The 71,887-nt window shown below is 45.2% G+C and overlaps 3 protein-coding genes and 2 long non-coding RNA genes across 9 annotated transcripts; 3 read left to right on the top strand and 2 right to left on the bottom strand.

The window, feature by feature from the left end:
• The first annotated feature begins 6,717 nt into the window (after nucleotides 1–6,717).
• LOC127333899 (uncharacterized) lies at nucleotides 6,718–10,927 on the top strand. 4 transcript variants are annotated; one of them, XR_011752051.1, is made up of 4 exons: nucleotides 6,718–7,275; nucleotides 7,817–8,233; nucleotides 8,980–9,190; nucleotides 9,838–10,927. It is a non-coding gene; the product is annotated as an uncharacterized lncRNA (long non-coding RNA). The 4 variants fall into 4 exon arrangements; XR_011752052.1 differs by having other exon boundaries at nucleotides 6,724–7,924; nucleotides 8,100–8,233; XR_007871651.2 differs by having other exon boundaries at nucleotides 6,725–7,275; nucleotides 8,100–8,233.
• LOC127333900 (uncharacterized) lies at nucleotides 7,912–11,671 on the bottom strand. Its single transcript, XR_007871654.1, has 2 exons — nucleotides 11,100–11,671; nucleotides 7,912–10,034 (listed from the first exon to the last, which is right to left on the bottom strand). It is a non-coding gene; the product is annotated as an uncharacterized lncRNA (long non-coding RNA).
• A 7,747-nt stretch (nucleotides 11,672–19,418) lies between these two features.
• On the top strand, nucleotides 19,419–19,982 carry LOC139835228 (zinc finger A20 and AN1 domain-containing stress-associated protein 10-like). The gene has a single exon (XM_071825153.1). It carries the CDS (start codon nucleotides 19,482–19,484, stop codon nucleotides 19,980–19,982), a length of 501 nt encoding a protein of 166 aa, XP_071681254.1. The 5' UTR covers nucleotides 19,419–19,481.
• Nucleotides 19,983–42,927: 22,945 nt separating this feature from the next.
• On the top strand, nucleotides 42,928–43,636 carry LOC127333898 (zinc finger A20 and AN1 domain-containing stress-associated protein 10-like). Its single transcript, XM_051360337.1, has one exon. It carries the CDS (start codon nucleotides 43,028–43,030, stop codon nucleotides 43,517–43,519), a length of 492 nt encoding a protein of 163 aa, XP_051216297.1. The 5' UTR covers nucleotides 42,928–43,027; the 3' UTR covers nucleotides 43,520–43,636.
• A 610-nt stretch (nucleotides 43,637–44,246) lies between these two features.
• On the bottom strand, nucleotides 44,247–48,067 carry LOC127333901 (BTB/POZ and MATH domain-containing protein 4). Of its 2 annotated transcripts, none has more exons than XM_051360339.2 (4): nucleotides 47,520–48,065; nucleotides 45,700–46,075; nucleotides 45,343–45,616; nucleotides 44,247–44,666 (listed from the first exon to the last, which is right to left on the bottom strand). In XM_051360339.2, exons 1-4 carry the CDS (start codon nucleotides 47,954–47,956, stop codon nucleotides 44,482–44,484), a joined length of 1,272 nt encoding a protein of 423 aa, XP_051216299.1. In that variant the 5' UTR covers nucleotides 47,957–48,065; the 3' UTR covers nucleotides 44,247–44,481. The 2 variants fall into 2 exon arrangements, with proteins under 2 accessions (XP_051216299.1, XP_051216300.1); XM_051360340.2 differs by having other exon boundaries at nucleotides 44,526–44,686; nucleotides 47,520–48,067.
• Nucleotides 48,068–71,887: the final 23,820 nt, after the last annotated feature.

Raw genomic sequence — 71,887 nt, 5'->3', positions numbered from 1 at the left:
CGACCCACCAAAAAGATAGTGAGCGCCACAAGCCATATATGAGCGAGACAAAGAGTGTCCTACTAGCCACCAAAAGTGAGTGGAGAGAGGTCCAAGAGAACCCATCCACCATATTGCACTATGTGCTCATTTGCAAGGGACCATCGTCGGTGACTAACGACTTAACCAACATTCCTTCGTCTTTGTTGTCTCTTTTGAAGGAATTTCAAGACGTCTTCCCCGACGAGCTCCCTCATGGACTTCCACCACTTCGAGGCATAGAACACCGCATCGACCTCATACCCGGTGCTCCGCTTCCAAACCGTGCCGCCTACCGCACCAACCCCGAAGACACAAAGGAGATCCAACGCCAAATACAAGATCTCCTCACCAAAGGGTATGTCCGCGAAAGCCTTAGCCCTTGTGCGGTTCCCGTGATTCTTCTGCCTAAACCGGATGAGACGCAACGAATGTGTATGGATTGTCGCCCCATCAATGCCATTACCGTTCGTTACCGCCATCCCATTCCGCGTTTAGATGACATGCTTGATGAGTTAAGTGGTGCCACCATTTTCTCTAAAGTCGATTTGCGTAGTGGCTACCACCAAATTCGCATGGCAATTGGTGATGAATAGAAAACGACATTCAAGACCAAGCTTGGTCTCTATGAATGGCTCGTTATGCCTTTTGGTCTTTCCAATGCTCCATCCACTTTTATGCGTCTTATGAATCACATCTTGCGTCCTCTCATTGGCAAGAGTGTGGTTGTCTATTTTGATGATATTCTCATTTATAGCAAAAATCTCGAGGACCATGTGAAACATGTGAGAGAGGTCTTATGCATCTTGCGTCATGAGAAGCTTTATGCTAACCTCCCCAAGTGCACCTTTGCTCAAAACAAGTTGGTTTTCCTTGGATTTGTGGTTTCCGCTAATGGGATTGAAGTTGATTCTTCCAAGGTGGAGGCCATCCACAATTGGCCTACTCCTACAAATGTTGGTCAAGTCCGAAGTTTCATGGACTTGCCGGTTTCTACCGCCGCTTTGTAAAAGATTTTAGCACCATTGCTTGCCCTTTGAATGAGCTTACCAAAAAGAATGTTCCGTTTGTTTGGGGCAAGGCCCAACAAAATGCTTTTGATGAGTTGAAGAAACGCCTTACCGAAGTTCCCCTTCTTGTCCTTCCGAACTTTGCAAAAACTTTTGAGATTGAATGTGATGCGAGTGGACTTGGTATTGGTGGCGTTCTTATGCAAGAGGGAAAACCCGTGGCATATTATAGTGAGAAGTTAGATGGCGCACGCCTCAACTATCCTATTTATGACAAGGAGCTCTATTCTTTGGTTCGTGTTCTTGAAGTTTGGCAACACTATCTTTGGCCAAAAGAGTTTATGATTCATTCCGACCATGAATCTTTGAAATATTTGAAAAGCCAACACAACTTGAACAAACGACATGCAAAATGGGTCGAGTTCATTGAGTCCTTCCCATATGTAATCAAATACAAGAAGGGCAAGGACAACGTAGTGGCGGATGGTCTTTCCCGCAAAAACACCCTTTTGCTTACTCGTTTGGATTTTCATGTTTTGGGACTTGAAGAGATCAAGGAACTCTATCCTTCCGATTCTTTCTTTGCACCGATATTTGAGAAGTATTCCATTGAAAAAGGAGTGGATGATTTCTATTTGCATGATGGCTACTTGTTTAAAGCTAACAAGATTTGCATTCCCGAGTCTTCTCTTCGAATGTTACTTTTGCAAGAGTCACATGGAGGTGGTCTTATGGGACACTTTGGACGAGAGAAGACATATGCCATGCTATCAACCCACTACTATTGGCCAAGGATGTACCGCGACGTGGAACGCCTTTGCCGCCGCTGCACAACTTGCTTACAAGCTAAGTCTACCTCCAATCCTTATGGCCTTTATACACCATTGCCTATTCCTCATGCTCCTTGGTCGGATATTAGCATGGATTTCATCCTAGGATTGCCTCGCACTAAGCATGGTCATGATTCAATATTTGTGGTAGTGGATAGATTCTCTAAGATGGCTCATTTCATACCTTGCCATAAGAGCGATGATGCTTCACACATTGCTTCATTGTTTTTCAGGGAAATTGTTCGCCTACACGGAATACCGGCAAGCATTGTGTCGGATCGAGACGTCAAGTTCATGAGCTATCTATGGAAGTCGCTCATGGCAAAGTTTGGAGTGAAGCTCTCGTTCTCATCATCCTCGCACTCGCAAACGGACGGACAAACAGAAGTGGTCAATCGAAGCCTCTCCACTCTTCTACGCATCCTAGTGAAGAAAAACTTGAAGTCATGGGAAGAGTGCCTTCCACACGCGGAGTTCGCCTACAACCGCGCCAAGCACTCTACAACATCAAGGAGTCCCTTCATGGTAGTCTACGGCTTCGACCCTCCCACGGCACTCGACATACTACCACTTCCCCTTCATGAGAGGACGAACATTGACTTCGACAAGCGCACCGCCGCCATGAAGAAACTACATGAAGAAACAAGAGAAACCATTCAAGAACATGTGCTTCGTCAAGCTAACCGCCTCAATGCCAAGAAGAAGGAACGCATATTTGAAGAAGGCGACCTCGTTTGGATCCACCTCCGGAAGGAAAGGTTCCCTCATGAACGCACCTCAAAGCTCAAGCCAAGAGGAGATGGCCCCTTCAAGGTCCTCAAACGCATCAACAACAACGCCTACGTCATCGACATCCCGACCTCCAAGTACTTGGTGAGCAACACGTTCAACGTTGCGGACTTATCGCCATATCATGAAGATGAGGAGGCACACGAGTCGAGGACGACTCTTTCCCAAGGGGGGGGGGAGATGATGCGGGGTGGCCTTCGGACACCTCCACACCAAGACCAACAAGTCCCCCAAGTGGACCAATGACGCGGGCTCGAGTTAAAGCGCTACATGATAAGGTGAACTCAATCCTCGCTACTCTTGACCTTGACACACCATTGGACGGAATGCTACTTCATGCCGAAACCCTATGTGTCATTAGGTACAAGAATCATCAAGGATACGAGGGAGAGGAGGCACCATTCATCAAGGAATAAGAAGCTAAAGCCAATGGACTAGAAGAAGAAGAAAGGAAGAAGGAAGAAGAAGGAAGAAAGAAGAAGGGACAAGAGAAAGAGAGAGAGGAGGGTGGAGGGTGGAGCCTCCAGGAAGAAGGAGGCCGTTACCTCCAGGCCTAGGATGGCCGGAGCCTCCACCCTGGCCGCGCGCAAGAGGGGGAGACCGGTAGTACCGGCCCCTCCTGGCCGGTACTACCGGCGGGAGCTAGGCGGCCCCTCTACCGCCTGGTCGCCCCGCGGGAAAGAGGAGGGGGCCGGTACCTTGGCCGGTACCTCCACCCAAGGCGTGGCCGGTACCTCCGGCCAAGGTACCGCCCGTGGTACCGCTCGCCAACCAAGTCTCCCAGTACACTTCAATCCTTTTTGAAGTTGTTTCCGGTACCATGGCCAGAGCCTCCGCCCGAGGTACCGCCCGCGCGCGAATTGGCCCAAATCTGAACCGTTGTTTCGCCATCCAACGGCTGTAACTTAAGTAACCTTTGCCCAAACTACCCTTGACTCAGATCTGAGCTATATGTATCCCCGTACTCCTCATTTGCTAGGGTTAGACATAGACTTGGATAATTCTTAGAGCTTTGCTCATCAACTGGGATTATCTCGTGTGTTTCATCAAGGCCTCTCTTGTTGGAGATTAAGGGCGTGTTCGGTAACTCGCTGGCTTCCAGCTTCCCGGAAATCCGCGATGGAGCGGTGCCGAACATCTTAACTCCGCAGAGCCAGATCCGAGAAGCTGGCCCAATTTCCTTCACAAACCGCGGAGCATCTCTTTCCCAGTTCCACGGATCAGCAGAGCCGGAGCAGTGAGAAATTACAGAGGAATTACCACCGCCAAGTGAAATGAACGGTTCGCTGGTACTAGCACGACACCACAACCGCGTCTGGATGCTCTGTACCGAAACAGATCTAGGCCAGCTTTGCCCCGTGACCTAGGGGCCGCCACTGCTCACGGCACCCACCGCCGCCGCCCATCAAACCTCCGGCCAGCTCGGTGTCGCCGCCGCGCCGCACTGCCCCGGCCGCGTTCCCAGATTGACATGCGCACCTCCGGCCGCCGTGACCCCTACATCTCTCCCCGCGAATGGGGATCTCGTGCAGACCTCCGTGCGCCTCCGGCCGCCGCGACCCCTTCATCTCCGCCTGCTCTCCAGCAGTAGCTACCGGATCCCCCGAATAACCTCTGACGCGCGGTGCTCTGCCGTTCCTCCGCCGCCCCTGAACCCTGCTATGCCGGCCGGCCGTCAACGTACAGGAAAAAGCCAAAATCGATAGAAACGAAATAACTGCCCAGGCCGCCCAAGGCCCTACCTGCTGGGCCAAGCCTGCCCACCCCAGCAGGCCAGCCCAACTTAAACGGGCCACAGCTCAACTGGCCGGGAGCGGAACGATCGCTCGCTGCCGAACGTTTTGTGCTCCACCTGCCAAGCTGGCGAGCGTGGAAGAAGCAGGATCTGAGGATTTTGGGGAAGCCAGAGGATTGCCGAACACGCCCTAATAGTTGTGTGTGAGATTCTAGTGTACCCACTCTCTCTCTCACACAAGTGTTCGTCTTCATCACCGATCTCTCACACCGGGATTCAACCTCGCGGTCTCTCCTAGTGTGATTCTACCGGCGTGGTTTGTCGAGCCATGGGAGTGTAAGTCGATTGTATCGGGTTGGTGTGTGTGTGTGTTCGTCGTGTTCAGCTCGTTCTTCGTTTCCCCTCTTTTCCCCTTTTGATTTCGGGTCGATTTCGCAAGATTGGGCCATAAATTAGGTCTTAGACCTCATCAACTTAGGTAGCAAGATTCGCCAAAAATTGACATAGACATGGTTGGAATTGGAGCGGGATGACAAGATGTTTGACCGGCGATGCATAATTTTAGCAAAGCGGCCAGAAATCGGCGGTTGGAGGCGGTTGTACGGACGGCGGCGCTGGAGAAATCCGTTCAATTTTGGGCCTGTAAACCCCCCTTCAGTCTGTATTAGTAGGGGTCGAGTGTAAAAGTTTTCGGGCCCCTAAAAAAGTTTTTTGGGCCGAGCAGCGAGTTTAGTCTCTGTTCTGCGCCACTCTCGACCCGAACCCATAAATCCGCCGGAAAAGTTCAGTTCCGGCGGGATTTACGGGCTCTGTTAGAGATGCTCTTACCTCCTCTGGAATGAAATGATGAGTCGATTGCAGAAAGAAAATAGAAGAAATACTGACCAATGAGACCATACAACAAACAAGGAGGCAGAAAGAAAGAAAAAAATAGGAGAGAATACATGATCAGAGACGGACAGAAAAGAGGCCCACGCTAACGTAACGGATGACCCAACAGAACAGTGGGAAGACAGAACCCACGTAAACCAGCGCTGATCTTGCAGATTGATCGAACGGACGAAATAATCGACTGAGAGTTGAGCTTTTCTCAGTCACCTGAGACATAGCAAATCTTTTTTATTAAAACATTCAGATGCACATATGTAAATATAAACACTCTCATATACGTATATAAATAACTTGCAGTAGGTACCTCTCCCACTTTTTCCTAAAATAAACATTACTTCTTGACTTGATTTTCTTCTGCGAATTGGCCAAGATCAAAATATGGCGTGCGATGTACTTTGCTCGCAAACTGCGCTGAAAACCATCTTTGCGTTTTTTTCTCTCACGAAATATCAAAAAAAAAAAAATGAAACCGTGTCTAGGAGGAACTAGACACTTTTTGATATAGTAGAAGCGGGACTTAGCGTGACAATTCCAAAATTCGTTCCTGACAGAAATCGAACTCTGGTCGTTGGGGTGCGCCACTGCGACCCCAACCACTGGGCTAAGCCCACGTCCACTGCTGTTTCTTCTTAACTTCAATGATCTATTTCTTTCTTTCGGTTGTTTGTCTCACTTAGTTGCAAGTGAATTTTGCGATTACAAGAGTCATGCAGCTGGCAAAAAAATAGCATGCCACCATACACGCACACCACGCTCCATAGATACACATGAGCGTCTCTCCAAGCTGAGATGTGAAATTTGTTTTTTTCTCGAAAAGTCCAGTGATCTATTCTTTTTTTTACGGGCAGTGATCTATTCTATCTTCAATAGCAGTAAAATAACCTAAAAGTAATAAAAATTACAAAAAAAATCTTTCCACCACCTAGCAACGACTACGGACTAAGCTGTGAAATTACGCGAATTCTATTTCTTGCCTGGGCACCACCGTGTCTTACGCGGTGCTCTTCTTTTTTTGCACGTTGGATTGCGATCTGGCGGTGACTTTCTCTCTGTGGACCACGGCTCCTTTTTATCCCCATCCCGTCTCAACAATAAAGCATGTTGCTAATTCGGTCCTCTCGTCCACTCCGTCCTTATCCCCACCCCGATATACTGTCAGGTGGCCCAGCGTGCCAATTCCTCTATGTACTCTACCGCGTCATTATATCCTATATAAAAGTTGGTCGGATTCACGCTTTTTGCTTACTCCTGCTACTGTTCATGAGCTATTTTCGTCATGCTTCTCCAATTACCACCTGACACGTCTTCAAGATGGACTGCTTAATACGTTTGCCAAATTTTTTTCACCAAAACGGGGTAACCGGCTACCGGCTGTGAGGCCTCCTGCGGTCAAAGCGGTGGGCGGCTCCCAGTCTTCACTCTTCAGGTAGTTTTTAGGTGTTTTCCTCTCCTACATCCCACCGCTCAAAAACACCACGTATAGAGTTTTCTGATTTTTTCCTCTTCCCTATCCACCAATCCACCACCAGACCGCCCTTTCCCGCGATGAAGCAGAGGACGCCGGTGGGGGCGACGTCGGGGCGGAGCAGGAACAGCCAGGGACGACGACCTTGGGAGCGGGGCAGGCGCGGGCCGGCGACGGCGACCGCGGGGCATGGCAGCCGCGTGCCAGGATGGCTCCCTTGGGGCGGAGCAGGCGCGGGGGCCCGGGGAAGAGCACGCGCGGGCTCGCGGCGGCTCGGGGCGAAGCAGGCAGGGACTGGCGGACCGTGGGGCGGGGCAGCCGCGTGCCAGGGACGGCGCCCATGGGGCGGGCTGGCGGGGGCCTGGGACGGCGACCTTGGGCCGGTGGCAGCGCGTGCCTGGGGTGGAGCAGGCAGGGCCAGCGGCCGCCACGTCGGGGTGGAGCAGCCAGTGGCCAGCGGCGGCCACGTAGGGGCGGAGCAGCCAGCGGCCGACGGCGGAGAAAAACGGCGCTGGCCGGATAAAGAAGAAACAATAGGTTAAAGCTCTTCCTCACACACTGCCCTCCCCATGTTTGTTGTTATGTTTCTTAGATTTGAAACTATTTTTCTACGGGTGATCTCTTCTCTAGATTGCAAGTATTGTTGCCTTCTCTGTTCATTCTGCTACATACTTTTGTGGCAGTAAGTGCTAATGCAAGGATAAGATCATTTGACTTCCCTTTTTGTTTCCCTACGTGTACCACATGCATTAATAATTTAATAGGTTTAGTGGCGATGATTTTGGTCTTCAGGATTTAAATGATATTTTGTTAATTTTCTTATGATGTAAACCTGAACCTGGCTCAAAAAGATTGAGGTAACTAATTGAGATGAACAGAAAGCCTCTCTGTATCTTTTTTCCTGTTCATTGTGTGCTGAAAATAATCACTGAGTACTACTGCTTGATTTGAGACATACCGATGGTAGAACATAATAAGTGGGATTTTTGTTCTGCTGAGATGGTAGTGTATCCTAGCTACCTTACACATGTTAATGCCAGCATACCATGAGCTGACCCTTCCTTTTTTGTTGGAATAGGTGTATGAAATGAATTTAGAGGTTTACAGTGGGTGATGCTGGTGTTAAGGATTTAAATGACATTTTGCCTTTTTTCTCTTGATGTAGGGATGAACTTGGTAGAGTGAGGTAATTAATTGAGATGAACATAAATCCTGTATTTTTTGCTTTCATTTTTGCTGTTCATTTTCTGCTGAAAATTATCACTGAATACTACTACTTGAACTAAGCGGGTATCTGCTGGCATGCTAGGCTAGGTAAGATTTTCAGTGCAGGTGCTCACACATTGATTTGATCTCATTAGGGTAGTATGCATGTTGCCATGGAGCAACTCCATGTAGACCAAAGCAAAGAGCATGGTCAGAAGAGCAGTTGTGCAATCATGGAGAGCTTTCTCACAGGATTGTCGCTAGGGGCAACTACAAGAATGAGATCATGGTATGCTACAAAATTAGGACATATCCCATTTTAAAGTTATTTATGTGTTCATATAGCAGTAAAATTACTTGATGACCTTCTCTAGAAAAAATCGGTTATCTATAGTCCCACGAAGTGGTAATGCAATATCAGGTTCACACTATAGTATTTGCATGGTCTACAAAGCTCCTTCTTGAATAAGTGCTCACATGCCTTTTTTCTGCCACCGCAATGAAAATTACTATTTTCAGCATCGGCATGAAAAAACAATTTCTCCAACATCAAATTTGCTCCCTCCTGACAGCGGTTAGAACTAGGTTGTTGAATGTACTTATGGTCCCTGTGATGATCTTCGTATTTTAGGTTATCCATAAATGGAAATAACATCAAGAAAAACATTAGTGTATACTGTCTTTAGCTTAATTTTTTTAGGTTCTCTCTTATTGCATGTCATCAGCAGATCACTGTGTCTAATACACATGCAGGTGGATTTAGGGAAATAAGACCAATTAAATAGTTTGCTATATTATTGTGAGCAACTACATCATTTTATATATTCATATCGTTTCCTGTTTGAAACTGTTTCGATAGAGCTATTTAAATTACATGTTAATTTTGCAGCTTGATGTTCCTCTTTAATCTCCCATCTAGGTAGACTAGGGTTTTCGTACTACCTTTTATGGGTTTACTACAAGGTACAAGTTTAATATTTATCTTAATGATGTTTTGGCATGCTTTCCTATTTATTGTGAGATGCTTAATTGTAGGCAAGCGTGTTTGCTGGTCTTGGACAACGTCCAACTTCTCTGCCTGGGCCTTTGTTTGTCCTGCTTTCGCAATTCGGTGATTCTACACTAGCTGTTATCATTGGCTTTGATGTCCAGCGTTTTTCCGTTCCATTTGTTGATCATGCTGGGGAGCCTTCTGCTACTCATTCTTCTATGGATACGGATGTTCGGAAGAGCACAATTCGTCTTGGTAAGCGGCCAGTTGAGCCTCCTCATGATTTCTGTCATGGTTGTTCCCAGTTTATTGCTTCATTATGATATAGCCTCATCCCTCATATGTCTAATTTTACTCTAGATATTACTCATCTTTAATCTCAAATAAAAAGCCTCAAATCCTTCTAAGACTACAGCAGATAGCTTCACAGTTTACACGGACCTTAATAGACATATTTGGTGGGCTGGGGTAGAATCGTAGAAACCAGGTCCTTGTGGATGTTAGCCACGTATATACATGTTTGTCCAGCTACATATACTTCCCACATTATATTTTTCTCAGTCGGTATACTGAAATGGAGTCTAGAAAATATTATTGAAGCACCCAGCAGCTATCAAATTTCTGGTTCAAGAGAATAGAAAACCCAATTGCCAACATTTTATTTAATGTCTACATATAAAACGAATTTTTAGGCAAATACGAGATTAGACAGGTTCGGATGAAGGGTTGCTCAAGTACCATGTATATCTATCCAGTATGAGTGTGGCAGCAGTAGATTCATCCTCTATACAACATTTAGGCTCAACTCTAGATGATGTAAATTCAACTTTTTAACTATAAATTCATTAGTGCCTTTTCTGAATAAGTGCAGCGCCTAACAATTGTTTTCTTCAAAAATTTAGTTGTTCAGCCTGGAGATTAAACTGAACTACATGCAAGTGTGTTCATGGTATCAATCTTCAATTTGAGGCACTCACCAAAAACATGGGTGAAGGAAGTTTCTTGGATGCATTGAGATCTCCAGAGAGGAAGACAGCGAGCAGCAGTGCCTAGGGGAGCAAGGCTTGGGCGTGCCCAAATGCTGGAGCTTGAGCTTGGCCTGAAGGCAACGAGGACAGTGGTCAGGTCGATCTGTGTCGCCGACGGCGGTTATGCATGATCACTAAGCAGCCTCAGCAGAGTCGGGAAAGAAGAGCCCCGATCTCCCTAAAGAGCTGCGTGAAAATCAAATCGATCGCATAGGGGAGGCCAGCAGAAGAAGGTCACATGGTACAGCGCAATCTGGAAAGGATGAACTCACGCTAGACAGATGTCGGCGACGTAGAAGATGATGTTGATCTCATAGGCAGCAGAACAACCCAAAGGTTGTGCATGTTAAAATTTCTTGGATGGAAGGAATGCACAAGAGACGGTAAAATCAATGGTATAACATGCAGAGCTTGATGATTAGTTGTTGGATTGGATTTGGAGGTCTAAGACGGTAATTTTTTTTTGGCTGTGTGCATCGCTTGATGCAGAGGCCGGGGCATCGCTCCCATATCGAAAAAAAAAGATGATGGGGTTTTGCTCTGGCCTGAGAGGGGAATGAAAAGAATCCGTCCAGAGTGGGTCGTCTCAGAGTGGTAATGAAAAACAAGAGCATGAGTTTGCCAAACAGTAGTCAGTAGGTACAGACCTAAGGCCTAAGTGACAGCAATCCTCCACCTCTCCCTGATACTTGAGTGTGCCAGATCTGCTGTACGCTCCACGACAAACACAGGAGTATATTTTCCTTTTTCAGAGCTCCCATCACCAAAAAAAACTGAATTAAAGGGTTTTGGAGATGACAGTGTAGTAGTTACTTTTCTCTGTTTTCTTTTGGCTATTTTTTTAAAGAATGTTTTCTGTTGGCCAATGAGGCTGTAATCAACTTACTAAATTTTTAGTTTTACCTGCCTTCTGTTTTAACCAGCTAATTTAGTGCTGATAAGAGCTACGGCTTGATGCATTTAACTTTGAGTTTGCTATTTTGATTTCAGTGTATTTGCATACGCAGAGAGATCAGAGCTAGACACGATAGCCAAACGATAATGAAACTGGAAACGCTCCAGGCACTTTGGTTTAGCTCATGAAAGTTAGCACATTAAGAAAATTACTTCTGCTAAGGAGGAAAAGAGAAGCATACCGAGATTAAGTCGCATGTACTTCCCACTGTGCTGAATCTTGCCCGAAGATGGATCTTCACCACCACACACGCGATCTCGCGAGGCTGCAGCAGAAAGAAACGAGGAGAATCACCAGCACCGCATCGTGAACGGAGAGCCCTTGATCCCAGCGGTCGGCACGCAACGACCTCCCTGGCTCCCTCCCCCTGCTTGCACTCTTTTTTCCCAGCGCGCGAGCTGCCCCGACCGCAGCAGGTGGCCACGAGGAGAACCTCCATCATCAGAGGAGAGCTCTCGATCCCGGCCACCAGTGTAGTCTCTGATTCTCTCTCTTCTGCCATCGTCGATGGAGATGGACATGCCTCCGCCAAACGCCGCCCCCCAATTTCATAGATCGAGTGGCACCTGGCAAGCGAGTGTCGGGAGCAAAGCACGGCAGAAGCATTCGTATGAGGAAAAAAAGAATAGGAGTAGGTGACACCGTGACAGCGACCCTCTACCTCACGGTCCTCACCCATGCGATTAGACACTCACAGCCTGCTGTAAATATGCATTCTCGCTCCTCTCTGGTACTTTTGTTATTTCAGTTAACTGCAGCCTCTAACAGAAAAGTGCAGCCTCACGGGAAAAAAATGCAGCCTCAAGCAAAAAAGAAAACTAGACTGTCACATAAAAAAGATCATGAAAAAAGAACCATTGGACATGTAAAAAGAGAACACACCAAACAGAAATTGATTCTCCACCTTGTGACGTCTCATTTGAAATTCACCACCGAACAATAACCTTCTCACACAACAGCAGCCCTTAATTAATTAATTAATTTACCCTATTGACAGATCCACAGCCAAGAGACACCTCAAAATAGCAAACGCAAAAGATACATGCTGGATGATCGACACCAAGGATGCGGCGTCTATATATTAAGGATGGTAGAAATGAAGGCCCCTCATTGAGCACACAAGGTGAGGTGAATTTTGTCTAACGGGGGTTCGTCACATGGCCTCATTAGCCCATGGCACGTCAAGCTTTGTTAACAAAAATACGTAATATTTTTCACGTTTCTCTCTTTTTATTCTTGGACGTTAATTTTTCGAGATAATATTTTGACCGTAATTTTCCACCGGTAGTTACCACAGTACCTTCTCGACGGTGAATAATTGTGCATCCGTAATTCTACGACAATAATTAAATATTTATCTATATATTAAAGACTGTGGAAATGAAGGCCCTTCATTTAACGCACAAGGTTACCGTAGAGAGGTGAATTTTGTTCAATGGGGGTTCCCCAAATGGCTTCATCAGCGCACGACATGTCAAACTTTGCTAACAAAAATACGTATTTTTTTACGTTCATCTCTTTTAATTCTTCGACATTAATTTTTCGAGATAATTTTCCGCCCGTAATTTCCCACTGGTAGTTACCACGGTACCTTCTCGATGGTGAATAATTATCCGACAATAATTCTTCAACAATAATTAGATATTTATTTTTCCTACTCCCTTCCCTTGACAATAATTTTTAGACGCATTTTCCCTGTCGTGATTTCACCAACGTAATTTCGAAGGTGATTTGAGATTAATAATTCATTGGTGCGCTGGTAGATATGCGACCCAAATAATCAACCACAATAGTTATTTCCCCACAATAATTATTTAGAGAAACTTTTACAATGACGCGTACTTCCTCATCGGTAATTTTTAAAGTTGCACAAGCAGCAATTTTCAGCGTAATTCTCAAAAGATGCATGGGCAGCAATCTCCGGTAGTAGTTTCCCGATGGTTCCTTTTTATTTATATCTGACTTATTCTATAAGTCTCACGATGAATTTACAGGAATACTACTATGTTCTACCACAGCAACTTCCACAAAATATTACAACATTACTCATTGCCTCTTCTTTTTGAGAATATTTTTTTATTAATCACCTCATGATTACTCTACGGGCACGGCGTGTCGTCGTGCCACTGCTTCCTAGTCAATATGAACGGGCGCTCAAGTCCAACGTCTTTAGGGGAAGCTGTTATATGCCGACCGGATCGGCACGGACGGGGTGCCGCACACCCTCGGACCTGGTGGCTATTAATTGGGTCGCAGCTCATCAGGTATGAACATTTTTTGAATCTGAATAAATGTAAAATTTGGAAGTTTGCAATTCTGATTTTTTAAGAATTTATTTTTTATTCATAAATTTTGAAATTTTGAATATTTTTGGTAATCTTAACATTTTTAAAATGTAAACTTTTTTAAAAATTTGAACTTTTTATCAAAATGTAAACCTTTTCCAATTTCGAACATTGATTCTGACAGTGGTGCGCCCACACGCACGAGGAGGCCGAGGGTATTCTGGCCGGGACCGATGGACTTCCTCGCGTTGCAGGTTGTGTGAATTTCTTGATGGCACCCCACCGGCTGTCTCTAAGGTGGCCGCCTCCGCCTGGTAGGGATGAGACAATGAAGAGGAATTACCATGCTGGAATGCTGACAACGGGACCGACTAACTGGCCATCAATTGTGTTAATTACTGATTATAAGTTGTATGCAAATAATTATAACAAAGTGTGGTGTTCCTTGCAAAAACAAACCATTGTTGTGGTTCTATGCACACAAAAAAAGACACCAACAAGTAGTGTGATATGCTCCCGATGACCTGCTCGAGCGGCGAAAAGAAGATGGACTATGCCCCCGTCGCCCCGATGCTAGCAGAGGAGGAACGGGAGGCGGTAGTGGGAAGCACTTCCGGCGTCTCCCGCCGATGGGGAGCACGGTGCCATCATGGCGGTCGCGCTCACGGTGGTGGTAGCGGCGGTGTTCTTGAAGACTGAAGTGCAGGCTGTAGTGGAGATAAGCGATTTGGAGTTGAATCCCCATAGACGGTGGCGCCGCGGGCTGGATAGCGTGGCGTTCGGCACGATGGGGAGGGGCCGTACGCCGGCGTGTTGGACGGGAGGGCCATCAGGTGGCTTCGGGAGGAGCGCCGCTGGGTCAACCACTCCTCCGCGGCCGCGCCACAGCTGTAAGCCTAATTTGCGTGCTCGCTTCTCACATCGTGCTTTGCGTTGCGTTGCTTGACCCTCCAGCCCCAATCAATTTGAGTAGAGCGATCAATCAGATTTTGGGTACTATATGGTGCTTTGCTGAGACACACAGGGGACTAGGGATGTAAATGGTACGGATAATTTCCGCTCCGAATCCGCTTCCATATCCGTTTTTGAGGATATGGTATGCATTTTTAGAAATCCGCCGGATATGGATACGGATGCGGATAGTGATCAAGCGGATATCCGGCGGATATGGTAGAGGATATGGTATTGATACTATCCGACGGATACGGATTATCCGCCATTTTTTGCGGATTATCCGAGGTCTACAAAGAGGATAATCCGAGAAAATTAGCCCAAGCCTAAATATTTAGACAATATAGTTAGGTCATCGGCCAAAATATGTATGCTATTAGTACACAAATTGCTTTGTTGTACGAAATAGTGTGTACATTTAGCTATATTCTATAATTACAAGCATATTTTACATAGAAAAGCATACTTTTAATTTTTTATGTGTATATTTTCTTAATAATCCGTTTCCGATCCGAGACCGGTCCGAATCCGCTCCATATCCGTAATCCGATATAATCCGCATCCGAATCCGCATCCGACCATTATCCGCTCCGATCCGAATCCGTTACAAAAATATGGTAAAGGATATGGTAAGAGCAATATCCGATCCGATCCGATCCGTTTACATCCCTACAGGGGACAACGTAGACCCAACCCTCCCGCACCCCACCTCTCCTCCCTCACCGCACCCCACCTCCCAACCCTAACCGCCGCCGCCGCCGGTAGCGCCGCCGGGGCGAAGACCCACGGGGCATGGCGGCGGTGGGGGCCCTTCCTCGTCGCTGCATGATGAACGGCGGCCGGATCCCACCTCCTCGACGCATGGAGGAGCAGGCGCAGATCGGATGGGATGGGCGACGACGAGCGCTGCGACCCCTCCTCCCGGCGGCTGTCCCCTGGCGGACCGGCCGACGCGGGTGGGTTGGGCAGTGGCGGCCTGTCTCCCTCCTTCCATCGGCTCTCCCCCGCAGCACTCCGGCAGGGGCTGGTGGTGGGCAGCGACCAGGCCCTCGGTCTGCGCCATGCCCTCCCCCCGCCTCTCGTCGGTGCGTGGAGGCGATCTCGGGATTCTTACGCGGCACAAGGGCGCCCGGGGCAGCAACCTTGGGTTCGACGGAGGAGGTGGCCATCTTCTTCGCTGGAATGGGTCGGCCTGCGGTTGGTGGTGGTGGATCCTTGATCTACCACCGCGATCCGGCGGCGAGATGGAGGAGCATGGAAGCCAGCGATGGTGTCGCCGGTAGAGGGTTGGATTGGCTAGCCCGGGATGGTCGCCGACGTGGGGGTCCGACCTGAATAAAGGCGGCGGTCCTAGGGCCTCTCTTGCGTGAAGAGGAGGACCTACCGGAGGCCTGGACTCGAGATCTGGCCGGGGGTTGAGTTCCGGAAGGCTCCGTCGGCGAATGTAACAGTGCTTTGCCTGGAGTTTGCAGGATCAGAGGTATTCGGTCGTGCGCACCCATACTTTTATTCCGACCGATTGGTTCTGGAGGGAGCGGCGCGAAGCTCTTTTTCTGTGTTGACATCAAGTGACTATGGATACATGATAAAAGTCGGAAGAAGAGAATTTCATGAAGGCCGGATGGGAGGACTAGCTAAGGGAGGTTCAAGTCTCCGCGCTGTTGAGGGGTTTGCTTGGTGTTCCGGGCTTCACAGCAGCGGTATGAAAGTGGGGGCGACAACACAGGTGAAGTGCAGAGTCTTACCTTTCAGGGTGAAAACCCAAGGTCTGGCCTTAACTGGTTGTGCCTGGTAATGACTTTGGTTGAGGCATTGTTTAGAAAGCGGGGACTATCTTCAGGGTGAAAACTCAAGATCTTTGATCGGGCGACGACGGTGTTTGAGCACTGTTCCCTTCTTGGAGGCGTCGTTTTTTGAAGAGTCTGTAATTCAGGTGTTGTCATGGCGGTGGATGTATTGTTGTTGTTAGGCCCGAGATACTGTAGCGGGACTTTTGTTTCTTAGTTGTCTTTCCATTTTTTAGCTGTGTGCATTTGTGGTACCATTAGGGTGGTGTGTTGTTGCAGAGGCCGGATGTAATTGGTATCTCTTGATATTAATATATTACCTTTATCGAAAAATATGGTGCTTTGCACGATCTATTCCTGACCAATTAAATAGAGCAGTTATTTTATTTGTTCGTGAATTTTTATATTTTCTCAAATCTTATGTAACAAGAGTAATTTTATACATCCAGGTTGTGAAGACGTCCGCAATAGTAATTTTCTCCAAATTCTTGATGTTACTTTTTTGCAACCATGTGTATTTTTTACTATTTTCTTACATCCAGAGCGATAGAAGTTGGATGCGTACCCAAAATTTCTGATGTAACTTTTTTGCAACTATATGTATTTTTTTTCTTTTTTCTTACATACAGCAGAGTGATAGAAGTTCAAGGCGTACCCCAAATACTAGATGTAACTTTTTTGCAGCTATATGTAGTTTTACTTATTTTCTTACATCTAGAGTGATGTAAGTTCAATGTATATTTTCCCAATTTTCTTGGTGTAATTTATTGCTACTGTATTTATTTTCCTTGCAATTACTGGACGAAGTTCTCTAATATGAACAAATCATTTGTTTTAGGGGCAGGGGAAAGGGGTTGTGCAATTCCATGTATTTTTTTGTGTATTAATAATACACCGAAGGTAGCGCAAACTAGTTTTCCCAGCGCTGCCTTTTTTTTTACATCCTTAATCTGGGATGTGATTATGCAAACAATGAAATGAATGACATAGTTACATATTTCTTAGTTTACCGATTTTAGTACTTGCAAGGTGGTCTTTTGTTCAGTATGTTTGCAAGTGATAGCGACGGCTCCGGATTGGGAAGGAGTGAGGGACTAGAAGGTGGGACCTGGGTGCATGTGGCATGTCGGTTGTCATACTCTTGTTATGCCAAACGGGGACTAGAAATTTCCATTTTGGAACACCGAACAGTTGCACACATGGTTTTCTATATTTAGATGGGGCACCATCTAAGACTAACCAGTGCCTGGGCACTCTGTAGAAACGTCCGTGAAATTAATATCTAAAATAACTATGAACAAGTTTGCCAAGCCCCTCATTTTTCCTTTCCTTTCCTTTCCTCTCCTCTCACGAAGCCTCCACAACTTATCTTCTGCGGCGTCTTTGTCTTCCGCCTTCACCGCGGGGCGGAGTTCCTTGACCTTGGATTTCCCACCATATTCCATCAATGACTCGGAATTTCTATTATATGAAGGAGAACACTTCAATTGGGAAACGCGCGCCACCATGATCTAGTTGTATAAATGAAAAAATATGGCGTCTCGTCAGTATCTCGATGAACAAGAAAATGAGGAACCCAACTTTTTTACATGTTCGAGGTAGTATAGTTGACTAGTGAGTAGTGACAGTTGCTAGCACCTTGATTTTATATGAGCTATGGAAGAGAAATTGTAAATTTGGGTTAGCGAGGAGAGGTTTGAGTTATGCATCATCCTAAGAGCATCTCCAACAGGCGCGCTAAAACGCGGCGCGCTAAACCTCCGTTTCGGCGCGCTGCAAACCGTTGGCGCGCGTGATACGGAATTTTCCCCCGCCGGAGGCTGTATTTTGCAGCGCGCGTTGGTGCGAGAAAAAAGCACCTCCGCCGGAGGCTGTATTTTGCAGCTCGTTTCGACCGTTTTTTCAAAATTAATCAAACGAACGATGAAAATTTGATCGAAAATACGAATATAATTAAAAAGTTCAACGATACAGCGCGACATAGAGGACGAAATGAAAATCTAAAAGCTACTCTGAGGAGTCCCAATCGAAGTCCGACGAGTGGGTGCTCGGAGTCGTCTCCGACACCGGCGTCGTCGTCCACTCGAAGGAGGAGGAGGAGGAGGAGAGGACGATCGTCGACGGCCCTGCGCCCTTCTTCTTTTCCTCCTCCTTCCTCGCCGCCTTCGCGGCCCTCGCCGCCTTCCTCGCCGCGGACTCGGCGCGGCGCTTCTCGCGCGAAGCTTTCATCTTCGCCTTCTCCCCGCCTTCTCCTCCTCCTTCTGCGCGTAGAAGGCCTCCGTGGCGGCGACGTCTTCGGGGAAGCGGCGCGCCCACTCGAGGCGCAGCGCCTCGTCGCGCTCCGCGATGAGGAGCCGCTGCTCCAACTCCCGTTGCCGGCGCTGCTGCTCGCGCTTGATGATGGCCGGCGGCGGCGCGAGCATCTCCGCTTGCTCCCGCGTGTAGACATCGTGAAAATTCATCAACCGCCGGGAGCGGCCGAGACGCCAAGCGACGGCGTCGTACGCCCGCGCCGCCTCGTGCGCCGTGTCAAAGGTGCCGAGGCGGATCCGCTCGTCGCCGGAGTGGATCTCCGCGTCGAACCGCCGGCGCCGCGCCCCGAACGCCGTGGTAGCCGGAGGCGGGGCGGCGGCGCGGAGGCGGAGCGTCGGCGGGAGAGGGGGAGAGGTGGCGTCGGCGCGGAGGCGGAGCGTCGGCGGGAGAGAGAGAGGGAGAGAGCGCAGACGCGTGGAACGTTTAGGTGGTTGGCGCGTTCGCGCGTGTCGCGTTTATAGCGCGCGCGGCAGCGGACGCGGCAATTCTCCCGCGCGGGATAGCGCAAACGCGGACGCGCGGTAAAGTTTTTAGCGCGCGCGCTTTTTTCCCGCGTCCGCTGGAGCTGCGCGCGAGCGCCCGCGCGCGCCAAATCGGTAGTTTTTTTGCCGCGCGGCTGTTTTAGCGCGCCTGTTGGAGATGCTCTAAGAACTTTGCAGATTTTGACATATTGGACCAAATAATTATCCATAATTGTATTCAGGGACGAGGAGGCTCGGCCTGAGTTTTTTTTTTTTTTTTTTTTTTTTTTTTTTTTTTTTTTTTTTTGGATAGAAGGAGGGTGTTTGAGCTGTGATCCTGTCGACACCCTTTTAGGATCATGGTCCTGTACAAGTTGTAATACTATGTGGTGTCGGTTTGAATCCAACAGGTACCCAAGCTAGGACGTTTGCTTCTCCAAACAGGTATCGGTTTGAATCTCTGTCTGACTTTGAATCCAAACAGGTATCGGTTTGAATCCAACAGGTACCCAAGCTAGGACGTGTGCTTCTCCAGTGCTTGTCGACTGCTCGCGCTGCATCCCGTGTGAGTCGGTGTACCTGACTAGCTGGGCTGGATTCGGATTCGGGATCACTTCGCCGAGCCTTCAAAAGGCCACGCATCTACCTGGCAACACGCACAGCAGCATCGACATCCTCTCGGGCGGAACAGAGCAGCCAAGAACCCTAGCACGTAAGGAGAGAACGCTCCTGCATCCAGATCTCTTCCACCTCGAGCGAGCGAGCAATGGCGGAGACGCAGCAGGCGGGCGGTGCTCCGGCTTCGGACGGCCGCGCGACGGTCCTGTGCGCGAACGACTGCGGCTTCTTCGGCAGCGCGGCGACCGGCAACCTCTGCTCCAAGTGCTTCAAGGAGCAGCAGCAGATAATCGGCGTCGCTGCCGTCGGTGGCGCGCCCTCGGTGGACAGCGTCGTGTCCAGCTTCGCGTCGCTGCGGATCAAGGAGACAGGCGGACAGCGTGCTGCTGCTGCCACCGGAGTTGGAGGCGAGGTGCAACTGCAGGCCGGGATGGAGGTGGTTCCGACCACCGCTACCAAGAACCGGTGCGAGACGTGCCGGAAGAAGGTGGGGCTACTCGGGTTCGCCTGCCGCTGCGGCGGCACCTACTGTGGCATGCATCGTCACGCCGGCGCGCACGCCTGCCAGTTCGACTACAAGGCGGCCGGCCGCGAGCAGATCGCGCGTCAGAACCCCCTCGTTGTAGCATCCAAGCTCGACAGGATTTGAGTTTGAGATCGTTTCAATGAGTGGAGATAGTAGCTTAGCTTAGCCTTTTTATTCTGTTTTTTTGTTGTTGTTTCCACCACTTTGTTAAAACATTCACATTTTTTCAGAAATGGGCAGTTTATTACTTTAAGCAATAGACCCAGCCTCTGCATAGGTAGGATGTACACAGCCGTATAAATATCTGTTACAAACATACAAAAATCCAACGACAAAAATCCAAAAGTCTCGATAAACAAAACTAGCTAGGTGGATCCAGGCGAAGATCACGCTGTTGGGAAAAAAATCCCTCGCCGTATCCTCCAACCATGAAGACACCTCCGTAAAAGGGTCTCGATGCTCCAACCGCTGAAGTGGTGTCTATGAGCGAAGCGTAGCCGTGCACCGGTATATGACCTACATAAAAGCGGAAGAAATACTATTGAAAATCTTGTCATTCCTACATAGCGAGAGCGACCAAATAATGGCAATTGCTCCCATCCTAATAAGATGCTTAAACCTAATAGCCACACCATTTATCCAATTACCAAATATATTGGCAACACTACGCGGTGGATATAAGGTAGACCCTATTTGGACAGCTGACCATATAGACCTAGAAAACATACATTGAAAGAACAAGTGTTTAATAGTCTCATCTTGGTGACAGAAAGCACATTTTTTACTTTCATGCCAGTTGCGTTTGGCAAGATTATCTTTAGTGAAGATGACCCCACGACGAAGATACCATGCAAAAAATCATTATTTTGAGAGGTATTTTCATCTTCCAAATTTTTAAATTATCGACCGAAAAATCAGGTTGAATCAAAGTATTGTACATGGAAGTAAAACACTCTCATATACGTATATAAATAATTTGCAGTAGGTACCTCTCCCACTTTTTCCTAAAATAAACATTATTTGACTTGATTTTCTTCTGCTAATTGGCCAAGATCAAAATATGGCGTGCGATGTACTTTGCTCGCAAACTGCGCTGAAAACCATCCGTGTGCTTTGTTCTCCCACGAAATATCAGTGCTGTTTCTTCTTAAGTTCAATGATCTATCTCTTTCTTTCGGTTGGTTGTCTCACTTAGTTTCAAGTTAATTTTGCGATTACAAGAGTCATGCAGCTGGCAAAAAATAACATGCGGTGACCATACACGCACACCACGCTCCATAGATTCACATGAGCGTCTCTCCAAGCTGAGCTGTGAAATTTGTTTTCTTTTTTTCTCGAAATGTCCAGTGGTCTATTCTTAATCTTCAATAGCGGTGCAAAAAGATCTAAAATTAATAAAAATTACAAAAAATCTTTCAACCACCTAGCAACGACTAAGAACTAAACTGTGAAATTAATGTCTAAAATAACTATGAACAAGTTTGTCAAGCCCCTCATTTTTTTCTTTCCTTTCCTTACTCTCCTCTCACAAGCCTCCACAGCTTTTCACTTTAGAGTCGGCCACAGCCGGCTAGATCCAATCCCTCTCGCCGCCGGTGTACGCGCTAGAGGATGTAGACATGGAGTAGGATATTGGCCTTTTATGTACAACAGTTCTGGAAGGTTTAGGTGTAGGTTTGGTTGAGGTATAGGGTTTTCCCTTGTGGTGTATGGCTTCATGCCATCGAGGAGGCACTGCCGGAGGTGGCGAGCGGCCTCTAGTGTTGGGCAGTGGTCTGTTTGTCAGTTCCGAAGCTCTAGTGGTCGGAGCCGAAGTGGCTGGCGGCAGGATCTCTACCCCTCCCCCCCCCCCCCCCCCCCCTCTTTCAATAATGCTCAGTGGCTGCCCATATCTGCATGATTTGGTCACCATGCCTCCGATGTGTGTCAACGGAACGGTGAGACATATGCTACAGGATTAGCTTGGATGAGGTGGAGAGCGTTGGTGACATTGGATGTCCTGGACAAGATTGGCACATGCAACTATGTACCTACGTTTGGCCCCTCGCGGTGGAGTTAAAGACCTATTCGTGCTTGATTATATTCATAGATGTGTTTACAAGTCATCAGATGCGGAGATTAAGGCTAAGTGTGGACGAGTGTGATCTAGGGTTTCCACCCTTCATCAAGCCCACCCACCGGTTCTGTTCATCGAGATAGTGATGGGAGTACTATAGAATGGATCCAAGGTGGAAACACAGAACCTTCGAGCCTTCGAGGATGGTAGGATTCTTCTAGAAGGAAGCACTGCCTTGCCTATTTTTTGGGAGTTCCTTGCTTTCTGCAGCCTCCAGCCTCATGATCTTAGAGCATCTCCAGTCGCGTCCCCCAAAGCGTCCCCCAAACCGCGCCGGATTGAGCGTTTGGGGGACGTGTTTCGTTCGTGCCACGTTTGGGGGACGTCGCTCCCCAGTCGCGTCTCCCAAACAAAATTTTGGAAATTTTAAACTTAAGCGAGATTCGATTAGATTCGTCCAAACTTGGCATATATTACATAGATTCGAACGAAATTTGACTAAATTTAAACTAAACCTAATCTAGAAGTACTTGCGGCGGTCGGAGGCGTTGTAGTACTGGTGGAAGTTGTACATGTCGTCTGTGACGACCTCCTGCTTGACGCGCTCGTCGACGGGCTCGTCCTTCACCAAGCCGCTTGGTCCTGCCTCGCCGTCGCCGGTGAGGTCCACGAGCGGCTTGCCGGAGTCGCGGATGGACATGGCAATCGCCATGTCGAGGTCGCCCCTCCAGGCGTCCTTGTCGTTCATCGATGCCAAGCACGCCGCCCGTAGCCCTGGGCAGTCCTCGGAGTTGTCGCTGCTGGCAATGAGCCGCTGCTGCCGCTCGTACTCCACCAGCAGCGCCGCCTGTGACGTTTCCTCCGGCTCCTCCTTCACCTGCGGCTTCGGGATGAGGAGGACGCCGCCACGCCTCTCTTGCTGCCGCCGGCTGCCGCTGCCGCCTGATACGTCTCCAACGTACCTATAATTTCTGATGTTCCATGCTTGTTTTATGACAATACTTACATGTTTTGCTTACACTTTATAATGTTTTTATGCATTTTATGGAACTAACCTATTAACAAGATGCCGAAGGGCCAGTTGCTGTTTTCTGTTGTTTTTTGTTCCAGAAAGGCTGTTCGGGCAATATTCTCGGAATTCGACGAAATCAACGCCCAGAACCTTATTTTTCCCGGAACCTTCCAGTAAGTCAGAGGGGGACCAGAGGGGTGCCAGGGGGTCACCACACAACATGGCGGCGCGGCCCCAGGCCTGGGCGCGCCAGCCTATGAGGGGGAGGCCCCAGGCACCCTCTGACTCCGACTCTTCGCCTATTTAAGCCCTGGTGACCTAAAACATCGAGACCAATTGACGAAACTCCAGAAAGACTCCAGGGGCGCCGCCACCATCGCGAAACTCCAATTCGGGGGACAGAAGTCTCTGTTCCGGCACCCTGCCGGGATGGGGAAGTGCCCCCGGAAGCCATCTCCATCGACGCCACTGCCTCCATCATGCTCCGTGAGTAGTTCCCCCATGGACTACGGGTTCTAGCTGTAGCTAGTTGATACTCTCTCCCCCATGTACTTCAATACAATGATCTCATGAGCTGCCTTACATGATTGAGATTCATCTGATGTAATCGGTGTTGTGTTTGTTGGGATCCGATGGATTGTTACATTATGATTAGTCTATCTATAAAGTTTGTGAAGTTATTGTTGCTGTAATCTTGTTGTGTTTAATGCTTGTCACTAGGGCCCGAGTGGCATGATCTTAGATTTAAGCTCTATACTTATTGCTTAGATTGTATCTACAAGTTGTTTGCACATGTCTATGTCCGGAACCAAAGGCCCCAAAGTGACAGAAATATGGACAACTGGAGGGGAAGGCTTAGATATGAGGATCACATGTTTTCACAGAGTGTTAATGCTTTGCTCCGGTGCTCTATTAAAAGGAGTACCTTAATTTCCAGTAGATTCCCTAGAGGCTCGGCTGCCACCGGCTGGTAGGACAAAAGATGTTGTACAAGTTTCTCATTGCGAGCACGTATGACTATATATGGGAAACATGCCTACATGATTAATAATCTTGATGTTCTGTCTTAATGCTATTTCAATCCTATCAATTGCCCAACTGTAATTTGTTCACCCAACACTTGTTATTGGAGAGTTACCACTAGTGTAGATAGCTGGGAACCCCGGTCCATCTCTCATCATCATATACTCGTTCTACATGACATTGGAAGTAGTATCAACTATTTTCTGGTGCCATTGCTCTCATATTACTGCTACTGCTACTGTGTTACTGTTACTACTGCTCTCATATTACTGCTGCTTTCACATCACCCCTGTTACTAGTGCTTTTCCAGGTGCAGCTGAATTGACAACTCAGTTGTTAAGGCTTATAAGTATTCTTTACCTCCCCTTGTGTCGAATCAATAAATTTGGGTTTTACTTCCCTCGAAGACTGTTGCGATCCCCTATACTTGTGGGTTATCAAGACTATTTTCTAGCGCCGTTGCCGGGGAGGCATAGCTCTACTCATAAGTTCACCTGGGGAGTACACTCTACCTCTCTCTCTGTTTTATTTTATTTTGTTTTGCTTAGTTTACTTTTCTCTAGTTTATTTGTGCTTAGTTTATTTCTGTCTAGTATTACTTTGCTTAGTTTACTTTTGTTTAGTTTGTTTTTGTTATGTTTTACTTTTCTCATATACCCAAAAATCCATAAAAATTTGAAAAACCTAAAAATTAAAAACTGTTGTTATGGGAGAACCCACAACCTATTTGGAGCTTATTGAATTATATAATAATTATAGAGAATCAAGAACGGGAAAAGTTATGAGTGCTGTGATAGAAAAACTGAATACAATTGCTAAAATCTTGCTTAAACGCCATGATATAAACTGTTGCTCTAAACAGGATACTAAACATCTTAAATTTCAATGTGGCTTTAGTGAGGATGTTTTAATTAAGAACTATAATTGGAATAGCTATATTCATCTTGGGTTCGAAGAGGTAGAACAATTTGGCATATTTATGGGAGCCTCTAAGATAGAATCCTTCATTGCTAAAAATTATGAAACTTGTGTTGTTTGTAAGGACCTTAAAGATTATGGCTCTTCTATCCTTAATTTTTGCATAGAAAGCTACAGTGATAATCCTTATATCATTGATTATAACGAGAGACTCATTAATGCACAAGAATGCACTCACAATTTGCAGGAACCAGTGGAAGAAGAAATTGATGAACCTGAAAGCTCATTGGATGAAAAAGAGTAGGAAATTGATGAACCTGAAAGCTCATTGGATGAAAAAGAAGAGGAGAGTGATGAACAAAAGGAGGAAGAATGGATTAGCTACCCATGCCAACCTTCTAATGAGAGTAACTCTTTATCTCTTGCACTATTTGATTGTCCTCCATGCTTACCAAGGGAGGATGAATGTTATGTTCCTGTGGATTCTCTTGAAATATTCCCTATGAGTAAAACTTGTGAGAATAATTATGCTACTGTTATCTATGATAATCCATGCTACTTTGATAAATCTTATGATAATGCTTTGTTTGTGCCTGATGTCGAAATGCATGGTACTAAAGAGTTTTTCTTAGCAAATGTTTATGATAAATCTCTAGATGATGGTCCTATGTTACTTGATAATATTAATTGTACTACTAATGAAAATAGGATTGGAGAGGTCTTGACTTTATCTAGGAGTCCCATATCTTTTGAGATTGATCAATCATCTTGTTATATTATTGATAAAAGTGGTTTAGAAAGTTCTGATCCTATTATTTTTAAGCTTGATAAAAATTATGTGTTTATGGATCTTGAAAAGTATGCTGCATGTGATAGTTATATTGTTGAGTTTATCCATGAAGCTACTGAAAATTATTATGAGATAGGAAAATATGGTTGTAGACATTTGCATGGTACTAAAACACCTCTCTATATGCTGAAACTTTTGAAGTTACTCTTGTTTTATCTTTCTATGCTTGTCACTTTGTTCTTCATGAATTTATTTGTGTACAAGATTTCTATGCATAGGAAGTGGGTTAGACTTAAATGTGTTTTGAATTTACTTCTTGATGCTCCTTTTGCTTCCATTTCTATTTTCCATGTGAGCATCATTAAAATTTGCTGAGCCCATCTTAATGGCTATAAAGAAAGAACTTCTTGGGAGATAACCCATGTTATTATTTTGCTACTGTTTTGTTGTGTCTTGGAAGTTGTTACTACTGTATCAACCTCTCCTTATCTTTATTTTATTGCATTGTTGTGCCAAGTGAAGTCTCTAATAGAAGATTGATACTAGATTTGGATTACTGCGCAGAAATAGATTTCTTGTTTTCACGAATCTGGATATGATTCTCTGTAGGTAACTCAGAAAAATCTGCCAATTTACGTGAGTGATCCTCAGATATGTACGCAACTTTCATTAGTTTTGAGTTTTCTGATTTGAGCAACGGAAGTACCTCTTAAAAATTCGTGTTTACTGGCTGTTCTGTTTTGACAGATTCTGTCTCTGTTTTTTTGCATTGTCTCTTGTGGACTTTAAGCAAGGCTTTCTAGACGTGGAGAGTTGTAGCTAATGTTTAATTGAGTTCTTGCAATGTGTCACTACAGGACTAAAGTGGATTAAGGTTTTTTGAGTACTAACCCCTCTAATGAAGTTTATGAGAAGTTTGGTGTGAAGGAAGTTTTCAAGGGTCAAGAGAGGAGGATGATATATGATCAAGAAGAGTGAAAAGTCTAAGCTTGGGGATGCCCCCGTGGTTCATCCCTGCATATTTCAAGAAGACTCAAGCGTCTAAGCTTGGGGATGCCCAAGGCATCCCCTTCTTCATCAACTTATCAGGTTTCTTCTATTGAAACTATATTTTTATTCGGTCACATCTTATGTGCTTTGCTTGGAGCGTCTGTTTGTTTTTATTTTTGTTTTGTTTGAATAAGATCGGACCCTAGCAATCCTTGTGTGGGAGAGATACACGCTCCGCTTTTTCATACGAACACTTGTGTTCCTCGTTTTACTTTTAATGTTCAATGACAAAAGTTGGAAGCTATTGCACTTATTGTATTTGGTTGGAAACAGAAAATGCCTCATATTGTCTTGGATAATTTGATAATTGGCAATTGTTTTGAGCTCTAAAGTAGGTCATGATTAAGTTCTTGCATCATGTAGTTTGAACCTATTAGTGGAGAACTACCGTAGAGCTTGTTGAAATTGGTTTGCATGATTGGTCTCTCTAAGGTCTAGATATTTTCTGGTAAAAGTGTTTGAGCAACAAGGAAGACAGTGTAGAGTTTTATAATGCTTGCAATATGTTCGTATGTAAGTTTTGCTGTACCGGTTCATACTTGTGTTTGCTTCAAACAACCTTGCTAGCCAAAGCCTTGTACTGAGAGGAAATGCTTCTCGTGCATCCAAAACCTTGAGCCAAAACCTATGCCATTTGTGTCCACCATATCTACCTACTATGTGGTATTTCCTGCCATTCCAAGCAAATACTTCATGTGCTACCTTTAAACAATTCAAAAGCTATTATCTCTTATTTGTGTCAATGTTTTATAGCTCATGAGGAAGTATGTGGTGTTTTATCTTTCGATCTTGTCATTTACTTTTGACAGACTTTCACAATGGACTAATGGCTCATCCGCTTATCCAATAATTTTGCAAAAAGAGCTAACAATGGGGTTCCCAGCCCCGATTAATTAACTTGCATTAATAATTCTCTTCACATGTTTTGCTCTGATTCATCAGTAAGCAACTTAATTTTGCAAATAGACACTCCTCCATGGTATGTGATTGTTGGAAGGCACCCGAGGATTCGGTTAGCCATGGCTTGTGAAAGAAAAAGGTTGGGAGGAGTGTCATCTAAAAAAATAAAAAAAATAAAAACTAAACTAAGATACATGTGTAAACAAAAGAGAAGAGGGATGATCTACCTTGCTGGTAGAGATAACGTCCTTCATGGGAGCCTCTCTTGAAAGTCTGGTTGACGAGGTAGTTAGAGTGCCCATTACCATTCGTTGACAACAACAAACACCTCTCAAAACTTTACTTTTATGCTCTCTATATGATTTCAAAACTTAAAAAGCTCTAGCACATGATTTAATCCCTGCTTCCCTCTGCGAAGGGTCTATCTTTTACTTTTATGTTGAGTCAGTTTACCTACTTCCTTCCATCTTAGAACCAAACACTTGTGTCAACTGTGCATTGATTCTTACATACCTGCTTATTTGCATTCATTATACTATTTTGTGTTGACAATTATCCATGACATATGCATGTTGAAAGTTGAAAGCAACTGCTGAAACTTAAATCTTTCTCTGTGTTGCTTCAATGCCTTTACTTTGAATTTATCGCTTTATGAGTTAACTCTTATGCAAGACTTTCGATGCTTGTCTTGAAAGTACTATTCATGAAAAGTTTTGCTATATGTTATCTATTTGTTAGCAACTACAGATCATTGCCTTGAGTCACTGCATTCATCTCATATGCTTTATAATAGGATGATCAAGATTATGTAAGTAGCATGTCACTACAGAAATTACTCTTTTTATCGTTTACCTACTCGAGGGCGAGCAGGAACTAAGCTTGGGGATGCTGATACGTCTCCAACGTACCTATAACTTCTGATGTTCCATGCTTGTTTTATGACAATACTTACATGTTTTGCTTGCACTTTATAATGTTTTTATGCATTTTATGGAACTAACCTATTAACAAGATGCCGAAGGGCCAGTTGCTGTTTTCTGTTGTTTTTGATTCCAGAAAGGCTGTTCGGGCAATATTCTCGGAATTCGACGAAATCAACGCCCAGAACCTTATTTTTCCCGGAACCTTCCAGAAAGTCAGAGGGGAACCAGAGGGGTGCCAGGGGCCACCACACAACATGGCGGCGCGGCCCCAGGCCTGGGCGCGCCAGCCTATGAGGGGGAGGCCCCAGGCACCCTCTGACTCCGACTCTTCGCCTATTTAAGCCCTGGTGACCTAAAACATCGAGACCAATTGACGAAACTCCAGAAAGACTCCAGGGGCGCCGCCACCATCGCGAAACTCCAATTCGGGGGACAGAAGTCTCTGTTCCGGCACCCTGCCGGGACGGGGAAGTGCCCCCGGAAGCCATCTCCATCGACGCCACCGCCTCCATCATGCTCCGTGAGTAGTTCCCCCATGGACTACGGGTTCTAGCTGTAGCTAGTTGGTACTCTCTCCCCCATGTACTTCAATACAATGATCTCATGAGCTGCCTTACATGATTGAGATTCATCTGATGTAATCGGTGTTTTGTTTGTTGGGATCCGATGGATTGTTACATTATGATTAGTCTATCTATAAAGTTTGTGAAGTTATTGTTGCTGCAATGTTGTTGTGTTTAATGCTTGTCACTAGGGCCCGAGTGGCATGATCTTAGGTTTAAGCTCTATACTTATTGCTTAGATTGTATCTACAAGTTGTTTGCACATGTCTATGTCCGGAACCAAAGGCCCCAAAGTGACAGAAATATGGACAACTGGAGGGGAAGGCTTAGATATGAGGATCACATGTTTTCACAGAGTGTTAATGCTTTGCTCCGGTGCTCTATTAAAAGGAGTACCTTAATTTCCAGTAGATTCCCTAGAGGCTCGGCTGCCACCGGCTGGTAGGACAAAAGATGTTGTACAAGTTTCTCATTGCGAGCACGTATGACTATATATGGGAAACATGCCTACATGATTAATAATCTTGATGTTCTGTCTTAATGCTATTTCAATCCTTGAAGGAGATATGCCCTAGAGGCAATAATAAAGTGGTTATTATTTATATCTTTATGTTTATGATAAATGTTTATATATCATGCTAGAATTGTATTAACCGAAACATTAGTACATGTGTGATATGTAGACAAACAAGAAGTCCCTAGTATGCCTCTTAAACTAGCTTGTTGATTAATGGATGATTAGTTTCATAATCATGAACATTGGATGTTATTAATAACAAGGTTATGTCATTGTGTGAATGATATAATGGACACACCCAATTAAGCGTAGCATAAGATCTCGTCATTAAGTTATTTGCTATAAGCTTTCGATACATAGTTACCTAGTCCTTATGACCATGAGATCATGTAAATCACTTATACCGGAAAGGTACTTTGATTACACCAAACACCACTGCGTAAATGGGTGGCTATAAAGGTGGGATTAAGTATCCGGAAAGTATGAGTTGAGGCATATGGATCAACAGTGGGATTTGTCCATCCCGATGACGGATAGATATACTCTGGGCCCTCTCGGTGGAATGTCGTCTAATGTCTTGCAAGCATATGAATGAGTTCATAAGAGACCACATACCACGGTACGAGTAAAGAGTACTTGTCAGGAGACGAGGTTGAACAAGGTATAGAGTGATACCGAAGATCAAACCTCGGACAAGTAAAATATCGCGAGACAAAGGGAATTGGTAATATATGTGTATGGTTCATTCGATCACTAAAGTCATCGTTGAATATGTGGGAGCCATTATGGATCTCCAGATCCCGCTGTTGGTTATTGGTCGGAGTGAGTACTCAACCATGTCCGCATAGTTCTCGAACCGTAGGGTGACACACTTAAAGTTGGATGTTGAAATGGTAGCACTTGAATTATGGAATGGAGTTCGAATATTTGTTCGGAGTCCCGGATGAGATCCCGGACATCACGAGGAGTTCCGGAATGGTCCGGAGAATAAGATTCATATATAGGATGTCATTTTATGTGAAATAAAATGTCGCGGAAGGTTCTATGGAAGGTTCTAGAAGGTTCTAGAAAAGTCCGGAAGAAACCACCAAGGAAGGTGGAGTCCACAAGGGACTCCACCTCCATGGCCGGCCAGCCCTAGATGGGGTGGAGTCCCAAGTGGACTCCACCATAGGGGGCCGGCCACCCCCACATGGGAGGTGGGAATCCCACCTTTGGGTGGGAGTCCTAGTTGGGCTAGGTTTCCCGATCCTATGGAAGGTGTTGGTTTCGGGTCGTATTCGAAGACTTGGACACCAACCCATGGGATCCACCTTTATAAAGAGGGGCCAAGGGAGGCGGCCGGCCACCCCAAAGACCATACCTTGGCCGCCCCCTTGAGTGGCCGGCCACCCCCTCCCAAACCCTAGCTTTGCTCCTCCACTTCATATTGCCCGCGTAGCTTAGCGAAGCTCCGCCGGACTTCTACACCGCCACCGACACCACGCCGTCGTGCTGTCGGATTCAAGAGGAGCTACTACTTCCGCTGCCCGCTGGAACGGGAGGTGGACGTCGTCTTCATCAACAACCGAACGTGTGACCGAGTACGGAGGTGCTGCCCGTTCGTGGCGCCGGAACCGATCGTGATCAAGATCTTCTACGCGCTTTTGCAAGCGGCAAGTGATCGTCTACCGCAGCAACAAGAGCCTCATCTTGTAGGCTTTGGAATCTCTTCAAGGGTGAGACTCGATACCCCCTCGTTGCTACCGTCTTCTAGATTGCATCTTGGCTTGGATTGCGTGTTCGCCGTAGGAAAATTTTTGTTTTCTATGCAACGTTATCCTACGGTGGTATCGAGCCAGGTCTATGCATAGATGGTTGCACGAGTAGAACACAATGGTTTGTGGGCGTTGATGCTCTTGTTATCTTTAGTTTGAGTACTTTGCATCTTTATGGCATAGTGGGATGAAGCGGCTCGGACTAACTTTACATGACCGCGTTCATGAGACTTGTTCCTCGTTCGACATGCAACTTGTATTGCATAAGAGGCTTTGCGGGTGTCTGTCTCTCCTACTATAGTAAAGATTCAATTTACTCTTCTATTGAAAACATTAGTATCAACGTTGTGGTTCATGTTCGTAGGTAGATTAGATCTCTCTCGAAAACCCTAAACCACGTAAAATATGCAAACCAAATTAGAGACGTCTAACTTGTTTTTGCAGGGTTTGGTGATGTGATATGGCCATAATGTGATGATGAATATGTATGAGATGATCATTATTGTATTGTGGCAACCGGCAGGAGCCTTATGGTTGTCTTTAAATTTCATGTTGAGTAGTATTTCAAAGTAGTTGTAATAGTTGCTACATGGAGGACAATCATGAAGACGGCGCCATTGACCTTGACGCTACGCCGACGATGATGGAGATCATGCCCGAAGATGATGGAGATCATATCCGTGCTTTGGAGATGAAGATCAAAGGCGCAAGAACAAAAGGGCCATATCATATCACATATGAACTGCATGTGATGTTAATCCTTTTTATGCATCTTATTTTGCTTAGATCGCGACGGTAGCATTATAAGATGATCCCTCACTAAAATATCAAGATAATAAAGTGTTCATCCTTAGTAGCACCGTTGCCAAGTCTTGTCGTTTCAAGCACCTCGTGATGATCGGGTGTGATAGATTCAATAAGTACATATAACGGGTGCAAGACAGTTTTGCACATGCGGATACTAAGGTGGCCTTGACGAGCCTAGCATGTACAGACATGGTCTCGGAACACGTGATACCGAAAGGTAGAGCATGAATCATATGGTTGATATGATGAACACTTTGAGTGTTCGCCATTGAAATCACACCTTTTCTCGTGATGATCGGGTTTAGGTGCGGTGGATTTGGTTCGTGTGATCACTAAGACAATGCGAGGGATATTGTTTTGAGTGGGAGTTCACTTAGGTTTTTAATTATGTTGAATTAAAATTTGAACTCAATTTGTCATAAACTTAGTCTAAACTATTGCAAATATATGTTGTAGAGATGGCGTCCCCAATCAATTTTAATCAGTTCCTAGAGAAAGAGAAACTTAAGAGCAACGGTAGCAACTTCACCGATCGGTTCCGTCATGTGAGGATCTTCCTCTACGGCGGAAATCTGCAATTTGTGCTTGATGCACCGCTAGGTGACCCTCCTACAGAAAATGAATCCGATGAAGTAAAAGCTGTTTACGCGACTCGGAAAACTCGGTACTCTCAAGTTCAGTGTGCCATCCTGTGCAGTCTGGAATCCGATCTTCAAAAACGTTTTGAGCACCATGATCCTCATGAGTTGATGAATGAGCTGAAAGCTATATTCGAGACTCATGCGGCAGTGGAATGCTATGAAGCATCGAAACATTTCTTCATCTGTATGATGGAAGAAGGCAGCTCCGTTAGTGAGCACATGCTCGCCATGACCGGGCATGCGAAGAAACTCAGTGACTTGGGAATAGTGATTCCTAACAGATCGGGGATTAATCGTGTCCGTCAATCACAGCCACCAAGTTACAAGAACTTTGTGATGAACTACAATATGCAGAACATGAACAAGGAGTTACCTGAACTTTTTGGCATGCTAAAAGCTGCTGAGATTGAGATCAAGAAAGAGCATCAAGTGTTGATGGTCAACAAGACCACCAGTTTCAAGAAACAGGGGCAAGTCTAAGGGAAAATTCAAGAAGGGTGGCAAGAAAGCTGCCACGCCTCCTATGAAACCTAAGAACGGCCCTAAGCCTGATGCTGAGTGCTATTATTGCAAGGAGAAGGGACACTGGAAGCGTAATTGCTCCAAGTATCTGGCTGATCTGAAGAGCGGCCTTGTCAAGAAGAAGAAAGAAGGTATATTTGATATACATGTTATAGATGTTCATTTCACTGGTTCTCGTTCTAGTACCTGGGTATTTGATACTGGTTCGGTTGCTCATATTTGTAACTCGAAACAGGAACTAAAGAATAAACGACAACTGCTGAAAGATGAAGTGACGATGCGCGTTGGAAACGGATCCAAGGTCAATGTGATCGCAGTCGGCACACTTCCTCTACATCTACCTTCGGGATTAGTTTTAAGCCTAAATAATTACTATTATGTACCTGCGTTGAGCATGAACATTATATCTGGATCTTGTTTAATGCAAGACGGTTATTCATTCAAGTCTGAGAATAATGGTTGTTCTATTTTTATGAATAATATCTTTTATGGTCGAGCACCACAAAAGAATGGCTTATTTCTATTAGATCTCGATAGTAGTGATACGCATATACATAACATTGATGCTAAGCGAATTAAACTTAATGATAATTCTACTTATATGTGGCACTTGTCGTCTTGGTCATATTGGAGTGAAACGCATGAAGAAACTCCATACTGATGGATTACTTGAATCACTTGACTTTGAGTCACTTGATAGATGCGAAGCATGTCTAATGGGTAAAATGACAAAGACTCCATTTTCTGGTATGATGGAGCGAGCTACTGACTTATTGGAAATCATACATACAGATGTATGTGGACCAATGAGCGTAGCATCGCGCGGTGGTTATCGTTATGTTCTAACCTTCACAGATGATCTGAGTAGATATGGGTATATCTATTTCATGAAACATAAATCCGAAACTTTCGAGAAGTTTAAGGAATTTCAAAGTGAAGTAGAAAATCAACGTAACAAGAAGATCAAATTTCTACGATCTGATCGTGGAGGTGAATATCTGAGTTATGAGTTTGGCATGCATTTAAAGAAATGCGGAATACTTTCACAATTGACACCGCCGGGAACACCTCAACGAAACGGTGTGTCCGAACGTCGTAATCGAACTCTCTTAGATATGGTTCGTAGTATGATGTCTCTTACAGATTTGCCGTTATCATTTTGGAGTTATGCATTAGAGACAGCCGCATTCACTTTAAATAGAGCACCATCAAAATCCGTAGAAACGACACCGTATGAATTATGGTTTAATAAGAAACCTAAGCTGTCGTTCTCGAAAGTTTGGGGTTGCGAAGCCTATGTAAAGAAGTTACAACCGGACAAGCTAGAACCCAAAGCGGAGAAATGCGTCTTCATAGGATACCCTAAGGAAACTATAGGGTACACTTTCTATCACAAATCCGAAGGCAAAATCTTTGTTGCTAAGAACGGAACCTTTCTTGAGAAAGAATTTCTCACTAAAGAAGTGACTGGAAGAAAAGTAGAACTCGATGAGATTGATGAATCTATACTCGTTGATCAGAGTAGCGCAAAGACGGAAGTTGTACCTGCACCGCCTACACCGGCAACAGAGGAAGCTAATGATAATGATCATGAAACTTCGAACGAGGAAACTACTGAACCTCGCAGATCGACAAGGGAACGTGCCACTCCTGATTGGTATGATCCTTGTCTAAATGTCATGATTGTAGATAACAATGATGAGGACCTGCGACGTATGAAGAAGCGATGATGATCCCAGATTCCAACAAATGGCAAGAAGCCATGAAATCCGAAATGGGATCCATGTATGATAACAAAGTATGGACTTTGGTAGACTTACCCGATAGCCGAAAGGCTGTCGAGAATAAATGGATCTTCAAGAGAAAAACAGATGCCGATGGTAATATTACTCGTCTATAAAGCTCGACTTTTCGCAAAGGGTTTCCGACAAATTCAAGGAGTTGACTACGATGAGACTTTCTCACCTGTAGCGAAGCTAAAATCTGTGAGGATTTTGTTAGCAATAGCTGCATTTTTCGATTATGAGATTTGGCGTATGGATGTCAAAACGGCGTTCCTTAATGGAGACATTGAGGAAGAGTTGTATATGGTACAACCCAAAGGTTTTGTCGATCCTAAAAATCTTGACAAAGTATGCAAACTTCAGCGTTCAATCTATGGACTGAAGCAAGCATCAAGAAGTTGGAACCGACGCTTTGATAAGGTGATCAAAGACTTCGGGTTTATACAGTGTCATGGAGAGGCCTGTATTTACAAGAAAGTGAGTGGGAGCTCTGTAGCATTCCTGATATTATATGTAGATGACATATTATTGATCGGGAATGATATAGAACTATTAAGCAGTGTTAAGGGTTATTTGAATAATAGTTTTTCAATGAAAGACCTTGGTGAAGCATCATATATATTAGGCATCAAGATTTATAGAGATAGATCAAGACGCCTAATAGGGCTATCACAGAGTACATATCTGGACAAGATTCTAAAGAAGTTTAGAATGGACGAAAGTAAGAAAGGGTTCTTACCAATGTTACTGTGCAAGGTATTGAGTAAAACTCAAGGACCGGCTACGGCAGAAGAAAGAGAAAGGATGTGTAACATCCCCTATGCCTCGGAGGTAGGATCTATCATGTATGCCATGCTATGTACTAGACCGGATATAGCACATGCTGTTAGTTTGACTAGCAGATATCAAAGTGATCCAGGAATGAAACACTGGACAGCGGTCAAGAATATCCTGAAGTACTTGAAAAGAACTAAGGATATGTTTCTTTGTTATGGAGGTGACCAAGAGCTCGTTGTAAACGGTTACACCGATGCAAGTTGGAACACCGATCCCGATGACTCTAAGTCACAATCTGGGTACGTGTTTATATTGAATGGTGCTGCAGTAGCTGGGCAAGCTCGAAGCGGTGCACGGTGGCGAAGTCTTCAACAGAATCAGAGTACATAGCGGCTTCGAGGCTTCATCGAAGCGGTATGGATGAAGAGGTTCATTGTAGAGCTCGGTGTGGTTCCTAGTGCATTGGACCCATTAATCATTTACTGTGATAACATGGGTGCCATCGCCAATGCACAAGAGCCAAGGTCACACAAGAGGCTGAAGCATATCAAGCTGCGTTACCACTCGATTCGCGAGTACATCGAAGATGGAGAAGTAAAGATTTGCAAAGTACACACCGATCCGAATGTAGCAGATCCGTTGACTAAAGCTCTCCCTAGGGCAAAGCATGACCAACACCAGAATGCCATGGGTGTTAGGTATATTACAATGTAATCTAGATTATTGACTCTAGTGCAAGTGGGAGACTGAAGGAGATATGCCCTAGAGGCAATAATAAAGTGGTTATTATTTATATCTTTATGTTTATGATAAATGTTTATATATCATGCTAGAATTGTATTAACCGAAACATTAGTACATGTGTGATATGTAGACAAACAAGAAGTCCCTAGTATGCCTCTTAAACTAGCTTGTTGATTAATGGATGATTAGTTTCATAATCATGAACATTGGATGTTATTAATAACAAGGTTATGTCATTGTGTGAATGATATAATGGACACACCCAATTAAGCGTAGCATAAGATCTCGTCATTAAGTTATTTGCTATAAGCTTTCGATACATAGTTACCTAGTCCTTATGACCATGAGATCATGTAAATCACTTATACCGGAAAGGTACTTTGATTACACCAAACACCACTGCGTAAATGGGTGGCTATAAAGGTGGGATTAAGTATCCGGAAAGTATGAGTTGAGGCATATGGATCAACAAAGGGATTTGTCCATCCCGATGACGGATAGATATACTTCCGGGCCCTCTCGGTGGAATGTCGTCTAATGTCTTGCAAGCATATGAATGAGTTCATAAGAGACCACATACCACGGTACGAGTAAAGAGTACTTGTCTAAAGACGAGGTTGAACAAGGTATAGAGTGATACCGAAGATCAAACCTCGGACAAGTAAAATATCGCGAGACAAAGGGAATTGGTAATATATGTGTATGGTTCATTCGATCACTAAAGTCATCGTTGAATATGTGGGAGCCATTATGGATCTCCAGATCCCGCTGTTGGTTATTGGTCGGAGTGAGTACTCAACCATGTCCGCATAGTTCTCGAACCGTAGGGTGACACACTTAAAGTTGGATGTTGAAATGGTAGCACTTGAATTATGGAATGGAGTTCGAATATTTGTTCGGAGTCCCGGATGAGATCCCGGACATCACGAGGAGTTCCGGAATGGTCCGGAGAATAAGATTCATATATAGGATGTCATTTTATGTGAAATAAAATGTCGCGGAAGGTTCTATGGAAGGTTCTAGAAGGTTCTAGAAAAGTCCGGAAGAAACCACCAAGGAAGGTGGAGTCCACAAGGGACTCCACCTCCATGGCCGGCCAGCCCTAGATGGGGTGGAGTCCCAAGTGGACTCCACCATAGGGGGCCGGCCACCCCCCACATGGGAGGTGGGAATCCCACCTTTGGGTGGGAGTCCTAGTTGGGCTAGGTTTCCCCCTCCTATGGAAGGTTTTGGTTTCGGGTCTTATTCGAAGACTTGGACACCAACACTTGGGATCCACCTATATAATGAGGGGCCAAGGGAGGGGGCCGGCCACCCCCAAGACCATAGCTTGGCCGCCCCCCTTGAGTGGCCGGCCACCCCCTCCCAAACCCTAGCTTTGCTCCTCCACTTCATATTGCCCGCGTAGCTTAGCGAAGCTCCGCCGGACTTCTACACCGCCACCGACACCACGCCGTCGTGCTGTCGGATTCAAGAGGAGCTACTACTTCCGCTGCCCGCTGGAACGGGGAGGTGGACGTCGTCTTCATCAACAACCGAACGTGTGACCGAGTACGGAGGTGCTGCCCGTTCGTGGCGCCGGAACCGATCGTGATCAAGATCTTCTACGCGCTTTTGCAAGCGGCAAGTGATCGTCTACCGCAGCAACAAGAGCCTCATCTTGTAGGCTTTGGAATCTCTTCAAGGGTGAGACTCGATACCCCCTCGTTGCTACCGTCTTCTAGATTGCATCTTGGCTTGGATTGCGTGTTCGCCGTAGGAAAATTTTTGTTTTCTATGCAACGTTATCCTACAATCCTATCAATTGCCCAACTGTAATTTGTTCACCCAACACTTGTTATTGGAGAGTTACCACTAGTGTAGATAGCTGGGAACCCCGGTCCATCTCTCATCATCATATACTCGTTCTACATGACATTGGAAGTAGTATCAACTATTTTCTGGTGCCATTGCTCTCATATTATCGCTTATCGCTGTGTTATCTGTTACATTACTGCTCTCATATTACTGCTGCTTTCACATCACCCCTGTTACTAGTGCTTTTCCAGGTGCAGCTGAATTGACAACTCAGTTGTTAAGGCTTATAAGTATTCTTTACCTCCCCTTGTGTCGAATCAATAAATTTGGGTTTTACTTCCCTCGAAGACTGTTGCGATCCCCTATACTTGTGGCTTATCACCGCCACACCTCGTGTTGACGGGCGTCGCCGGCTCCTCCTTCACCACGCGTTTGGGGACGATGTAGGGCGCCGAGCGGTACTACGAGGACGACGTCGATCGGGCCGGTCCTGAGGAAGAAGAGTTCGAGGAGGACGAGCACGTCGTCCTCCTCGGCTGCCATTGCAGTGGTCCTCCTCGAGGAGACGGTGGCGGTGACGGCGGCGTCTCCAACCTTGGAGCGTTGTTGTGGATGCCGCGGATGACGCTGTCGAGGGTGCGCCACGGAACGCCCCAGAACAGGGCGCGGCCGTCCTTGTTCCAGTTGTTGGGCCCGCCGACGAGGCCGGTGGTGCTGTACATCTCGACGTCGTACTTGGCCTTGAAGTACGTCGCCCACCAGTCGTCGTTGTCGTTGGCCGCCCATGTCGGATCCGCCCGCTCCTCGGCGGTGAGTTGAGCCCACCGGGCCTTGATGCCGTCCCTCCGTTGGTCCGTGCCCGGCTTCGGCGGCGGTGGGATGCCAATGCCGTTCACGGCCATCTTCTAGTCGCCGCTGCTTGGCAGCCGCATGTCCGGTGGGACTGGATATCGGGTGTTGTACAGCGCCCACACCTCCGCCACGGTTAGGCTGCCGCGTCCGAAGCCGTTCGCCGTGGCGATCTTGCGGGAGGACGAGGTCGACATTGTTTGGAGCGGCGAGGAGAAGATCTGGGAGGGGGGAGGCGGCGGTGACGAGAAGGTTTGGGAGCGGTGAGAGATTGGGACGAACCGCAGGGCGTCTTAATGTACAGCGACGGTAGCGGATGGTTGCACGCAATAACGCCGACGCAGATGGCCACGCGGCCATGCACGACGAGACGCGTCCCTGAGTCGCCTGGGAACCAGGGACGCCATTAACGTCGCTTGACCAAAGGTAGGCGACGGGGTTTTAGCCTTCCGAGCCGCTGACGCGTCGGGCCCGCGTCGCTTCGCCTCGCTTTTCGTTGTGTCTGATGTGCCCGGTGCATCCCCTTGAAGAGTTCGTTGCATGGAAAACAAAAAAATTCTACCGTGAACATGAACAAAAACCAAGATCCAATCTAGGAAGAAGCAAGATCTAATCTACCAAGATCGAAGCAACGAGAAGATCATGAGACTAACCCTTGAAGATTCCAAAGCCTACGAGATTAGATCTCGTTGTTGATGTAGTCGATCGTCCGTGCTGCAATCCGGTAGCACTTCCGTACTCGATCGTGCGTACGGTGTCGATGAAGCCCATCCTCTCCCCATTCCAGCGGGCAGCAGAGGTGTGGTAGATCTCCTCGGAATCCCAACAGCACGACGGCGTGGTGGTGGTGGTGGAGTAGAAAAGCTGCAGGGCTTCGCCTAAGGCGGAGTAGACTATGGTGGAGGAAGAGAGGGGGCGGCCAGAGCTAGGTCTTAGAGGTGGGCTGAGCCCCTACCCCCTCCCCTCTGTATATAGGGGGTTGGTCGGTTGGGGTGCCCCCCCCCCCCCCCCCGCGCCCCAAACCCATCTAGGGCCAGCGGCCACAAGGGGGAAGGGGGATTTCTTCCCCCCCCAAGTTGATCCCCCCTAGGGTTTTGGGAAACCCTAAGGGGTTGGCCGGCTGGGCCTTGGGGGGCATGTGCCCCTGGCCCATTAGGGTAGGGTGCATCCCTTCGGCCCATGCTAGGCATCCTAGGGTCGTGGGCCCACTAGTGGGACCCCCGGAACCTTCTAGAACCTTCCCGGTCTTTCACCGAAAAAATCCTGAACTTTTCCGAAACCTAGAAATCAACTTCCCTTATATGAATCTTATTCTCCGGACCATTCCGGACCTCCTCGTGATGTCCCGGATCCCATCCGAGACTCCGAACAAACTTCGGTCTCCATCTCATATTCCGAATCTACTTATGCGATAACGAACCTTAAGCGCGTCACCCTACAGTTCGTGAACTATGCAGACATGGTCGAGACTCCTCTCCGACCAATAACCAATAGCGGGATCTGGAGATCCATAATGGCTCCCACACATTCAATGATAACTTAGTGATCGATTGAACCATTTACATACGATACCGATTCTCTTTGGCACGCGATACTTTATTTGTCTGAGGTTCGATCATCGATATCTCCATACCTTGTTCAACCTCGTTACCGACAAGTACTCTTTACTCGTACCGTGGTATGTCATCTCTTGTGACCTAGTCACATGCTTGCAAGCTAATCCGACGACATTCCACCGAGAGGGCCCAGAGTATATCTATCCGTCATCGGGATGGACAAATCCCACTCTTGATCCATATGCCTCAACTCACATTTTCTGAATATTTAATCCCATCTTTATAACCACTCATTTACGCAATGGCGTTTGATGTAATCAAAGCATCCTTCCGGTGTAAGTGATTTACATGATCTCATGGTCGAAGGACTAGGTAACTATGTATCGAAAGCTTATAGCAAGTTGAACTTAATGACTTGATCTTATTCTATGCTCATTTGGGTGTGTGTCCATTATATCATTCATCCAATGACATAACCTTGTTATTAATAACATCCAATGTTCATGATCACGAAACCATAATCATCTATTAATCAACAAGCTAGTTATACAAGAGGCTTACTGGGGACTCCTTGTTTACATAACACACATGTGTCAATGTTTCGGTTAATACAATTATAGCATGGTATGCAAACATTTATCATAAACACAAAGATATATTATAATAACCACTATATTATTGCCTCTTGGGCATATCTCCAACACCCTCGTGGGACGGGGACGGGCTCGGGGCGCCGGACACCGTATCGGGCCGCGCCGGACAAAAATCGGCTTTGGGGGACGCGGCTGGAACGGTTTTTTTGTCCGACGCGCCCCAAATAGCTTTGGGGGACGGTTTGGGGGACGCGACTGGAGATGCTCTTAGATCCAACTGCATGCATTATGCAACTCTACTATTTTATTGTGTTTTGCGGGGGTTACTTTGGTTGCGCTCCCGTTTTCCCCCACTGGCTTGCACTACTTTACTGCGAGTTCCAAACTGAGACAGTGGCACCAACTGAAGGGCTTATGTTCCCCTGCGGCGTCGTTGCCTTCCGCCTTCGCCGCGGGGTGGAGTTCCTTGACCTTGTATTCTCCACCAAATTCCATCAGTGGTGTCAGCATTTTTTTTAGCAACACAGTACAAACGCAGACGCTCACATTCACGTGCATACACTCACCCCTATGAACGCACACACGCACACCTTACCTCTATGAGCACCTCCGGAAGACTGCGCCGACGGATTGAATCTTGAAATTGACGAAGTTACCACAGGTGCCTCGCTGTCGACGGGAACGTCGCCTCTCACTGAATGAATATTCCGCCTTTATGAGACACACAGATGTACAACCACCCTCCTAACCATCCAACCTTAGGTTAGTTCTAGTAATCTAAATTATATGATGGAGAACATTTTAATTGGGCAACCCGCACCATCATGATCTAGTAATCTAAATGAAAAAGTATGTCATCCTGTTGGTATCTCGATGAACAAGACAATGACGAACCCAAATTTTTTGCATGTTCGGGGTAGTATAGTTGACTAGTGACAATTGCTAGCACCTTGATATTATCTAAGGCACGTAAGAGAAATTGTAGTTTGGATGTTTAAGTTATGCATCATCCGAAGAACTTTGAAGATTTTTTACATAAAAGAAATTATTCATAATTGTATATTCATGTGCAGGAGGGTTGTCTGAGTTTTTTTTCGTGTGTGTGTGTGTGTGTGTGTGGGGGGGGGGGGTTGTGATCCCTGTCGACACACCCTTTTAGGATCATGGTCGCGTTACTCGCGTACAAGTTGTAATACTACGTTGCTTGCTTGCTTAGCTCCGACGTTGAATCCAAACAGGTATCGACTTGAATCCAAACAGGTACCGAAGGACGTGCGCTTCTCCAGTTCTTCTCGAATGTTCGCGCTGCATCCCCGTGGGTCGGTGGACTTGACTAGCTGGGTAGGATTCGGACTCGGGATCACTTCGCCGACTGCCACAGGATATGGGAAGAGCGCAACGCCTTCAAAAGGCCACGCATCTACCAGGCAACAGGCACAGCAGCATCGACATCGTCACAGGCGGAACAGAGCAGCCAAGAGAGATCGTTCTTGTTGCGCTAGCGCGAACGACGACGAGAACCCTAGCTAGTACGTAATTAAGGAGAGAACACGCTCGTGCGTCGAGATCTCTTACAACTCGAGCGAGCAATGGCGGAGACCCAGCAGGCGGGCGGTGCTCCGGCTTCGGACGGCCACGCGACGGTCCTGTGCGCCAACGACTGCGGCTTCTTCGGCAGCGCGGCGACCGGCAACCTCTGCTCCAAGTGCTTCAAGGAGCAGCAGCAGATCGGCGTCGCTGCCGTCAGTGGCGCGCCACCGGTGGACAGCGTCGTGTCCAGCTTCGCGTCGCTGCGGATCAAGGAGACAGGCGGACAGCGTGCTACGGCTGCCGCCGGAGTCAGAGGCGAGGTGCAGGCCGGGAAGGACGTGGTTCCGACGACCGCTACCAAGAACCGGTGCCAGACGTGCCGGAAGAAGGTGGGGCTGCTCGGGTTCGCCTGCCGCTGCGGCGGCACCTACTGCGGCATGCACCGTCACGCCGGCGCGCACGACTGCGGGTTCGACTACAAGGCGGCCGGCCGCGAGCAGATCACGCGTCAGAACCCCCTCGTTGTAGCATCCAAGCTCGACAGGATTTAACTTCAAGATCGTTCCAATGAGTGGAGATAGAGTAGCTTAGCTTAGCGCCTTTTTATTATGTTTTTTTGTTGTTGTTTCCACCACTTTGTTAAAACATTGAATGACTTGATTTTCTTCTGCATATTGGTCAAGATCGAAATATGGCGTGCGTTCTACTTTGTTCGCGAACTTCGCTGAAAACCAACCGTGTACTTTGCTCTCGTACGAAATATCAGTGCTGTTTCTTCTAAGTTCATCATCTATCTCATTCTTTGGGTTGTTCGCGTCACCTAGTTGCCAATGATTTTTGCGATTACTACACGCCAATGAGCGTGTCTACTAATCACACTTGAATTAGGGATACTCGATTTAAATCACAGTAAATCTCTAATGAACGCACAGACAATTTTTTGGAAGCCGTTTCACCATCAAGTCCCTTGAGATGCGAGAGGCATCCACTGCTTTCGTTACTGGGTGAAACGCAAGCTGAACTGTTAAATTAATGTCTGGAATAACTAATTAAACAATCCGTTCACGTCATATACATGAATTTCCATAGAGTTCTTCTCTTGCTAATACATCATGCATTTGTACGGCCAATTACAGGCTCCACATCATGTATAGTCAACCAAATCCAGTTGACCAACCTTTTCCACGATCGCCTCTGATTGTATAAATTCAAGTCTGACAAATTTTCCATTCCAGTTTATTTGTGTGAATACAGGTAAACAAACCTGTCAGGAGCTGGTTTACCAAAACATCGACTCATTTCCCTTTCGTGTGCAAGGTATCAACGCAGCAACTCAGCAAATGTTCCAGGATCAAACAATCAAATAGCTATTAACAACATATGAATTGAAGTGTAAAAAAGAGTGGGGTGAGATGAGATGAGTCAGGCTAGTTAATCTGTCTTTGGAACATACAGAACAAATTGATGCCAATTTACACAAGAGCTCCTAACCATGTCAGAGTTCCGGCTTGTCTCAGATCCTTGGCCTAACCCTACGGCCACTCGTGTCACCACCATCTGAGAGCTGCCCCCATACGCTCTGGCTCTTCCCGCCACTACTGCACGGTTCCTCACACCCAGCAACAGTTCTCAGTATCTCTGACTGGAGTGATGGGCAATTGTCCTTGAGGTAATCAAACCCTTCGGTCCGGATCACAGCTGCAGAGACATAAGGGTATCTGGAATGTTATGGAGCTTTATAAACTTAATTGCGCCAAGAAAGAAGCAAACGATCAAAAGATAGCATGTGGAAGCTATAACTTTCTAGGTACAGTAGGGTAGATGTAATCGGGGGACCAAATAGTTTTCGTTCAACACAGTGAAATTGGACAGGTTAAGCGAATTTTGACAAAGATGCAAAGGCAAAACAGATCTCTATGTGCTGAACGAAAACTATCTGCTGGTTATTCTAAATTCTAATTTGTTTGTTAGCATACCTACAGAACAGTGCGGTTTAGCGGCACAAACATATTTATGCCTCAGATGTCAGATAACCAAGCAATATCAATACAAGTCATAATTGCTATCTACATCACAGCATTGAGCTACAGACCATCCTCCAGGTGAGATTTAGCTTGCAACTATACTACCTGTCCAACAAATGCAACACGAGAAACTAATAGCATGATCTTGTAATCTCTACTTCAAGGTATTCATGCCATTAATGTTCTCTAAGAAACTATATGTCAGTGACAAGCATGGCATTTTGCCCATGTATGAATTGATTATTACTTGAATGACCAGCAAGTTTTTTCATTGCCCTGAATTCAAATGTGGAATACCTGGATTAAGATGAAATGCATTTAAGTCAGATTTGATGAGAAAGCTAAAGTACCTGAAAGATTTTCCGCAGCAAATTTTAGGCAAACAGTTTTAAGCTCCATAGCATGGTGACTATCAGCCAATGCTAGAGTACTCGCAACTGAGACCACAGAAATGCCTTTGCACAAGTAAGATTCACAGAGCAATTTTAGCCTTGCTAAGTCATACTTGTCTGCTGCAGCCAACAATTTTGCCGCCAAAGTATCAAAAATAGAACCCCCAGAGCTTGATGCATCCAACTCACAATCATCAACGAGAGAATCTCTGTAGATGAAATGAAGCATCGCCTGCAAGGAGTGTGCGCAAATAGTAAATACTTGTTTTCGGTTATACTGGAAGGACACTGCTAAGATACGAAATAGATACACACCTTGAAAACCTTTGGCTCTATATCATCGATAACAATCTCTTTGAGATCCTCGCTCTGGTCAACCTCATTCTTCTCTCCATCCAATTCATCATCAAAAAGTTTAGATCTAAATACAGATGATCGTGCAGCCAACACCAGCTTATGGGCATGAAATCTCTCTCCCCCCACATTAAGAATAACATCAACCCCTTCATTACTGTCCAACAGCGAACCAAAGTGGTAGCCAATGTCAGAGTCCGGAACCTGAATGGAGTGTGGCCTGGAGTAATCAATAGTCGACACCACAACACCCACAGTGCAATTTATCTTCAAGCAATCATCTTTAAGAAAGTCAGATGTCTCAAGAGCAGTTCGCCGAAAGAACCGTTTGTAACCCCTAAAATGAGGAATGAATATCAGAATCCAGAAGCTATTACAGACTTTTTTAAAGAATGCATATCTCACTTCACCTCAAAATATCATGGGCTGATAGTTGCATCATACCCAAGTTTTCAGATTTTATATCAAAAATAAGGAAACCATTGCACAGCAAAAAAAAATGTAGATACCACTGGAAAGCTAAATGTTCAAGAAAGTTTCACCCAAATCTTGAATCGCAATTCAATTTGGGGATAAACTGAAAAGCAGGTAACTAATCATGCTGATGTAATTATGACTATTGGTTTATTTTTATAAAATAGTCCAAAATTTCAAGTTCTTATAAATTTTTTGCCCGGCAGGGAAATCTACAGGAACCAACAGCAAATCTGGAAGAGTCTTAACGAGGGCATGATGTAATAGGCCTTGAGTTCTGAATCATCAGGTCACCAGGTCAGTGGCCTGGAGGAAGTGTTAGACAGGAGTTACTTTATTTTATTTTATTTCGAGAACACAATTTGGTTAAGTTAACCTTGCGACAACAATTTGATTTAAACTAAAGGTTACTTTTTGATGCCCTAAAACTGATGGTACATGCACCTGGCCATCTACATCGTCATGGCCTCAATAATCAAAAGCCATCTACATCGTTAACTGTTATGTATCAGGTGAACACCTGGCCAGCCGTGCAACCTATAGCAAAATTAATTCATCCCTTATCTTTAGTTTTTTTAATTGCCAATTTAGTTGGATTTACCTCTTGTTCTTGATAAAAAATGTTTGGGGATAAACCTTTATAACACAGGAGAGATGTGCTGCCATTGAGATTAGGCAAAGAGATGAACTATTTCTTAAGAATCTCAAGCCGCTCCCCTTCCATCCAACTCTGTACCTCTTCATGCCCTCCCCTATATGGGAAGTTCTTAAATGGAATGTTATCGTCAGTCTCTCTTCTATGCTGTTTATCAACACACCCACACACGTGACATGTACAACGTCGACGTTATCAACACACGTACAGAAAGCACCATACTAATAAGACACTACACCAAAAAATATGTACGAAATTCATAGTGCAGCAAGGTACAGTAGAACAACTCGCGCATACCATGTTCAATAGATAGTGACAAACAGACAACTCAAACAGTAACAGGCCACTGGATTAAGCAAATCGAAATAACCTGCATGGCTGTACCAGAACACCAAAATGGAAAGCCAACTATCACCGATTAATTAATTCTGTTATCGTGCGCACTATAAATTCACCATGGATTTATATCACAATATCAGTGCCAATAGGAATCCACATTAGCTGCTGAGGTATCTCTAGACTAAATAAATATGGTGCAACACATATCAATTCACCACCACACCAGCACTCGACAATAGCTGGAGCTGATTGAAACAGTACGGTACGATCAAAATCAAACATGCTAGCAGTTATGCTAGAGGCGGGTGCTTACCACATGGAGCCTCTGTACTTGAGTGTGTATGGCCCAGACTCGAGCGATCGGTCGAAGTGTGAGTGGACCTTGTGCTTTCCCTTGCCGCTCTGGTCCTGCAGCGTGAGCTCGAATAGGGCGCGCACGTCGGTGCCCTCGGAGGCTAGCGCGATGAAGACGGAGACGTATGCGGAGTTGTCCTCGGGGTTCTTCCCGTCGGGGTAGAAGTAGATGGCCCACTGGTATCCGCCGACGGTGAAGGTCTCGCTGGCGATGTGCTTCCCGACGCCCATGCCCTTGGCGAGGGAGTAGCCCTGGATGACGAAGCGGTGGGAGCCGTTCACCGTCTCCGTGACGGAGCGCGAGCTGGTCGGGGACGCCGCCATGTCCCGCGACGACGGGGCGGGGGCGGCGGCAGGTCCCGGCGGCGGCGAGGCTTCGCCGACGTCGTCGTCCATGGGATTGGGAATGGGATTGGGATTGGCTAGGGTTAGGGTTCGGGGTGGGAGGAAGAGGAAGAGGAATTGGGGAATTTGGGAATGGCCGTACGGGGTAATGCTTTGGTTTGGTTTTGCGGTACACGGAGGCTGAGATGAGTAACACATTCCGCTCGCGCTCGGTCGGTTTGACAAAGCCACGTTGCACACACAGTAGCAGGTCGGGTCGAGCCGAACCGGAAACGATTTTTCATTAAATAAGCAAGATTTGAAGTGTCTTCTGCTATGTGAACCTGTGAATACCAACGAAAATATGATATATTGAAAACATTACTTTTATGAAAAAATCTACCATAGGTAACGAGGGTTCCCCCACCCACCCGACACCGGCAAGATCGGCCAGAGGAGGGGGTGGTGATCTATGGTAGAGGCGGAAGTGGAGGCCGAGTTTCGTGGAGGTGGCGGCTGGAAGGAGAGAGATTGTGCGGTTGAACTTAGTGGATTACGGATGCAACGGCTCTCCTAACTATTTAAGCATGCCAAAATGCAACTACTTTCCTAGCTATTTAACCATGTCAAAGCAAATTCATCGATACCTAAACCTCTTCATGTGACATGCCTAAAACTCATGCCCATCTCCAGAAATTGGGGGTCCACGTGCAAATTTCAAATAGGAATTTATATTATTCATATTTAATAACCAGTAAAACAAAGGAGGTTGCGTTTTGTGGCTCATAGGTGCATATGCACCTATTATACAAAATAATTAAAAAACAAATTTAAAAATGTTAAAAAAACCTGAAATAAAATTGCTGGTGTACATCCTGACATTCTATGTTCGTACATAAGTTTTCGTTGGAAAACGACATTTTATGTGGCATGTATAAATAGACAAAAAAATGTTATGTACGATTGTTGTGTTGGAGCATCAAAATTTATTTATTTTACATGAGACACAGAAAATATTCTTTCTTTTCTGAAAACTTGTGTACGAACATAAAATGTCTAGATATACTTGCAAAATTTTATATTAATTTTTTTATTACTTTAAAATATATTTTCACACAACGAATTTATATGCACCCGTTGGATTTCACGTAAAACAAAACCATACATCCAATGGTGTCATTGATAGCACTAGCACCATTGCCTTTGTCATCAGTATTAGCATGATCACGCTCATTGCCTTTATTATCAAATTCTATACCGTGAGCCTCAACCTCTATTGCATCATCATGATCATCATAATTCACATCTTGATGCGTGAATGTGATCGCTGATCGTCAGGCGATTATTGAAGCGGGAAGTTAGCCTGCAAGCACCAAGAATAAGGATCGGCCGTCGGCACGCCACGTGCAAACAACTAAACTCGTCTCTCAGCCCTCGGTGGCGGATGATAGAAGAGTTCATGAGGGTGGACCGAAACCTTCTACGGAGTATTTTTTTAATCCAGAGGATCAATTGGAATTGAGATCATAGCGTGCTTTTTTAGGGAAGTGGCCATGTCCCGATCCATGGCAGAAGGAGGGGAGCGGCGAGTGGAAGGGGGAGTGATGCGAAGATGATCAAAGGAACCGTGTCAAGGGCTTTTATAGTCCGGGAGCGGGTGACGCAAAGGAGTTCCCTTCCTCGTGCACTCGTGTAGTAAGAGCACCTCCAGCTGTTGGTGCTTCCCACGGCCAAATCCGGCACTAATTTGCGCCAGATTGGACGAAACTTTGGCGTGGGGAGCGCCGAACTTCCAGCCGTCCCCCAGCTAGACGCCTGAAGATTGACGATTTTGGTTTCAGTTTCACAAATGAACTCACAATTCGGCGAATTTGACAAATTTTGGCCAATATTTGGCTTATTTTTACAAATAAACGTTACAGTTCAACAAAGTAAACAAATAATTTAACAAGTTTTGAAACAAATCAAATGAAACTAGCTGGTGTTGCCTCAAAGCCTCCATATGTGCTCCACCAGATCATCCTGCAGTTGTTGATGCATTGTGGAGTCTCGAATCTCCTGACGCATAGCGATGAACAAAGCCCACGATGTCGGCATGGTGATTAGGCTGTGCAAGAGAATCCTCTCTGTCATATGGTGCAGCTTGCTCGCTCAGAGGAACTAGATACTTTCGCTCATTTCCAATAATTATGTTGAGTAAGCACACACAACAGTTCATCACCTCCCACATCTGATCTTTGGACCAACTCATAGCAGGGAATTGGACTACAACAAATCTTTGCTGGAGGATACAAATGCACGTTTGACATTCTTTCGGCAATCTTCTTGTTCCTTGATAAACTATGCCTCCTTCGGAAGGACGGGGCTTGAAATAGTCTTCACAAATGTTGCCCACTTTGGATAGATACTGTATGCAAGATAGTATCCCTTGTTGTAGTGCCGACCATTGATCACAAAGTCAACCGGGGTAGCATGACCCTCAACAAGCTTGGAGAAGATCGGCGAGCACTGCAAGACGTTGATGTCGTTGTTGGATCCCGGCATACCAAAGAAGGAGTGAAATCCAGAGATCATAGGTAGCCACTGCCTCAAGTATCACAGTGCAGCTTTTTTTGCAACCCTTGTACATTCCCTGCCAGGCAAATAGACAGTTCTCCCATTCCAATGCATGCAGTCAATGCTTCCAAGCATCCCCGGAAATCCTCGAGCTTCATTGAAAGCGAGGATCCGGGCAGTGTATTCGACAGTGGGTGATCTCAAGTAGATGTCCCTGAACACTGCAATCACCTCCCGTCAGAACCGGTAGAAACAATCAAGAGCGGTGGACTTCACCATCCGAAGATAGTCATCGGCAGCATCACCAGGAGCTCCATATGCCAGCATCCGCATAGCCACCGTGCACTTTTGGAGGGCGGAAAACCCTTCCATGCCAGTGCAATCCAACTTGCATCCGAAGTAGGAGTCGTAGTCTCCAAGGGCATATACAATTTTCAGGAAGAGCTTCCAGCTCATCTTGAAACAACGCCTAAAAACAGCCTCACTGTGCAATGGATTGTTGGTGAAGTAGTCGACGTAGAGCATGCAATAGCCCTCCATTCGCTGCCTCGGCTTGCACTTTCGGCGACTTGGTGCCGACCCACCACGTCAACCAATGGCCTTCTCCCTGTACAAGCAGGACAAGCAAGCTACGATCAATATGTGATCCTCGTCTTGGGCGGCGGCTGCTATATCTTCTTCAAAAAGCTCGGCAAACATCTGCTGCTCCTCGTCGTTCGAGTCCATGTCCGCCCAGGCAAATGGACGAACACCTGCCGGGCGTGGTCGAGTGAGGCACGACGCGACGAGTTGCCCGACGGTGGAATATAGGCAGACAGGACGAGGGACGGCGGAATATAGGCTGGTGGGAGGAGGGACGACGGAGTACAAGCAACCAACCGACGGATTGGCGAGGGTGGTGCCGGTGGCGAGAGAGCGAATGAAAGGGAAGGAGTATTTGCGACGAGAAAGTGGTGGTGTTCGCGTGTTCTCTCACAGATAGAGCGGGCCCATCTCCGCTTTTCTCTGACCGGGCTCCCCTAGCGCACCCAGGGGGCCTGGGATGGCCTGGGCTCTCCGGATGGATTAAGAGTCTTTTCTAGGGGGGGGGGGGGGGGGGGGGGACCGGAGGCGCAGCTGAACCGAATAACGCCGTCCGGATGAAAAAAAAAAAAGGTGTGCCGGAAGCCTCGTCGGGGAGACGGCTGGAGGTGCTCTAACTACTGCACGTTTTCCATGGGATGACGACGTGACAACGTTCACTGTGGCGGTTGCAGTGCGCGGTGGGAATAGTGGCGGAGCTCTCGGTAGGCGAAGTCGAGATTCTGTACAAAACTCTCCCTACAGATATGCTATGTTCGCTATGATGGTTTGCGGAAAAGGAGGAATACCCGAATGAGCATGCTGGGCCGTGTGCTCAGCCCTGTGTAACGGCGAGTTCAGTCTCCCGGACTTTAGAGTTTTATTGATTTTAGATCAGGTGAAGAATAGAAATCGAATAGACGAACTGAAAAACGAAATCAAACTTTCGCGGGAAATTTTAGGCAATGAACTTGCAAAATGTAAGAGTTCGATGCTCCGATTGTTTTTTTTTTTTTGCGGGGGATTGAGCTTACATACAATCTTAATTTACATATAAACTAGAAATTTAACTACTAATTCTCTGCCGCGCGACTACTTTGACCAAAATTTGGCCCCGAGATAGTCACCGGGGCCTCTACGCGCGGCGGAGGACAGCTAGGCGGAGGACGGCGCGGCGGAGGTGGAGGCTAGAGTAGTCGTACTCCTTGTCGAGGGCGACGCCTCGACCTTGACTTGGCGGACGCACGCCTCCAACTACGTCGCCTCGTACGCCATGACCCGGCGCACGTTCTCCTGATCCTCGCGCCGCCGCCTCCGAAATGACGGCGATTTGTTGGATCACCGTGGCCTCCTCCACGTGGACGTAGTCCCCGGTGCTGACGCGAAGCAGTGGCGCGTCGTCCTCGTCGTCGCTGCTCCTGTCGGGGAGCGACGGAAGCGGCGGGCGGCACGAGCCACCGGAGGAAGACCCCTCGCCGCTATTCGCGTAGCGCGCGAGTTTCCCTGGGGGCATGATCCCCTAGTTCGTCCACCTCCGCGCCGACCGCTTGCGTGCTCTCTCGGAGCGCACCCACTTCGCGTGCTCCGCCTCTGAGCGGAAATATGGCGGACGAGTCGGCGAGTCTCCACTGCCGAGATGGCCGCCTCCCCTACCGGATTTTCCTGCGCCAGCCATGGGGAACGGAGCGGGCCTCTAAACTCATTTTATGGGCCAGGCCGCGAGTTTAGGCGCTGCTCTACTCCACTTTTGGCGGAACACGTTTACTGCTAGAGATGCTCTAACTCGCCCGTCGAGATGAATGGGCGAGACTCTCCACTCACTCCTAGATCCGCTCGTGGCTGATCTGATGGTGGTATCTTGGTGGTGGCGGCGGCATTGTCAGACCAGCCGAGAGAGAAGGTGATTATCGAATGGCGGTAGGCCGAGGGACACGGGAGGCCGAAGATTGACCAAGCCAGCACTTCTCCAGCGGCTCGCCTGGGGGATAACGTGATGGCAAGGACGCTGCTAAACTGCTGGAGTTCAGCAACTGCTGCGGGCGTGCGGAAGTTCCCCAGCTGACCTGATCAAAGAATTACTTGTAGAAAAGCCCAGAAGTTGGACACGAAAGGGAAGGCAGCAAAAGAAACAACATACATTATATCTAAATTTTCTCCATTTTAGGTAGAATATTTGTGTCTTATCTCATCAATCTGTAAGTATATTGCAGATTTGAAATTGGATAGAGCTTTGTCATTGTCGGGTATTTCTAGATGGCATAAGTTTTTATAAGCGGTATGTATGTTTTTAGGCTCTACTTTCATTGAAATGTGTTCATATTTTTATTGCACTGAGCAATTATATTTAGGATCATATAAAATGTGAATTACTTCGTTTTTTGGGATCATTTTTTTTTATGCTATGGAGTTCGCCCACCTTAATTTTTTAGTCTTCCGCCACTGGGTAGGACCGAGGCACGTGGTTAAGTCAACAATCTCTACGCTGCCCCCTTGGTTCCCCGTGCACTAAAGTATCCGACGAATGCGCTTCTACGTTCGCGCCTAACCACACGTCACGGAACATTCCGGCTCGGTGCTGAACCCACGCGTCTGATTGAGGGCGTAGCCCGGAACCTCTAGCATCTAGGCTCAGCCAAGACCAGGGAAGGTTATCCTCCCGTCAACCTAGATCAAAGAAGATTTTTGCCCCACGCCCAAGGGATACTATCGATGTAGTGGGAGCGGGGGTCCCCACACCACCGGACGTGTGGGTTGAGCTGTTGTTCAAGACGATAAGGTATGGAGTGCACGACACTCCGCCGGAAGAGGAAGATGACGAAGGAAGCGATCCATTCGGTATAAATACCCCCAATGCACGCCTAGGCCGTTCATCACCAAGCACTCAAGAGGAGCGTGGAGACGTACAAGATCTAGATCTTCAAGTATGGAGCCCCTTGGGAGGCAATCCTACCAAAACTTGGGCAGGGGAAGCTCCTGTGGTGGAGCTTCTCAAAGATGTCTTTGACTTCGACCATAGGGAATCTTCGAGGAACTCGCCTCAGGGGACCTCCCCAGAAGCCGTAACTCGTTCCTGGCAATATGGCCCGGGAACCCTTGGTAGGTGCTTATCCATGGCAGCTTGGTGTGCCCCCGCCAACGGAAGATCACAGGCAAAGGTGCTACGTGGAAAGTGTAGGGATTCGTTGCATAGAAAACAAAAAATTTCCTACCGCGAACACGCAATCCAAGCCAAGATGCAATCTAGAAGACGGTAGCAACGAGAGGATGATCGAGACTCACCCTTGAAGATTTCCAAAGCCTACAAGATGAGGCTCTTGTTGCTGCGGTAGACGTTCACTTGCTGCTTGCAAAAGCGCGTAGAAGATCTTGATCACGGTGCCACGATCGGGCAGCACCTCCGTACTCGGTCACACGTTCGGTGTTGATGAAGTCGACGTCCACCTCCCCGTTCCAGCGGGCAGCGGAAGTAGTAGCTCCTCTTGAATCCGGCAGCACGACGGTGTGGTGGCGGTGGTGGTGGAGAAACCCGGCGGAGCTTCGCTAAGCGTGCGGGAAGTGGTGGAGGAGAGAGGACCGCTAGGGTTTGGGAGAGGGGGGCGCCGGCCACTATGGGGTGCGGCCACCTTGTGGTGTTGGGGTGGCCGGCCCCCTCCCCTTGGCCCTCATTATATAGGTGGAACACCCAAGAGTTGGTCTACAAGTCTTGGAATAAGACCCCAAACCAAAACCTTCCATATGACATGAAACCTACCCAAGCTAGGACTCCCACTAGAGGTGGGATTCCCACCTTCCCTTGGGAGGGGGTGGCCGGCCACCTTAGGTGGAGTCCACCTGGGACTCCACCCCCTAGGGTTGGCCGGCCATGGTGGTGGAGTCCCTTCGGGACTCCGCCTTCCAAAGTGAATTTCTTCCGGAATATTCTAGAACCTTCTAGAACCTTCCATAAATGCACCGGATCATTTTCAAACTTATAAAATGACTTCCTATATATGAATCTTATTCTCCGGACCATTCCGAAACTCCTCGTGATGTCCGGGATCCCATCCGAGACTCCGAACAAAACTTCGAACTCCATTCCATATTCAAGTTCTACCATTTCAACATCAAACCTTAAGTGTGTCACCCTACGGTTCGTGAACTATGCGGACATGGTTGAGTACTCTCTCCGACCAATAACCAATAGCGGGATCTGGAGATCCATAATGGCTCCCACATATTCAACGATGACTTCAGTGATCGAATGAACCATTCACATACGATACCAATTCCCTTTGTCACGCGATATTTTACTTGTCCGAGATTTGATCATCGGTATCACTCTATACCTTGTTCAACCTCGTCTCCTGACAAGTACTCTTTACTCGTACCGTGGTATGTGGTCTCTTATGAACTTATTCATATGCTTGCAAGACATTAGACGACATTCCACCGAGAGGGCCCAGAGTATATCTATCCGTCATCGGGATGGACAAATCCCACTGTTGATCCATATGCCTCAACTCATACTTTCCGGATAATTAATCCCACCTTTATAACCACCCATTTACGCAGTGGCGTTTGATGCAAAGTACCTTTCCAGTATAAGTGATTTACATGATCTCATGGTCATAAGGACTAGGTAACTATGTATTGAAAGCTTATAGCAAATAACTTAATGACGTGATCTTATGCTACGCTTAATTTGGGTGTGTCCATTACATCATTCATATAATGATATAACCTTGTTATTAATAACATCCAATGTTCATGATTATGAAACTAATCATCCATTAATCAACAAGCTAGTTAAGAGGCATACTAGGGACTCTTTGTTGTTTACATATCACACATGTATCAATGTTTCGGTTAATACAATTATAGCATGGTATATAAACATTTATCATAAACATAAAGATATATAATAACCACTTTTATTATTGCCTCTTGGGCATATCTCCTTCAGTCTCCCACTTGCACTAGAGTCAATAATCTAGATTACATTGTAAGGTACCTAACACCCATGGCATTCTGGTGTTGGTCATGCTTTGCCCTAGGGAGAGCTTTAGTCAATGGATCTGCTACATTCAGATCAGTGTGTACTTTGCAAATCTTTACTTCTCCATCTTCGATGTACTCGCGAATCGAGTGGTAACGCAACTTGATATGCTTCAGTCTCTTGTGTGACCTTGGTTCTTGTGCATTGGCGATGGCACCCATGTTATCACAGTAGATGACTAGTGGGTCCAATGCACTAGGAACCACACCGAGCTCTACAATGAACCTCTTCATCCATACCACTTCTGATGAAGCCTCTGAAGCCGCTATGTACTCTGATTCTGTTGAAGACTTCGCCACCGTGCACTGCTTCGAGCTTGCCCAGCCCTCTTTGCGGCACCATTCAATATAAACACGTACCTGCACCGTGACTTAGAGTCATCGGGATCAGTGTTCCAACTTGCATCGGTGTAACCGCTTACAACGAGCTCTTGGTCACCTCCATAACAAAGAAACATATCCTTAGTTCTTTTCAAGTACTTCAGGATATTCTTGACCGCTGTCCAGTGTTCCATTCCTGGATCACTTTGATATCTGCTAGTCAAACTAATAGCATGTGCTATATCTGGTCTAGTACATAGCATGGCATACATGATAGATCCTACTGCCGAGGCATAGGGGATATTACTTATCCTTTCTCTTTCTTCTGCCGTAGCCGGTCCTTGAGTCTTACTCAAGACCTTGCCTGGTAACATAGGTAAGAACCCTTTCTTACTTTCGTCCATTCTAAACTTTTTTTGAATCTTGTCCAGGTATGTACTCTGTGATAGCCCTATTAGGCGTCTTGATCTATCTCTATAAATCTTGATGCCTAATATATACGATGCTTCACCAAGGTCTTTCATTGAAAAACTATTATTCAAATAACCTTTTACACTGCTTAATAGTTCTATATCATTACCAATCAATAATATGTCATCTACATATAATATCAGGAATGCTACAGAGCTCCCACTCACTTTCTTGTAAATACAGGCCTCTCCATGACACTGTATAAACCCGAAGTCTTTGATCACCTTATCAAAGCGTCGGTTCCAACTTCTTGATGCTTGCTTCAGTCCATAAATTGAACGCTGAAGTTTGCATACTTTGTCAGCATTTTTAGGATCAACAAAACCTTTGGGTTGTACCATATACAACTCTTCCTCAATGTCTCCATTAAGGAACGCCGTTTTGACATCCATCTGCCAAATCTCATAATCGAAAAATGCAGCTATTGCTAACAAAATCCTCACATATTTTAGCTTCGCTACAGGTGAAAAAGTCTCATCGTAGTCAACTCCTTGAATTTGTCGGAAACCCTTTGCGACAAGTCGAGCTTTATAGACAGTAATATTACCATCAGCATCTGTTTTTCTTTTGAAGATCCATTTATTTTCGACAGCCTTGCGGCTATCAGGTAAGTCTACCAAAGTCCATACTTTGTTATCATACATGGATCCCATTTTGGATTTCATGGCTTCTTGCCATTTGTTGGATCTGGGCTCATCATCGCTTCTTCATACGTCGCAGGGTCCTCATCATTGTTGTCCACAATCATGACATTTAGACAAGGATCATACCAATCAGGAGTGGCATGTTCCCTTGTCGATCTGCGAGGTTCAGTAGTTTCCTCGTTCGAAGTTTCATGATCATTATCATTAGCTTCCTCTGTTGCTGGTGTAGGCGATGCAGTACAACTTTGCATCGCGCTACTCTGATCAACGAGTATAGATTCATCAATCTTATCGAGTTCTACTTTTCTTCCAGTCACTTCTTTAGTGAGAAATTCTTTCTCAAGAAAGGTTCCGTTCTTAGCAACAAAGATTTTGCCTTCGGATCTGTGATAGAAAGTGTACCCTATAGTTTCCTTAGGGTATCCTATGAAGACGCATTTCTCCACTTTGGGTTCTAGCTTGTCCGGTTGTAACTTCTTTACATAGGCTTCGCAACCCCAAACTTTAAGGAACGACAGCTTAAGTTTCTTATTAAACCATAATTCATACGGTGTCGTTTCTATGGATTTTGATGGTGCTCTATTTAAAGTGAATGCGGCTGTCTCTAATGCATAAATCCAAAATGATAATGGCAAATTAGTAAGAGACATCATAGAACGAACCATATCTAAGAGAGTTCGATTACGATGTTCGGACACACCGTTACGTTGTGGTGTTCCAGGCGGTGTCAATTGTGAAAGTATTCCGCATTTCTTTAAATGCATGCCAAACTCATAACTCAGATATTCACCTCCGCGATCAGATCACAGAAATTTAATCTTCTTGTTACGTTGATTTTCTACTTCACTTTGGAATTCCTTAAACTTCTCGAAAGTTTCGGATTTATGTTTCATGAAATAGATATACCCATATCTACTCAGATCATCTGTGAAGGTTAGAACATAACGATAACCACCGCGCGATGCTACACTCATTGGCCTGCAGACATCGGTATGTATGATTTCCAATAAGTCGGTAGCTCGCTCCATCATACCAGAAAATGGAGTCTTAGTCATTTTTCCCATTAGACATGCTTCGCATCTATCAAGTGACTCAAAGTCAAGTGATTCAATTAATCTATCGGTATGGAGTTTCTTCATGCATTTCACTCCAATATGACCAAGACGACAGTGCCACATATAAGTAGAATTATCATTCAATTTAATTCGCTTAGCATCAATGTTATGTATATGCGTATCACTACTATCGAGATCTAACAGAAATAAGCCATTCTTTTCAGGTGCTCGACCATAAAAGATATTATTCATAAAAATAGAACAACCATTATTCTCAGACTTGAATGAATAATCGTCTTGCATTAAACAAGATCCAGATATAATGTTTATGCTCAACGCGGGTACAACATAACAATTATTTAGGCTTAAAACTAATCCCGAAGGTAGATGTAGAGGAAGTGTGCCGACAGCGATCACATCGACTTTGGATCCATTTCCAACGCGCATCGTCACTTCATCTTTCAGTAGTCTTCGTTTATTCTTTAGTTCCTGTTTCGAGTTACAAATATGAGCAACCGAACCAGTATCAAATACCCAGGTACTAGAACGAGAACCAGTGAGATAAACATCTATAACATGTATATCAGATATACCTTCTTTCTTCTTCTTGACAAGGCCGCTCTTCAGATCAGCCAGATACTTAGAGCAATTACGCTTCCAGTGACCCTTCTCCTTGCAGTAATAGCACTCAGCATCAGGCTTAGGGCCGTTCTTAGGTTTCATAGGAGGCGTGGCAGCTTTCTTGCCACCCTTCTTGAATTTCCCTTTAGACTTGCCCTGTTTCTTGAAACTGGTGGTCTTGTTGACCATCAACACTTGGTGCTCTTTCTTGATCTCAATCTCAGCAGCTTTCAGCATGCCAAAGAGTTCAGGTAACTCCTTGTTCATGTTCTGCATATTGTAGTTCATCACAAAGTTCTTGTAACTTGGTGGCAGTGATTGAAGGACACGATTAATCCCCAGTCTGTTAGGAATCATTATTCCCAAGTCACTGAGTTTCTTCGCATGCCCGGTCATAACGAGCATGTGCTCACTAACGGAGCTGCCTTCTTCCATCATACAGCTAAAGAAGTGTTTCGATGCTTCATAGCATTCCACGGCCGCATGAGTCTCAAATATAGCTTTCAGCTCATTGACCAACTCATGAGGATCGTGGTGCTCAAAACGTTTTTGAAGATCGGATTCCAGACTGCACAGGATGACACACTGTACTTGAGAGTACCGAGCTTTCCGAGTTGCGTAAACATTCTTTACTTCCTCGGTTTCTGTTTCTGCAGGAGGGTCACCTAGTGGTGCATCAAGCACATATTGCAGATTTCCGCCAGCGAGGAAGATCCTCACATGACGGAACCAGTCGGTGAAGTTGCTACCATTGCTCTTAAGCTTTTCTTTCTCTAGGAACTGGTTAAAATTGATTGGGGACGCCATCTCTACAACATATATTTGCAAAAGTTTAGACTAAGTTTATGACAAATTGAGTTCAAATTTTAATTCAACATAATTAAAAATCTAGGTGAACTCCCACTCAAAACAATATCCCTCGCATTGTCTTAGTGATCACACGAACCAAATCCACCACACCTAAGTCCGATCATCACGAGACAAGGTGTAATTTCAATGGCGAACACTCAAAGTGTTCATCATATCAACCATATGATTCATGCTCTACCTTTCGGTATCACGTGTTCCGAGACCATGTCTGTACATGCTAGGCTCGTCAAGGCCACCTTAGTATCCGCATGTGCAAAACTGTCTTGCACCCGTTGTATGCACTTGTTGATTCTATCACACCCGATCATCACGAGATGCTTCGAAACGACAAGTCTTGGCAACGGTGCTACTAAGGATGAACACTTTATTATCTTGAGATTTTAGTGAGGGATCATCTTATAATGCTACCGTCGCGATCTAAGCAAAATAAGATGCATAAAAGGATTAACATCACATGCAGTTCATATGTGATATGATTTGGCCCTTTTGTCTTTGCGCCTTTGATCTTCATCTCCAAAGCACGGACATGATCTCCATCATCTTCAGGCATGATCTCCATCATCGTCGGCGTAGCGTCAAGGTCAGTGGCGCCGTCTTCATGGTTGTTCACCTCATGTAGCAACTATTACAACTACTTTGAAATACTACTCAACATGAAATTTAAAGACAACCATAAGGCTCCTGCCGGTTGCCACAATACAATAATGATCATCTCATACATATTCATCATCACATTATGGCCATACACATCACCAAACCCTGCAAAAACAAGTTAGACGTCTCTAATTTGGTTTGCATATTTTACGTGGTTTAGGGTTTTCGAGGGAGATCTAATCTACCTACGAACATGAACCACAACGGTGATACTAATGTTGTCAATAGAAGGGTAAATTGAATCTTCACTATAGTAGGAGAGACAGACACCCGCAAAGCCTCTTATGCAATACAAGTTGCATGTCGAACGAGGAACAAGTCTCATGAACGCGGTCATGTAAAGTTAGTCCGAGCCGCTTCATCCCAATATGCCACAAAGATGCAAAGTACTCAAACTAAAGATAACAAGAGCATCAACGCCCACAAAACCATTGTGTTCTACTCGTGCAACCATCTATGCATAGACACGGCTCTGATACCACTGTAGGGATTCGTTGCATAGAAAACAAAAAATTTCCTACCGCGAACACGCAATCCAAGCCAAGATGCAATCTAGAAGACGGTAGCAACGAGAGGATGATCGAGACTCACCCTTGAAGATTTCCAAAGCCTACAAGATGAGGCTCTTGTTGCTGCGGTAGACGTTCACTTGCCGCTTGCAAAAGCGCATAGAAGATCTTGATCACGGTGCCACGATCGGGCAGCACCTCCGTACTCGGTCACACGTTCGGTGTTGATGAAGTCGACGTCCAGCTCCCCGTTCCAGCGGGCAGCGGAAGTATTAGCTCCTCTTGAATCCGGCAGCACGACGGTGTGGTGGCGGTGGTGGTGGAGAAACCCGACGGAGCTTCGCTAAGCGTGCGGGAAGTGGTGGAGGAGAGGGGACCGCTAGGGTTTGGGAGAGGGGGGCGCCGGCCACTATGGGGTGCGGCCACCTTGTGGTGTTGGGGTGGCCGGCCCCCTCCCCTTGGCCCTCATTATATAGGTGGAACACCCAAGAGTTGGTCTACAAGTCTTCGAATAAGACCCCAAACCAAAACCTTCCATATGACATGAAACCTACCCAAGCTAGGACTCCCACTAGAGGTGGGATTCCCACCTTCCCTTCGGAGGGGGTGGCCGGCCACCTTAGGTGGAGTCCACCTGGGACTCCACCCCCTAGGGTTGGCCGGCCATGGTGGTGGAGTCCCTTCAGGACTCCGCCTTCCAAAGTGAATTTCTTCCGGAATATTCTAGAACCTTCTAGAACCTTCCATAAATGCACCGGATCATTTTCAAACTTATAAAATGACTTCCTATATATGAATCTTATTCTCCGGACCATTCCGGAACTCCTCGTGATGTCCGGGATCCCATCCGAGACTCCGAACAAAACTTCGAACTCCATTCCATATTCAAGTTCTACCATTTCAACATCAAACCTTAAGTGTGTCACCCTACGGTTCGTGAACTATGCGGACATGGTTGAGTACTCTCTCCGACCAATAACCAATAGCGGGATCTGGAGATCCATAATGGCTCCCACATATTCAACGATGACTTCAGTGATCGAATGAACCATTCACATACGATACCAATTCCCTTTGTCACGCGATATTTTACTTGTCCGGGGTTTGATCATCGGTATCACTCTATACCTTGTTCAACCTCGTCTCCTGACAAGTACTCTTTACTCGTACCGTGGTATGTGGTCTCTTATGAACTTATTCATATGCTTGCAAGACATTAGACGACATTCCACCGAGAGGGCCCAGAGTATATCTATCCGTCATCGGGATGGACAAATCCCACTGTTGATCCATATGCCTCAACTCATACTTTCCGGATACTTAATTCCACCTTTATAACCACCCATTTACGCAGTGGCGTTTGATGTAATCAAAGTACCTTTCCGGTATAAGTGATTTACATGATCTCATGGTCATAAGGACTAGGTAACTATGTATCGAAAGCTTATAGCAAATAACTTAATGCCGTGATCTTATGCTACGCTTAATTTGGGTGTGTCCATTACATCATTCATATAATGATATAACCTTGTTATTAATAACATCCAATGTTCATGATTATGAAACTAATCATCCATTAATCAACAAGCTAGTTAAGAGGCATACTAGGGACTCTTTGTTGTTTACATATCACACATGTATCAATGTTCGGTTAATACAATTATAGCATGGTATATAAACATTTATCATAAACATAAAGATATATAATAACCACTTTTATTATTGCCTCTTGGGCATATCTCCTTCAGAAAGGACTCTCGCCCTACCATCGTGGCTAGATCACTGCACACGGCACGTTCCTAGGGCGCGAAGACGTGTCCCACCAGGACTGCATGCACGACAACAGGCGTCATCTTCATGTGAAGGATGCAGACACATTCAATGCCTGTCAGGTATAGTGTGCCTTGCCACCATGCGCCTAGGCGCAAAGTGAAAAGACGGCTCAAGGAGACAAGGACGTCGCATCAAGTTCGGTGGTGAGGCGCGCATGCTGGACAGCTGCGCTGCCCACTTTCCCCCTCGCACCGGTTGCCACCTATTACTCTATTAGCATAAGTTGCACGCATGCAGCAAGCCCATGTGGTAGCCCCTTATGCTATAAAAGGAGGCCCTTAGCATCATAGCAAAGGGTTGGAGATTTGGATAGTTGAACAGATAGATACATGAAGAAGAAAAGGTTTTGTAACCAATGGTGTAAGGAGGAGAAGGGAGAAGGAGTTTGAGCTCCCTTTGTAAGAAACCACACAGATATATCCAGACAAGCAGGACGTAGGGTTTCGCGTCGTGCACCCTGAACCTAGGTGAAATTATCGGTGTATCTGAGTTTGGCTCGATCCCAGTAGTAGAGCCTTGCGCCCGCTGCCGAACAAAAATGGGGGTGAGGTCCCCCCTTGTTCGTGTTTCGTACATGTGACAATTATTACCTAGGCTCTCCTTACAACCATACTATATTTATTAGCTCCGCTTCCTGTACTATTTCGTATATGTTTATTATAGAATAATTCACTTTATTATGTTTGATTTTCTTTTAGATTCTCCTAGTGTTCACATCAGATTTAATTTTGGTGACACTGAACAAAAATACCTGAGCTAAAAAAACGCCCGCTTGGTACATAATTCTGTAGTCATAGCCTCATAGGACCGTTCAGTTGCTCCGTTTCTTAGCCAGAAAAAACTTAAAGAGGAAGAGGGAGATCAAGTAGAAGAAGATCCTTGCTCAGTGTGCGGCCATACTGGCCGCAATGCAAAGGAAAATCCTTGCTCAGTGTGCGGCCATACTGGCTGCAATGCAAAGAAAAGAAGGTTCAACCTGGACAAAAGTTCAAGTATGTCTCACATGATTATCAACAAACAAACTTTTGGGTATAGTAATTTCTTTTGTATTCCATTCCACTGAACGATGTATTGATACTGGGCTAGTCTTCTTATGTGTGCTGACATCTCAATGCTCATCTCATACCAGGCCCACCACGGTTCTACCCTTATGATGTGAAATGAGCTACATGACCCCGCTTTTGCCATGCACGATCGATAGAAATGCACCAAGTTCAACGAGATATTGTTGTTGTCAACATGACATTATGTATCTTGACAGATTGTGATAGAAGTGTATAAATATTATATTTCACTATTTTACGACTGAGTATTATTTGCCTAGTCAGTTGAATGTAATAGATCCATGCAGCGACACACTTCCATTAAAAAAATGATAAAACCCATAGTATTATTGGACGGGTGTGAGTGCTTTCGAACCAGCAGGACCACACCTATCCCAATCGTGTAGTTGTTAGGTGAGCTACGTTTACGTTGCATCTTTAGTATGGCTTTTGCAACTCCGCAAGTCAGTTATGCTAACATTCTTGAAAGCGATGATCGAGCATTGGGGCATGGTGTTTTCTGATATTAGTGATCGAACATGAATATGTTTCCCAGGACAGTCTGTTTGTACTTGATTTTGCTAAGATAAAGCTTTATTAATAAAATGAAACACGGAGTAGTATTTTGTAGGGACCACAAACCTAGTGGAATATGTCCATCCGTATTGAGGTGTGTTGGCAATCCAACTTCAACCCACAACACATGACTGCCCCAGACCAATTTCATCTAGCGAAATGGCCTTTCTACAAGTCAATCTTGCAGAATTAATTCCATAGATTTTCGGGAGGGAAAGTGTATTCAAGTAACGGTAATTTATGATGACATGACAAGAACTTCCAATATGAGGCTCAGACCAAGTTTTACCTATTTCAATGAACCTGAGATATTCCTCCAGACACATCCACCACGTTACGCAAACACCACTGTCAACCATCGTCTTGGGCAACATCTTCACCGTCTCAGCTAAATCATCTTCCACATAGGATTTGGTAATACTCTTTTTGAGTATTGTTTTGCACCCTGTTATTCATCTATTTCTTGCTTTTGATTGTAATATCCCTTTCCATAAGTTCGTACTTTTGGTTGAGTTGGCTGTATGAAGCTTGAAAACACACACATCATAATCTAGATGTATACTTGTCTCTATTATCGTAGCAGCCTAGAAATATTGCGAGCATCCCATGATGAAATGTAAGAAAATAACAGTAATTAGTAAAGGGACGCTCAACAACTACGAGCAACAAGAGAATATCATCAACCTAGCCACCTAAAGAAGACTATAATCTTGCACTCTTATCACATATGCATGAGGCCTCCCCAGCTCTGTCGTCAGCTAAGGTGTTTGTTCCTCCATCACATCTTGTCTCGTCTTATATATGTTTGATTGTGAATGCCAATTAATCATTTTCATGCTCGTTTGACCCATCTCATGATACTTACCTGGGAACGAAGAATTCTACCATAAAGAACAATAAGAGGTCTAACCAAACATCCCCAGATCCAATCAGGACCCCGATAACTGCCAAAAGATGATTTTTAGATCCGACACCTTCTACACGTGAATCAAATCCAATCTCAGTGTGTCTAAGATTCCTTCATATAAACCCTTCTCACACTAAAGTAAAGTTGTACAACCAAGTTCTTACTGTATTTAGCATGTTGCATTATCAAGTTCTTATGTGCATGTATGTTCTCAGGTGGTTTGGAAACCTGGAGATTCACACTTCTGGGCTGGTCTAATGGCGTCAAAAAATATCTTTTTTCGTCATGGTACTTTCTCAATTAAGAATGGAGCACAGATACGGTTCTGGGAGGATGCTTGGTTAGACAATGCACCCCTAAGTGAACAGTATCCTGTGCTGTATAGTATCGTTCGTCGCAAGGGAGATACCATTGCCACAGTAATGGCTACCTCTCCACCGAATGTGACGTTTCGACGCGTTTTGCTTGGGCAAAGGCTAGAGGCATGGAATGCTTTAATTCATAGGTTGGGGGATGTTAATCTATCGCCTGAACCAGATGAATTTAGGTGGAATTTACATGTAGATGGCTCTTTCTCGGTGAAATCCTTATACACCGCCATAATCCATTCTGATTTACCAGTTGATAATAATAAGAAAATTTGGAAGATGAAGATACCATTAAAAATCAAAATTTTTGGATGGTACCTTCGTCGAGGAGTCATCCTCACCAAAGATAATCTTGTTAAGCGGAATTGGCAAGGAAGCTCTAGATGTGTTTTTTGTCATCATGATGAAACTATTAAACACCTCTTCTTCCAGTGCCAGTTTGCGAGATCTATTTGGTCTGTCATCCAAGTAGCGTCTACCTTGTATCCTCCCACTAGTGTGGCCAATGTCTTTGGTAATTGGCTTCATGGTATAGATTCAAGGTTCAAGTTGTGATACGTCTCCAACGTATCCATAATTTCTGATGTTCCATGCTTGTTTTATGACAATACTTACATGTTTTGCTTGCACTTTATAATGTTTTTATGCGTTTTCCGGAACTAACCTATTAACAAGATGCCACAGTGCCAGTTCCTGTTTTCTGCTGTTTTTGGTTCCAGAAAGGCTGTTCGGGCAATATTCTCGGAATTGGACGAAATCAACGCCAAACATCCTATTTTTCCCGGAAGCATCCAGAACACCGAAGGAGAGTCGGAGGAGAGCCAGGGGGCCACCAGAAGGGTGGGTCGCGCGGGCCATACCCAGGCCGTGCCCCCCTATGGGGAGGCCACCCTGTCGACCCTCCTGCGCCGCCTCTCCGCCTATATAACCCCTTTCGACCTAAAAACACAGTACCAATTGACGAAACTCCAGAAAGACTCCAGGGGCGCCGCCGCCATCGTGAAACTCCAATTCAGGGGACAGAAGTCTCTGTTCCGGCACCCTGCCGGGACGGGGAAGTGCCCCCGGAAGCCATCTCCATCGACGCCACTGCCTCCATCATGCTCCGTGAGTAGTTCCCCCATGGACTACGGGTTCTAGCAGTAGCTAGTTGGTACTCTCTATCCCATGTACTTCAATACAATGATCTCATGAGCTGCCTTACATGATTGAGATTCATCTGATGTAATCGGTGTTGTGTTTGTTGGGATCCGATGGATTGTTACATTATGATTGTCTATCTACAAAGTTTATGAAGTTATTGTTGCTGCAATCTTGTTATGCTTAATGCTTGTCACTAGGGCCCGAGTGGCATGATCTTAGATTTAAGCTCTATATGTATTGCTTAGATTGTATCTACAAGTTGTATGCACATGTCACTGTCCGGAACCAAAGGCCCCGAAGTGACAGAAATCGGGACAACCGGAGGGGGTGGCGGTGATGTGAGGATCACATGTTTTCACCAAGTGTTAATGCTTTGCTCCGGTGCTCTATTAAAAGGAGTACCTTAATATCCAGTAGATTCCCTTGAGGTCTTGGCCGCCACCTGGTAGGACAAAAGATGTTGTGCAAGTTTCTCATTGCGAGCACGTACGACTATATATGGAAAACATGCCTACATGATTAATGAATTGATGTTCTGTCTTAATGCTTTATCAATCCTATCAATTGCCCAACTGTAATTTGTTCACCCAACACTTGTCACTTATTGGAGAGTTACCACTAGTGTAGATCGCTGGGAACCCCGGTCCATCTCTCATCATTATATACTCGTTCTATATGTCATTGGAAGTAGTATCAACTATTTTCTGGTGCCATTGCTCTCATATTGCTATTATCTTTGTGTTACTATTACTATCGCTCTCATATTACTGCTACTTTCACATCACCCCTGTTACTAGTGCTTTTCCAGTGCAATTGAATTGACAACTCGATTGTTAAGGCTTATAAGTATTCTTTACCTCCTTGTGTCCAATCAATAAATTTGGGTTTTACTTCCCTCGAAGACCGCCGCGATCCCCTATACTTGTGGGTTATCAAGACGTTTTCGCGCCGTTGCTTTGGGAGGCATAGCTCTACTCATAAGTTCACCTGGGGAGTACACTCTACCTCTCTCTCTGCTTTATTTTATTTTGTTTTGCTTAGTTTACTTTTTTCTAGTTTACTTGTGCTTAGTTTATTTCTGTCTAGTTTTATTTTGCCTAGTTTACTTTTGCTTAGTTTGTTTTTGTCTTGTTTTATTTTTCTCATATACCCAAAAATCCATAAAAATTTGAAAAATCTAAAAATTTAAAACTATTGTTATGGGAGAACCTACAACCTACTTGGAGCTCATAGAATGTTATAATAATTATAGGAAATCAAGAGCGGGTGAAGTAATGAGTGCTATGATAGAAAAAGTGAATACAATTGCTAAAATCTTGCTTAAACGCCATGATATAAACTGTTGCTCTCAACAGGATACTAAACATCTTAAATTTCAATGTGGCTTTAGTGAGGAATTTTTAATTAAGAACTATAATCGGAATTGCTATATTCATTATGGGTTCGAAGAGGTAGAATAATTTGTCGTATTTATGGAAGCTTCTGAGATCGAATCCTTCATGGTTGAGAATTATGAAACTTGTGTTGTTTGCAAGGACCTTAAAGATTATGTCTCTTCTATCCTTAATTGTTGCATAGAATGCTTCAGTGATAATCCTTATATCATTGATTATAAAGAGAGACTCATTAATGCACAAGAATGCACTCACAATTTGCAGGAACCTGTGGAAGAGGAGGAAATTGATGAACCTAAAAGCTCATTGGATGAAAAAGAAGAGGAGAGCGATGAACAAAAGGAGGAAGAATGGATTAGCTACCCATGCCAACCTTCTAATGAGAGTAACTCTTTATCTCTTACACTATTTGATTGTCCTCCATGCTTACCGGAAGGGGTTGAATGTTATGTTCCTGTGGATTCTCTTGAAATACTACCTATAAGTAAAACTTGTGAGAATAATTATGCTACTGTTATATATGATAATCCATGCTACTTTGATAAATCTTATGATAATGCTTTGTTTGTGCCTGATGTCGAAATGCATGGTACTAAAGAATTTTGCTTAGCAAATGTTTATGATAAAGCTCTAGATGATGGTCCTATGTTACTTGATACTATTAATTGTACTACTAATGAAAATGGGATTGGAGATTTCTTGACTTATTCTATGAGTCCCATATCTCTTGAGATTGATCAACTACCTTGTTATATTATTAATAAAAGAAAGTTTGAAAGTTTTAATTCCACTATTCTTGAACTTGATAAAAATTATATGTTTGTGGATCATGAAAAGTATGCTGCATGTGATAGTTATATTGTTCAATTTATTCATGAAGCTACTAAAAATTATTATGAGAGAGGAAGATATGGTTGTAAAAATTTGCATGGTACTAAAACACCTCTCTATATGCTTAAAACTTTGAAGTTACGCTTGTTCTATCTTCCTATGCTTGTTACTTTGCTTTTCATGAACTTGTTTATTTACAAGATTCCTTTGCATAGGAAGCATGTTAGGCTTAAATGTGTTTTGAATTTGCCTCTTGATGCTCTCTTTTGCTTCAAACACTATTTCTTGCGAGTGCATCCTTAAAACTGCTGAGCCCATCTTAATGGCTATAAAGAAAGCAACTTCTTGGGAGATAACCCATGTGTTATTTTGCTACAGTACTTTGTTTTATATTTGTGTCTTGGAAGTTGTTTACTACTGTAGCAACCTCTCCTTATCTTAGTTTTGTGTTTTGTTGTGCCAAGTGAAGCCTCTAATCGAAGGTTGATACTAGATTTGGATTTCTGCGTAGAAACAGATTTCTATCTGTCACGAATCTGGGCTGTTTTCTCTGTAGGTAACTCAGAAAAATATGCCAATTTACGTACGTGTTCCTCAGATATGTACGCAACTTTCATTAGTTTTGAGTTTTCTGATTTGAGCAACGGAAGTATTTATTAAAAATTCGTCTTTACTGGCTGTTCTGTTTTGGCAGATTTTGTCTCTGTTTTTTGCATTGTCTCTTGTGGACTTTAAGCAAGGCTTTCTACATGTGGAGAGCTGTAGCTAATGTTTTATTGAGTTCTTGCAATGTGTCACTACAGGACCAAGGTGGATTCAAATTTTTTGAGTACTAACCCCTCTAATGAAGTTTATGAGAAATTTGGTGTGAAGGAAGTTTTCAAGGGTCAAGAGAGGAGGATGATATATGATCGAGAAGAGTGAAAAGTCTAAGCTTGGGGATGCCCCCGTGGTTCATCCCTGCATATTTCAAGAAGACTCAAGCGTCTAAGCTTGGGGATGCCCAAGGCATCCCCTTCTTCATCAACTTATCAGGTTTCTTCTATTGAAACCATATTTTTATTCGGTCACATCATATGTGCTTTACTTGGAGCGTCTGTGTGCTTTTATTTTTGTTTTGTTTTGTTTGAATAAGATTGGATCCTAGCAATCCTTGTTTGGGAGAGAGACACGCTCCGCTTTTTCATATGAACACTTGTTCTTCGTTTTACTTTTAATGTTCAATGATAAAAGTTGGAAGCTACAATACTTATGGTTATTTGGTCGTGGAAAGTAAAATGCCTCATAATGTCTTGGATAATTTGACACTTGGCAATTGTTTTGAGCTCTCAAGTAGATCATGATTAAGTTTTTTCATGTAGTTTAAACCTATTAGTGGAGAACTACTGTAGAGCTTGTTGAAATTGGTTTGCATGATTGGTCTCTCTTAAGGTCTAAATATTTTCTGGTAAAGGTGTTTGAGCAACAAGGAAGACAGTGTAGAGTATTATAATGCTTGCAATATGTTCTTATGTAAGTTTTGCTGTACCGGTTCATACTTGTGTTTGCTTCAAATAGCCTTGCTAGCCTAAGCCTTGTATCGAGAGGGAATACTTCTCATGCATCCAAAATCCTTGAGCCAAACACTATGCCATTTGTGTCCACCATACCTACCTACTACATGGTATTTCTCCGCCATTCCAAAGTAAATTGCTTGAGTGCTACCTTTAAACAATTCAAAATGCTTCTCAATTTGTGTCAATGTTTTATAGCTCATGAGGAAGTATGTGGTGTTTATCTTTCAATCTTGTTGGGCAACTTTCACCAATGGACTAGTGGCTTCATCCGCTTATCCAATAATTTTGCAAAAAGAGCTGGCAATGGGATTCCCAGTCCCAAATTAATTAACCAAAATAGACACTCATCCATGGTATGTGATTGTTGGACGGCACCCGAAGGATTCGGTTAGCCATGGCTTGAGAAAGCAAAGGTGGGGAGGAGTGTCATCATAATAAAACTAAAATAAAAAGGCACTCCTTCATGGTATGAGATTGTTGGCAGGCACCCGAGGATTCGGTTAGCCATGGTTTGTGAAAGAAAGGTTGGAAGGAGTGCCATCCAAAAAAATAAAATAAAATAGGAGCCGCTCTTTGAAGGTTTGTCTGGCGAGGGGGTTAGAGTGCCCACTACCATTCGTTGACAACAACAAACACCTCTCAAAATTTTACTTTTATGCTCTCTATATGTTTTCAAAATAAAAGCTCTAGCACAAATATAGCAATCGATGCTTCCCTCTGCGAAGGGCCTTTGTTCTACTTTATGTTGAGTCAGTTTACCTACTTCCTTCCATCTTAGAAGCAAACACTTGTGTCAACTGTGCATCGATTCTTACATACTTGCTTATTTGCATTCATCATATTACTTTGTGTTGACAATATCCATGAGATATGCATGTTGAAAGTTGAAAGCAACCGCTGAAACTTATATCTTCCTTTGTGTTGCTTCGATGCCTTTACTTTGAATCTATTGCTTTATGAGTTAACTCTTGTGCAAGACTTTTGATGCTTGTCTTGAAAGTACTCTTCATGAAAAGTTTTGCTATATGTTATCTATTTGTTAGCAACTATAGATCA

This window comes from Lolium perenne, chromosome 2 (genome assembly GCF_019359855.2).
Source record: "Lolium perenne isolate Kyuss_39 chromosome 2, Kyuss_2.0, whole genome shotgun sequence".
Lineage (NCBI taxonomy): Eukaryota > Viridiplantae > Streptophyta > Magnoliopsida > Poales > Poaceae > Lolium > Lolium perenne.
Note: the sequence above shows the minus strand (reverse complement) of the source record. Positions and strands in the feature narration are given on the sequence as shown.

What these genes read in the sequence shown, in the direction of transcription:
- LOC139835228 (XM_071825153.1), top strand. Translation starts at nt 19,482, where the DNA reads ATGGCGGAGACGCAGCAGGCGGGCGGTGCTCCGGCTTCGGACGGCCGC.
- LOC127333901 (XM_051360339.2), bottom strand. Translation starts at nt 47,956, where the DNA reads ATGGACGACGACGTCGGCGAAGCCTCGCCGCCGCCGGGACCTGCCGCC. An exon ending in AAGTACAGAGGCTCCATGTG is followed by an intron (nt 46,076 to 47,519) that starts GTAAGCACCCGC and finishes TCCTCATTTTAG; the next exon opens with GGGTTACAAACGGTTCTTTC. An exon ending in TGCTGCGGAAAATCTTTCAG is followed by an intron (nt 44,667 to 45,342) that starts GTACTTTAGCTT and finishes ATGTCTCTGCAG; the next exon opens with CTGTGATCCGGACCGAAGGG.
- LOC127333898 (XM_051360337.1), top strand. Translation starts at nt 43,028, where the DNA reads ATGGCGGAGACCCAGCAGGCGGGCGGTGCTCCGGCTTCGGACGGCCAC.